At 43.2% G+C, this 72089-nt stretch overlaps 1 protein-coding gene across 6 annotated transcripts; it reads right to left on the bottom strand.

Annotated features, from left to right (window-relative positions):
* Positions 1-39676: 39676 nt before the first annotated feature.
* LOC147632557 (uncharacterized) lies at positions 39677-66433 on the bottom strand. Of its 6 annotated transcripts, none has more exons than XR_015267206.1 (10): positions 65699-66433; positions 47321-47362; positions 45915-47244; positions 45675-45780; positions 45412-45512; positions 40792-40857; positions 40541-40630; positions 40270-40446; positions 40089-40185; positions 39677-39996 (listed from the first exon to the last, which is right to left on the bottom strand). XR_015267206.1 is itself a non-coding variant. In XM_086807333.1 (9 exons), the coding sequence occupies exons 1-9, from the start codon at positions 66208-66210 to the stop codon at positions 40162-40164; spliced, it is 2448 nt and encodes an 815-aa protein (XP_086663459.1). In that variant the 5' UTR covers positions 66211-66433; the 3' UTR covers positions 39677-40161. The 6 variants fall into 6 exon arrangements, 2 of the variants coding, with proteins under 2 accessions (XP_086663459.1, XP_086663460.1); XR_015267209.1 differs by having other exon boundaries at positions 40576-40630; XR_015267207.1 differs by having other exon boundaries at positions 45954-47244; positions 65699-66427.
* Between the last annotated feature and the right edge of the window lie 5656 nt (positions 66434-72089).

The following is a 72089-nucleotide window of genomic DNA, read 5'->3' as shown; positions in this document are numbered from 1 at the left end:
TGTGATTGCATAGAATGCAAGTCAGCAATCACAGTCTTTGAGTGGACCAGGAGAGTCCTCATCTAGTGGTTCAGTTGATAAACCATGGAGTGGCAAGCTGCGTCATAATACCAATCCTGCAAATGTGATTAGTACATCATATAAAGGCAAAGAGAAAGTGGTTGAGCCCCTTAGTATGCCTGACATTTATGCAGGGCATTCTCATGTTGATGGAGAGTCTAGTGGCTTAGAGATCAGCCTTTGATGAGGATATTGGGATACCAGCTATGAGAACACCTACCTGTGGTGTAAAGAAGGCTATGGAAGCCATGAATGCAAAGCTGCGAAGCTGCGAAGCTCTGGGAGAGTGAAGAATCCTATGCAGAGGTTTACCTATGATGGTTATGTGGCACATCACTATGCATACATGGAAAAAGTTATGCAGGTTGTAGAGTCCACATGCATTGATGAGGCTGTTGGAAATGTGTGTTGGGAGAAAGCTATGGATGAAGAGATGGATGCACTATATGGAAATGAGACTTGGGATTTAGTGCAATTGCTTGAAGGCAAGAAAGCCATTGGATGCAAGTGGGTGTACAAAGTAAAACATAACAGTGATGGAAGCATAAGCAGGTACAAGGCTAGATTGGTAGCCAAAGGATATGCGCAGACATATGGCATTGATTATGAGGAAACTTTCAGCCCAATTGTCAAGATGGCAACAGTGAGAGTTGTGATAGCAGTGGCTGCGTCAAAGCAATGGTCTTTACATCTTATGGATGTAAAGAATGCATTCTTGCATGGGGATTTGCAAGAAGAGGTGTATATGTTGCAGCCACCTAGTTATGAGGATGTGAGTCACCCCGACCATGTTTGCAGGTTGAAGAAAGCCTTGTATGGCTTAAAACAGGCACCAAGAGCATGGTCTGACAAGATTTCTATATATCTTGTCACTATTCTTTCATGTAGCCAATGCAAATTTCTCGCTGTATGTGAGACACAGTGATAGAGGGGTTGTGCTTGTTGTCATCTATGTAGATGACCTGATCATTACGGGGGACCATGATGTAGAGATCTTTGATGTAAAGATCTTGCTTAGACAGAAGTTTGAGATGAAGGATCTGGGGGAGCTCAGATATTTCTTTTGGGCATTGAGGTGATTAGGTCACCACATGGTATTGGATTACTGCAGAGACAGTATGGCTTGGACATGTTGCCCAAGTAGGCTGTAAGCCTATCTCAGTGCCATTGGATCAGAATGGCAAGTTGAGTGCAGATTCAAGAGAGATTTTGGAGGATCCTACTATGTATAGGTACATAGTAGGAAGCTTAATCTACATGATGATCACCAGGCCAGATTTGAGCTATGCTGTTGGGTTGGTGAGTCAATTTATGCAGGTTCCTCGAAAGCCACATTTGGATGCATTGAGACGCATACTGAGGTATGTGAGGTCTACTTTGCATTGTGGACTATTTTATGAAACTGGGACAGAGATATGTGTACATGGGTACACAGATGCTGATTGGGCTGGTAGTATCTCAGATAGAAGATCTACTAGTGGTTTCATGTTTTCTTTGGGGAGTGCTGCTGTGACTTCGAGCAGCAAGAAGCAACCTACAGTTGCTCTATCCAGTACAGAGGCCGAGTATAGAGGTGCTGCTATGGCAGCATGTGAGGTAGCTTGGTTGAGAAAGCTACTTATAGATTTGGGTCTATCAGTGGTGGATAGACAAGTTATCATTTTTTGTGACAATATTAGCAATATACAGTTGGCCAGGAACCCAGTTTTTTATGCTCGCACGAAGCATCAGAGAGAAGGTTTTGGCAGGAGACCTTGACCTTTTTATGTCAGCACACAGGATCAGGTCACTGACATCTTCACCAAAGCATTGGGCACAGAAAAGCTCCACAGATTCAGGGCTTCGCTTGGTGTACATGAGATGGAGTTTAGCTCGAGGGGGAGTATTGAGATATCGAGCTCATCTAGTGAGGCAGTGGACACTGATGACCCGCCTAGGAGATAGGCCCCACACTTACACCACTGGCATGGTTGGTGAGATCATGGCTGATATGCGGCCAGTTGGATGACAGGCTGTGTGAGCCATTCTAGATACTGGCATAGTTATAGCACCAGCTCATTTAATTGGGTTCACACTATAGAGAACCCTAATATGTATTTGGTTGAGTACCTTTTCATATGGTGTGTACTCTTATCTTTGTATATGGTGTGTTGAGTGTTGTGTGAAGAAGAAGATTTTCAGCCTCTCACCTTGTGTGCTTGTGTCATAGTAACCAGCCCAATCTGAGTTCAAAAAAGCATGTAAATCTGGCGGGCAACGATCCCCCCTTGGGATAAAACAACCCAAGATGTATGGTGCCACTCAAGTAGCGCAAGATACATCTTGGGATAAAACAACCCAAGATGTATGGTGCCACTCAAGTAACTGCCTTCCAATGCTGAGACCCTGGGCTATGCATAAACCTACTCACCTATGAGATTGCAAACTAAATGTCCGGCCTCGTAATGCATACATAAATGAGGCAACCAATAGCTGTCTGATAGAGTGTGACATCAAAGTGATCTCCAGCATCATGAAGACTCAACTTCAAACCTGTCTCAGTAGCAATAGGCTTGCAGTCTTCAAGGCCAAATCTCCGCAACAATGTCTCAATATACTTTGTCTGACACAAAGCAATACCTCCATCACACTGCTTAAATTGTATCCCCAAATAATGATGCAAATGCCCCAAATCTGACATCTCAAAAGAGGCATTCAAAGCAGCCTTAAAATCAGCAATATGACTTTCATTTGGTCCTATGAGCAGCATGTCATCGACATAGAGAGCAATGATTAGATGTACATCATCCACACATTTAACATACAAAGTGCTTTCTGTTGGACTATTCTGAAAACCATGTGCAGTCAAATATGCATGTATCTTTTCATACCAAGCTCATGGAGCTTGCTTTAAACCATATAAAGCCTTTTTCAACCTGCACACTTTGTTTTCCTGCCCTCTTTGAACAAAACCACAAGGCTGCGATACATACACCTCCTCATGCAAATCTCCATTCAAGAACGCAGTCTTTATGTCCAACTCATGTACATTCCAACCATTATGAGCTGCAAATGCACAAATGCTACGAATGGTAGTCATACGACAAGTGGGAGCAAAGGTCTCATCAAAATCAATGCCCTTTTCTTGAGCATAACCCTTTGCAACAAGTCTAGCCTTATAGCGATCAACACTACCATCTGGCTTTCGTTTCAACTTAAAAACCCACTTACATCCAATGGCCTTTTTACCAATAGGCAAATCACACAAAGACCATGTACCATTCTTCATAATAGCATCATATTCACTTTGCATTGCAGCCAGCCAGCCAATTTTTTGATTTTTGTGCCTCATCAAATGAAAGAGGTTCTTCCTCTTCACACATACTAGACACAGCCAAAGCATAATAATCTGATGCATAAGAGGCATGCTGAAAACCTGAACGAGTGCGACTAGATATAGGTGCATCAATTTTACTATCACGCAAGGTTTGCACCAGCCATTTAGGCATACCTCTAGCTTGCTCATTTTCAGCCCTATCCTCAGAAATTACATCCTGTAAATCTGCATCAGAAATAGGCTGATCTATGATGTCGTTTGAAATCTTCATAGGCTGAATATTTGCCTCATTAGGACTTACATTTGAATTCCCACCTGTAAACAGAGGCAACAATGTATCAAATACATCCCGTGAGCTCACACCTGTCTCTTTGGTACATGATAACAAAGGCTACACAGCATCTTCCACAAAAACAACATCTCGACTAATCAAGATACGCTTTGACTGCGGATGATACAATCTATAACCCTTGCTCTCAGCACTGTAACCAACAAAAATGCATTTGACAGCCTTATCATCCAATTTTCTGCATTGTTGCACAGGCACTAAAGCATAGGCCAAGCAACCAAAGACACGCAAGTGACCAATAGAAGGCTTCCTGCCATGCCAAGCTTCGTATGGAGTAATAGACTGCAAGGCCTTAGTGGGACACCTGTTGAGTATATATGTAGCACACATGACAGCCTCAAGAGCCAAAACGCATGTGGCAAAGCTTGGCTCTTGACCATACATCGTGCCATCTCCATAAGTGACCTGTTTTTTCTCTCATCAGCAACACCATTTTGCTGAGGGGTATATGGCACTGTACATTGGTGTTTTATCCCACAACTAGCCAGAAATGCATCAAACTCTTTAGACAAGTACTCCCCCCCTCGATCAGAACGGAGGGTGCCCACAGTACAATTGGATACATTTTCAACCATAAGAAAAAACTGTTTGAAGCACAAAAACACTTCGGACTTTGCCTTTAGTGGATATATCCATGCATGCCTTGAGTAATCATCAATGAAAGTCACGAAGTACAAGTGTTTACCAAATGATGGAGTTTGCATAGGCCCACATACATCACTATGTACAAGTTGCAATTTGCGAGTGGCCCGCACAGAACCATCCTTTGGAAACGTAGAACGCTGCATTTTGCCCAAAATACAGCCTTCACAAACATGTTTTAATGGTGCCTCAAGAGGGGGCAATGAAGCAACCATATCAAATTTCTGCAAACGCAGCAAACTAGCAAAGTTCAGATGACCAAAACGAGCATGCCATAGTTTTGCATCTGAAACTGCCTTTTCATCACACAGAAACTGCATTTGCTGAATCTTCCACACACTTGTCATAAGAATTGAGCCTATACAGCCCACGAAACAAGGTGCCAGATGCAATAATCGTATCACCAGAAGTCAAATCATGAACAGTACATCTATCTATGAACAGTACATCTATCATCCACAAATTTGACTACAAGTCCAAGTCTAGCAAGCGCAGAGACAGACAATAGATTCTTCTTTATCCCTGGCACATACAAAGCATCTGAAAGTGTGAAAGCTCTGCCATTTACAGCAGTAAGCATAATTCTACCAATGCCCTTCACTGGGTAAGAAGCATTATTGGCACATGTGACAGTATTCCCATTAGAGACAACCTCAAGACAAGTGAACATATCACGATACGAGGTAATGTGCTTTGTAGCAACACTGTCAAAATACCATACGTTAGAGTCAACAGAAACTGCCAAACATGCATCATGTACAGATGGGTCATACTGGCAATACACGCTAAACGCCCATTTTGTATCCTACACAACATTTGTAGAATCTGCATTTGTAGAAGCATCCGCTATTGTGGCTGCATTTGACTCTTTCATCTTTGCCTCTTTAGCCTTTAGCTTAGGACAATTCTTAATGACATGATCATTTGCCTTACAATAGTTGCACTTGGTCTTTTTCTTGCCTTTATCAAGAGCCTTCTCAGACTTATTGTTGCTACCTGTGGAAGGATTACCTGTGGAAGGAGAAGAAGTTGCAGACCTACTAATAGGAGAAGAAACAGTGGAAGGGGCTGCCTTACCACTTCTTCTCTACTGGGCAGCAATAAATGCCTGATCAACTACACGATGCCTAGTCCTATTTTGCCTAGACTGTGCTTCTTGCAAGAGCTTGTTGACTAAAGTATCATACTTGACAACATCAGGTCTGTCCTCAATAACAAGTCTCCACGTGGAAGCAAAAGTCTGATATGACTCAGGTAAAGCATCAAGAACAGTCTGCACAAGAGAGTGATCAGGAATAATCTCACCTACAGAAATCAACTGTTCCTTGAGATCTTTAATCTCAGCAAGAAAAACATTCATGTCATCATCTTCCTGCATAATCTTCGATTCTAGCTCTTTACGCAGGTAAGAGATTTTTGCCTCGTTACGACCTGCATACAAACCAGCTAGAATATCCCAAGCCTGTTTTGCTGTTTTAGCTGAACGAATATGTGGGGTGATGTTACGTTTGACAGAAAGTGCAATCAAGGCATGAGCCTGCGCATCTTTACCATCCCAAAACGAGCTTGTTCAGTAGTGGGTAAAACAGCAGCAATAGTAGAGCTGCTAGAACCTACAATATCCTCAACAGATCCTACATCCACAGAACCTGGACGTACATCCATACCCTGCACAATGTTCCACGCTCCTTTTGCAAAACCAAAACATACTGCATCATGTATGCCCCAAGTGGGTAGTTGCTGTCTCCATCCAATTTATCATCAGCAGAAGCAGATAACATGCGAAATACATCATTGCTGTTATCAGCCATGGCCACTGACCGAAACTGATGCAAAAGCTACCTGTAATGAAGCAAAGACTGAATAGAAAACAACTTGTGCTATGTAGCACGGTCCACACAATAGAGTACGTATGCCTCAATTGGAGAACGTGAGTCGGAGGGTGCTGGCGGCGTAGCCCTGGGAGCCGATGCCTGTTCTGATACCAATTGTTGGAATTAGGGTTGCACACAAAGCTTGGAGAAGAAGAAGCAAGAATGCACACAACACACAATGTATTAGATTGTGTCAATGTACAAAAAGATAAGTTAGCCCTAGAAGGATGGGTGTATATACAAGCCGGGGAAAAAAACCTCCTAAAGAGGAAAAAAGTGCCCCGGCGGTCCTAAGTGTGTTCACACACATCACTGCCTATATATGGCAACAGCAATTGTGATCTAGGTCATGGGATATTGGCTTCTTGGTTGAGCTATTCTATGCTCCCAAGTGTGGTTGGGAAAAGCCCCATGACATTGGTTTGTTCCTACACTATTTCTATGCTGCAAGGCCTTTCCATAATAAGTGGCACCGTTTTGCTGGTGATCGAACCCGGGTCACCCGCATGAAAAGTGGCTATACTCACCACTATACTATGCCACACCACCAAATATGGCACCTATATGACTGATGCTTTATCACCTTCTTTGAGCCCAAACGCCCCCCCACATAGAAGAAGTCACTAGGAATGATCTACTCCATATCAAGAAGTTCAAGCACTACTTGCTGGGTAAGATGTTTGAGTTTCATGTAGATTATAAACCTCTCCTATACTTAATAAACAAACTAGACCTGGCAAGAAAGTTGGCCAGATGGATGTTGTTGTTGTTGCAGGAATTTGAGTTCAACATAAGGCACACCCCTAGGAACAAGCATACAGTGGCAAACTTCTTGTCAAGATTAGAAACATGAGAAGAACACCAGAAGGGGTAGAGATTTCCCAGATGCGTATTTTTTCCTCACGAAAGGAGAAAGACCCAGTTGTTGGTACGACAAAATGCTCTGCAACTCCTCTCAGACTTGTCCTTTCTAGAGTACATGTCCAAAGATCAAAGAAAGAAGCTGACTCCAGAGCAAGTCATTCATGGTAGTGGTGGCTAGGCAGCTCTATAAGATGGGCATCGACGAGATTCTTAGGAGATGTATCCGCAACAAGCACGAGCAACAAGCTGTGTTAGCAGAAGCGCATCAAGGTGTAAGTGGTGGGCATTTTTTCAGAGAAGTCACAAGACGGAAGATATTCTAGGTAGGACTATGGTGGGCGAGACTGTATTAAAAGATGCACACAAGTTCACAAGGGAGTGTGACATGTGTCAGAGGCTAGGCAACCAAACGATACAGACATGATGCCTCATAATCCAGACCTCCCACTCAAGCCATTCCAGAAGTAGGGTCTAGACTTTGTTGACCCATTCAAACCAGCTGCTCAAAGGATAGGAAACAAATACATCTTGGTGGCCATTATTGCCTCAAAATGGGTAGAGGCCAAGGCCCTTAGAGACTGTAAGGCATCATCCATGCAGAGTTTCTCTATGAAACCATAATGACAAGATTCAGATGCCCGATAGAGACAGTCAGTGTGATCAAGAGACCCACTTCATCAATGAAGTGATCAGGAAACTGACAAAGAAGCACATGATAATACACAAGAAGTCGACAGTCTACTACCCACACAAGCCAATGGGAAAGCAGATTCTACCAATAAGATCCTCAAGGGAATCTTGATCAAGATAGTGAATGAGAACATGAACAACTTGGACACAAAGGTGCACTAGGCATTATGGGCATTCCAGATAGCTTATATAAGAATGCAATAAGACTTACACCCTTCAACATGGTGTATGGACTAGAAGCAGTAGTGCGCCCATGGAATTCTTGACATAGAGTCTCAGGATAGTAGTGGCTGAAAGGCTCTCTCCAGAAGAATCAGAGGTGCACATGATAGAACAACTCTTGAAGCTGGATGAAAAGAGGCTACACAACACCTGGAATGCAAAAATTTTGTAAAAGAGAAGAAATTTGCAAGTGGATAGAAACATAAGGTTCAAAATATTTGAGGAATGAGATGTTGTCATGCTACTCACATCAAGAATGGGAACCCACCCAGGAAAATACAAGATGAGATGGATGGGCCATACAGAATTGTTAAAAAACTATGGACATGAACTCTGGATGGTGTAAAACTCAGGAATCTAGTAAATGGATACAGGCTAAAGCCCTATTATGGAAAGATGTCAGATGAAGGCAGAAGGTGTCCAAAAGGGAATCAGATTACTAGTCTAGAGATGCTGCATGAACCAAAATCCAAGTCCACCCAGGAATATGAAGAAGGACATGATTTCGAAGTAAGTGAAAATGGTAAAGAAAATAGCCCAAAATTAGACCTTCCATGTGTAAATATGATAATGGTATAGACAAATACCAAGGAGCCAAGTGGCAACAGCATGGCACAGGCGAGAAAGTCAAGGTTGACCATAAAAAGGAGTGCATGGACATGAAAAGAACTCACCATTAATAACCTTGTGAATAGTGCGCGTAGCATTGATGATTAGGTAATGAGGAGGATATGGGGCAATCATGAGAATATGAAGCAATTATGGTTACCCTCGGGGAAGGTGAAGACAGCGGTCAAGTGCTTCTGCATCGAAAGCCTAGTTCCTAAATTACATTTCAAAAATTCTCTATACATGCCAAATTCCCTTCTGCTAAACTCTGTTTTCCTCACCTTCTCACACGCAGCCCCTACATCCTCAAAGCAAGAGCCATGGTGCTAGAGTTTGAGCCTCTATCCTCCACCGTATACAAGGAGGTGGACAGACATGCCAAATGGCTAGAGAGGATGGGGCTAAAGGAGTTCACGAGCTGCCCTAGGAGGAGCTATAGCAAAACTACAAGGCCGTAAAAGCAACTATAGAAGACTGACACCATCACGCTTCCATCCACAGGGGGGAGAAAAAGGTGTGCAATGTCCTATACATGGCAAAGGTCTTCAAACTCCCAGTTGAAGGAGAAGGAGAGATCAAGCCAGCTAATGAACAAGACCTAATTAAGGAACTCAGCCCATTAGAAGGCAAGGCCAAAGAGTTAAAAATCACAGGAACTCCAGACGAGGATAGGCAGAAGCGTATGCGCTTCGTGGTGGAGATGATTAATCTCACCCACAAGCCATTCTGCATGTCCAAAAAACCCTTTGGCTTGGTGAAGGCAGCAGAGGCAAGGACAAAGGTGGCTTGGGCGAAGGTGTTGTCTAATTACCTAAAAGACCAAATCAAGAAGGTCACCCACCCAAATGCCAAGACAAAGATTGTCCCCTACTTAACAGCTCTCTTCAAAGCACAACCAAGAGCGGAAAGGGAGGAGGAGAGCCAGAAAGAAGAAACAAGTATCAATACAGATGCAAAAGAAAGGGAGGAGGTAGAGGCCAAGTCCTAGAAAGAGGGGAGCTTTGGAGCCCACAAGAGCCCTAGAGACTGTTGTCCACAACCAAGGAGACGAGGAGGTAGGATCCAGTGGAGCAAACACCAGCAAGGAAAAGGAGTTGCAAGCTCAAAATGAGCAGCTTAAGGTGGAAGTGGAAACATGTAACAAGAAGTTCATCCAACTGAAAGGGGATGGGAAGAAGACGCAGGAGCAGCCTGAGGAGAAAGGAAAGGAGATAGTACTATATAAAGAATCATCTATGGACATAATCCCTAATGATGAGCTGCGAGAGCATGCCTCGGTACAGAAAGGCTAGAAGAAAAAGCTGGAGATGAGGCTGCCCTTAGAGCACAGGTTGAGGAACTGGAAGGGCTGGTGGCAGAATACAAATAACAAAAAAGGCAGAACGGGTTGACTATAAAAGCCCTCAAGAAGGAGATTGAGTCCACAACCCCTGCTAAGAACACAAGAGGAAAGGGAGGAAAAGTGATGGTTTAATGAGCTTAACCTCGCCCTGACAACAGCCCATGTCGATCTAAGGAAAATATAAAACCAGTTGGATGCTACAAGGAGAACACACGCAGAAGAGCTAAAGGCATCCAAGTCTAAACTCGAGAAAAAGCAAGAGCATGTGGAGACCATAAGGAAGGCCCATGCTACCAAGATATAGAACAAAGATCAAATGATCGAAGAATTCTAGAAGTGGGCAAAAAGGGAGAAGGAAAAAGAAGAGTTGCAACATAAGCTCCAGGAAGAAAGAACACAAAAGAGTATATCTGGCTAGAGGGAAATAGCCCTCACACATCTAAAGAGTTTGATTCAGGTGGCCAAGAAGTCGGGAGCAGTACAACCGTATAATTGGGATTAGATTGGTAGATTCATGACCTAGTTAGATGTGTCACAGCTAGAAAAACAAGGACAGGGAAGCTCCCACGCGATAGAATCAGTGCTAGGAAAAAGCCCCTCAGCCGGATCCCGAGCAATGCGAGGAAGCAAAGGAATCTTATGACGTGAGGATCTAGGTGAGGAGGCAACAACCCATGCACAGGCACGAGTGCCAATTCCCCTCACCAATGGAGTCACTTGGCAGAAGAAAGAAGGGCACATGCCAAATCTAGGTGAGGAGGCAACAACCCATGCACAGGCACGAGTGCCAATTCCCCTCACCAATGGAGTCACTTGGCAGAAGAAAGAAGGGCACATGCCAAATCAGAACCAACAAGAAAACCACTACATGGGTGGAAGTGGAGTCAAGGGGGAAGAAGGATATCAAGAGAGCCCGAGCAGACAGTGTTCGAGAACGCAGCTATCCTACTAGAGCAAACTGAGCCGCACGCCTTTGCAACAGGGATGGCCATTACAGTAAGGGAAAGGGATAGGAAGAAGTACCTCTACACCAAGCCCATTGACGTACAATTCCGATGGGCGGATGAAAGGACGGGGGGTTGGGCATGCACGGGTGAGCAGTAAGAAAAGAAGGCTTACGAGCCCATGTATGCCTAGGACAACCCAATAAAATTCATCTCTGGGGACCTTGCCCATGGAAGAAGGACCAAAAGAAAGGGGCTGGAATAGGCCTTAGGATTTAGATTCGGATTTCGAAAATAAAGTTTTTGATTTTCAAAGGATGGAAGCGGCCTGGAGGGCAATGATAAGGAATCATGTGGACTTTGCTGCTTCTGCTGGCATAACGTCCACCTTGATCGCCAGGTGTTGGGGTTCATCCAAATGTCGATTGGCACCCATCCTTTGCTGCCTTGTATATCCGTTTTGAGAGAAACAAATTTCTTATAACCACCTTGTAGTCTGAATCTTGACCAACGGGTAGTACCTGAGCAAATGTAAAAGGAAAAAGGGGAACTATCTTGATCGCCAGGTGTTGGGGTTCATCCAAATGTCGATTGGCACCCATCCTTTGCTGCCTTGTATATCCGTTTTGAGAGAAACAAATTTCTTTTATAACCACCTTGTAGTCTGAATCTTGACCAACGGGTAGTACCTGAGCAAATGTAAAAGGAAAAAGGGGAACTATCTGAGATACGAGGGAGAGACAGGAGTAGGGAGTGTCAACTATGGGCTAGTGCATTGTACTTTGGGCTAAGTCTTCACTCTGATATACAGTGATTGTTGGTGTGATTCTCCATTCTTTGATGGTGCTAATGAATTAGCTAACCGACTATTTGTTTTAGAACAACTTACGGAGGAAAGACAAATTACAATGCAAAACAAGCAAACAGAAAAGGACCGAAGAAAGAAGTGGTTTGACCAAAATCTCAAGGATAAGGAGATCGAGGTAGGAGATCTTGTACCATTATATGGGGTTCATAGTGAAAAGATAAAGCTCAAATATACTAGAAAGGGACTATTTAGGGTTTATGAAGGTACTCCACACAAGGTAATATACATGTTGAGACTCTTGATGGAGTTGAAATTGTCAATTTTCTTAATGGTAGCAAATTCAAAAAGTATTATGGTCCTCTTACTACCGAGGAAGCCTTGTGCAGGTTGCACATTATAAGAAGGCAGCCAAGGAGAAAGCAAAACTAAAGAAATCTCAAGCTCAACAAGAGGCTAAAGAAAGGAAAATTTGACAACAATGACGAGAAGCTATTATGGGATCCGCACAAGCATTCATGGGAGAAGCTGAAGGAGACAAGAGGAGAACACAGCTTAATAATACGAGGACTAGTCACAATCTAATTTCCTTCAATGCATGGAACCAATTGGGAAAACCTCAACTTGTAGATATACCTCTTTAAAGGTGAAAGGCATCCATGGGAAATACCAAGGTTCTTGGGCTACTACAAATAGAGACACACTATGATGGGCAACAAGCACCTAGTGGGAGACTTCTTAGTTATGCTTGCTAGAGCATTACTTGAATCAATAATACTTAGTCGTACATGGATGAAGAATATTGGATGTATGATTGAATGGTCGCGAATGGGATGTGCCCTATGGGTGAAGCCACAGGGTGGCTAAACATTCTACTCATAAACCCCTGCCACCTCTCACTATTATCAAGAGTCGCAAACAACGAGAAGAAAGCTTTCAACATCCACAAAATCTAAGGAAACCCCCTCCACTTTGGCATCCAATGTTCAAGGAACTCCCAATTCTTTCAACCCCACGGCAAATGCCTACATGTCAAAAGGATGACCAAATACGATGAGCTACAAAAAACTGGCAACCCAAATGTACCTTTAAATGGGTTCCCAAAATTTCTCCATGTGTCACGTCAACCAATGAAGCAAAGAGGGCCTCAACACAATAATCGGCATAGGAAATCCAAATTACAAGTTACCCTAAAATGGATACCCAAACGCTTATTGAAAGCTCAAGGCTACTCTCCGAGGAGGGTAACCATTGTATTTGGATACCAAAACATAAATGTATAACACAAGTCTCACAATTGTCGCTTAAAAATTCTCAAATCTCCTCACATCAGTGATAGATAAAGGCTTCAATAGCTCAAAGGGAAAACTATTGTAAAAGAACCTTCACCACCAATGCCCAAACAAGTGTGGATCCCAAATAGAAACCCTATAACATGAGACATGGTGATTGATGGTGAAGCTTCTACATCACAAGATGTTACAAAACCATTGTTGGCTATCCAAGCCCCAATCCCATTAATTTTCCTAGAGCGACCCACTACGCAAGTACAAATTACCCACAAGTGTCAACTTCATTGCTCACCTATAAGGGAGAGCCCAGAAGCTCCATCCAGTCTTATGAGCACCCTTTACCAGCATTAAAGCTGGAAATTTGAAAAGATGAAGGGGGGAAGAGAGCTTGAGCTCTTGCAAGCACACACACACACTCACAAAACCCTAATAGAGAACACACAAGGTGAGAGGCTGAAAATCTTCTTCTTCTCTACTCAACACTCAACACACCATATACAAGATAAGAGTACACATAATATGAAAGGTACTCAACCAATACATACACGGGTTCTCTATAGTGTGAACCCGACTAAATGAGCTGGCGCTATAACTATGTCAGAGTCCCTAGAATGGCTGTCACATAGCCTGTCATCCCACTGGCCGCATATCTCCCATGATCTCACCAACCATGCCAGTGGTGTAAGTGTGGGGCCTATCCCCAAGGCGGGTCATCAGTGTCCACCGCCTCACTAGAGCTCGATATCTCAACACTCCCCCTCGAGCTCAACTCCATCTCATGTACACCAACAAGTGAAGCCCTGAATCTGCGGAGCTTCTCTGTACCCAATGCTTTGGTGAAGATGTCAGCTACCTGATCCTCTGTGCTGACATAAACAAGGTCAAGGTCTCCTGCCAAGACCTTCTCTCTGACAAAGTGGTAGTGGACCTCTATATGCTTTGTACGAGCATGAAAGACTGGGTTCCTGGCCAACTGTATACTGCTAATGTTGTCACAAAAAATGACAACTTGTCTATCCACTGATAGACCCAAATCTGCAAGTAGCTTTCTCAACCAAGCTACCTCACATGCTGCCATAGCAGCTCCTCTGTACTCGGCCTCTGTACTCGATAGAGCAACCGTAGGCTGCTTCTTGCTGCTCCAAGTCACAGCAGCACTCCCCAAAGAAAACATGAAGCCACTGGTAGATCTTCTATCTGAGATACTACCAGCCCAATCAGCATCTGTGTACCCATGTACACAGATCTCTGTCCCAGTCTCATAGAATAGTCCACAATGCAAAGTAGACCTCACATACCTCAGTATGCGTCTCACGGCATCCAAATGCGGTTTCCGTGGAACCTGCATAAACTGACTCACCAACCCAACACCATAGCTCAAATCTGGTCTGGTGATCATCATGTAGATCAAACTTCCTACTATGCTCCTGTACATAGTAGGATCCTCCAAGATCTTTCCTAAATCTGCACTCAACTTGCCATTCTGATCCAATGGCACAGAAATAGGCTTACAGCCTGTCATACCATACTTGGACAACATGTCCAAGCCATACTGTCTCTGCAGTAATCCAATACCATGTGGTGACCTAATCACCTCAATGCCCAAGAAATATCTGAGCTCCCCCAGATCCTTCATCTCAAACATCTGTCTAAGCAAGATCTTTACATCAAAGATCTCTGCATCATGGTCCCCCGTAATGATCAAGTCATCTACATAGATGACAACAAGCACAACCCCTCTATCACCATAGATGACAACAAGCACAACCCCTCTATGGTGATAGAGGGGTTGTGCTTGTTGTCATCTACATAGATGACAACAAGCACAACCCCTCTATCACCATGTCTCACATACAATGAGAAATCTGCATTGGCTACATGAAAGCCAATAGTGACAAGATATTCAAAAATCTTGTCAGACCATGCTCTTGGTGCTTGTTTTAAGCCATACAAGGCTTTCTTCAACCTGCAAACATGCTCGGGGTGACTCACATCCTCATAACCAGGTGGCTGCAACATATACACCTCTTCTTGCAAATCCCCATGCAAGAATGCATTCTTTACATCCATCTGATGTAAAGACCATTGCTTTGATGCAGCCACTGCTATCACAACTCTCACCGTTGCCATCTTGGCAACTGGGCTGAAAGTTTCCATAGCCTTCTTTACACCAGGTGTTCTCATAGCTGGGATCCCAAGCTCCTCATCAAGGCTCATATCTGAGCCACTAGACTCTCCATCAACATGAGAATGCCCTGCAGAAATGTCAGGCATACCAAGGGGCTCAACTACTTTCTCTTTTCCTTTACGTGATGTACTAATCACATTTGCAGGACTGGTATTATGACGCAGCCTGCCACTCCATGGTCTATCAAAACAGACCCACTAGATGAGGACTCTCCTGGTCCACTCAAAGACTGTGATTGCTGACCTGCATTCTGTGCAACCACACTTCCACTCACATCAGCCCCAACAGCTTCTTTTTCAGTAGCATACCAACTGCTCATCTCATCAAAGACAACGTCCCTGCTTACCCCCTCAACTCACGTGTAGCAGGGTTATAACACATGTATCCCTTTTGCTCAAGGGAGTATCCAATAAACACACATTTTTCAGCTTTCGGATCCAGCATAGTTCTCAGCTCATCTGGCACATGCACATATGCAATGCATCCAAAGACTTTCAGATGAGACAAATCTGGTTTTCTGCCAGTAAACCTCTCCTCTGGAGTTACATCATGTATGGCTCCAGTTGGAGTCCTGTTCATGATGTATACTGCTGTAGAAACAGCCTCAGCCCAATAACAATGCGGCATATTCTTCTCTTCCATTAATGCTCGCGCAATCTCAGCAATGTGCCTGTTTTTCCGCTCAGCAACTCCATTTTGCTGCGGAGTATATCTGCATGTAAACTGTCTCCGAATACCATTCTTCTTCAAAAATTCAGAGAATTCATTGGAGAAGTATTCTCCCCCTCCATCTGACCTTAGGCACTTTACATATTTCCCTGTTTGCTTTTCAACCAAAACTCTGAAATTCTGAAAGTGAGTGAACACCTCACTCTTCTCTTTCATGAAATATACCCACACTTTCCTTGTGTGGTCATCAATGAAAGTCACATAATACCTGCAGCCTCCCATAGATATGGTCTTCGTAGGACCCCATACATCTGAATGCACAAGATCTAGTGCATTTCTGCTCACATATCTGTTACGTGGAAACACATGCTTTGTTTGCTTCCCAAATTGGCATGCTTCACATATTTTCTTCATACCTTCCACTTTAAATTTTGGCAGCCCTGTCACAATTCCTTTTGTTTGCATAGACTTCAATCTCTGCACATTTACATGTCCAATTCTTTTATGCCAAATGTCTGTGTCTGCAACAATCCCTGAACCATTTGCAAACATCGCAGCACTCATTTCAGGCATGTCTACATTCAATGTAAACATTCTTCCCACTCTGTTGCCTTTTGCAACCAACCTGCACTTGTCTTTAAAATCTTCAACATAACACCCATTAGGGTTAAACCGAACCTGCAAACCCTGCTCAATCATCTGGCCAACTGAAACCAGATTCTTTGTTATGTTTGGAACGTGAAGTACATCTGCAAGGTACTTCACTTTGCCATCCTGCATAGACAATGGCACATCTCCAACGTGGGCAATTGGATGAGCAGTGTCATCCCCTGTTTCCACAAAACCTGGTCTTTCCGGGTTTTTCATTTCCTTGAACCACTCCCCATGACTCATCATGTGGTTCGAAGCGCCTGAATCCACATACCATACATTATCTTTTTGTGCTGCATCAACATTTTCAGACATGGCATTCACAACATGCTGCATAACAAACAACCTTTCATTATCCTCATTATTTTTGCTTGAGGATGCATAGTTGTTTTGCTGCACTTTTCCATTCTACATGTCAGCCTGCTTCTTATAACATTCTGACTGCACATGTCCAAGCTTACCACAATAATAGCATTCACGTGCATCATTATATTGCCTTTGCCAATTTCCACGGCCTCTTTGACTCCCCCTGCCTCTGAATTTGCCTCTTCCACCTACGTGTTGTCATTGTTGTTGATTTTGGGACTGTTGTTGTTGTCGTTGTTGTTGATTTTGGGACTGTTGTTGTTGCTGCTGCTGCTGCCATAATTCTGATTACCTGTTCGGCCACCTCCTTGACCGCGTCCACGGCCTCCTCTACCTCGTCCCCTTCCTGAACTCGTGTAGAAGGCCTGTTGCTCTGAACTGTTTTTGCTTTGTGAAGACTGTTGGTCTTCACCCAAGTTCTTCTCTTCGATAATCAGCATAGACACCAAATCTGTAAAGTTGGGAATGTTTTCCCGAGTCTGAATAGACGTCTTGAACGCCTTGTATTGTGGCCCGAGACCACATAGACAGACTTCCACCTTGTCATCATCATCTACTGACACACCAATAGATGCAAGGGATTCCACAATACCCTTTATCTTCAGCGCATAGTCATTCACAGACATGCTCTTTTTCTCCACAGTATGAAGTTCATTCTTCAACTGTATCTTACGTGCCTTGGTATTTGTTTCATAGAGCTTTACCAAGGTGTCCCACGCCTCCTTGGGGGACTTGGCATCCTGAATGTGCCCAATCATGGTGTCCTGTATACTAATGGAAAGCCAATACATTACTTTCCTGGCTCCTTGGTTCCAGTCTTTAAACTCTTTCACATCTGCGGCAGTCGCCGGTGCCTCTTCATGCTCACCTTCTATGTAGTCCCAATAGCCTTTTCCCATCAGGAAATTCATCAACCTGAACCTCCAAGCATGGAAGTTATTCTTATCCAGCTTCTCAGCCACAATCTGGGTTATCCCATCATTTGACATCTTGCCAAATACACAAGTTTACCAGAAATAGCACTCTGGTTTTTCTGCACAAACTGCTGTATTTTCTGCACAGCGGTACTGTTGTACTCTCAAATGTCACAACGAGTGACTTCAATGTGCATACATACACCCAATGGCAACTGTAGACCTCTTTGCAGCACCCACAGTGTTTGCACAGTCAATCTGTCTTCCTGCAGTTCTTAAAACAGAGTTCTGCAGAGAATCGATGACTTACCCGCAGTGCTCGAAATCGCCTGCTTTCTGAAAAACGGAGGTCCAGACGCACCCGAAACGCGTTTTCGGCCTGAAAATTGTAGTCCAAAGGATTGTATAGTTGCCCTATGGCTTAACTCCCGCGAAGAAAGCTCCTCAATCAGAGATCGTTTGCCGGTGCCTCCCGTAGAGCTCCCGACAAGGGTGTAGTCACCAACACAATAGGGAAGAGTAGTTGAAGCCGTACCGCTTCCTATGGTTCTCTTGCTTGCAGCTCAGCCCTTAGCACGAACCAGGTTCTGATACCATGAAAAGATGCAGGGGGGGAAGAGAGCTTGAGCTCTTGCAAGCACACACACACACACTCACAAAACCCTAATAGAGAACACACAAGGTGAGAGGCTGAAAATCTTCTTCTTCTCTACTCAACACTCAACACACCATATACAAGATAAGAGTACACATAATATGAAAGGTACTCAACCAATACATACACGGGTTCTCTATAGTGTGAACCCGACTAAATGAGCTGGCGCTATAACTATGCCAGTCTCTAGAATGGCTGTCACACAGCCTGTCATCCCACTGGCCGCATATCTCCCATGATCTCACCAACCATGCCAGTGGTGTAAGTGTGAGGCCTATCCCCCAGGCGGGTCATCAGTGTCCACCGCCTCACTAGAGCTCAATATCTCAACAAAATTGACATGCCACAATAAGTAACAAAAGGTGCTCCTAGCCAACAAACACTGATGGAGTATAGTTGGAAGCAACGGTTACAAAAAACCTGCAATACCTTCCGCGAGATCAAGGTATGATAAAAACCAGGAAGGGGGGATCTATGCTAATATCATTACTTTTACCCTCCACATTTTGCTCCCTAAACAAAGTTCATATCCATATCAAGAGGGAGCCTATTGGAAAAAGCTAACCCATGACAATATTGCTTAAATCAACAGTGTACAATAATATAGCACACATACTAAAAATTTGACTAACTATAAAATTTAAAATTTTAAAAAAAAATATGATGAGAAAGAGCACATGTCAAATAAGAGAATGAAGTACAACTCTGTTATGACTACAAGCCATGAGAATGGACTTTTTGTGGATCGACATGCATGACCCTATCCTGGACCCGAATTGCCTAGAATGGTACTATCAAGGGTTGCTAAGTATTCCTCCTTTCCAAATCCACTCACGTTATTTTTATGCACTACTAGGGGAGCAATGTTGTGTAGACAACCTTTGTGGACCTATTTTACCTATAGTTTTATTCCCTAGAACCATGTTTTACCTATGAGAGCGTCGCATGTTATACATAACATCCTACTTATGCTAGCACAGTAGAACCTATTTTTGGCACTATGAGACATTACTATTACAATCCATGGTAGGAGAGACACCACGATGACATGATGATGTGAGTGTACTTTACCTAGTGGGAGGACCCCAGCAAGTAAGAAATGCATAGAGGAAGATCTTGTATAGCAGGGAAGGAGGGCAAAAATTTATGGACTTACAGCATCATTCTATGAAGTAATGTTACGGACTCCTTGTCCCTTCTGGAGCATGGTGGGTGATTTCCTAGATAGCTTAGCTTGCAGTAGCTACTTCACTCACTTACCTATAGTACCCATGCCATATCATAGTGAGGATGCACTTAGACCATTGCCTTGTATACCACAGGAGAGATATATATTAGAAGCAAACCCAAGTGAGGGGAAAAATCAATCTAGTGATGTCAAATTGTAGCATGATTACGAGCTATGGTTGTCTAATGATGAGCTTGCAAGATTAGTTTGATTTATAGATTATTGAGGTGCGGTCTTGCAAACAAGATCTAGATTTACAACTTACAATGCACGTGCAACCTGGATATGGACGGGATTTTCCCACTTTTCGAGGTGTATTCTAAACCCATTCTCAACTACTGCTATTGTTTTCAATTTCAATCTTTTTTATGATTCTCCATTTAGTGTTTGTTTGAGTGCTTTCTTACATCATTATATGATTGGTCTATCATTTTTCTAGTTATTACTTGGATAACCATTTAAGATTTGTCAATCCTTTTTGATATCAACCTTAAAGTATGCAAAAGGAGTATTCCAAGTACTCCACCTTCCTTAGTGTACCCTCTTTACTTAGAATAGAGCCTTCTAGGTGAATTGTGAAAGTGAAGCTAGTTTAAACTATATATATATATATATATATATATATATATATATATATATATATATATATATATATAGATAGATAGATAGATAGCAAAGCAAAAATATAAAACAAAAAAAAAACACACGAAGATAACCATTACCATGTGTGATCTAGGTAGGACTTTTGGCTCTTAGTGATGGAGCCTTAGGACCGTAGCCTTGATCTCCATGGGATGGGACCTTGTGGCTAAAAACCTATCAATAAAGGACCTTTTTTTAAAGAGAAAAAAGAAAAAAATTATCATTGCGTAGAGGCACTTAACGGTTCTTAGATACTTTTGTATGAGGTCTCTAGGCCATTGCTTGTGTCTCTATAGGGTGGCACCCTACTTTTATATTTTTATCTTCTTATTAAATAAGAATTAAAATAAAATAATTAAAATGAATGCATATAATAATCACTTAGTAGTTTCATTTATGAGGCTAGATAGCTAGAGATGGTTTCACCAAAGTGACAGTTTGTAGAGACTAAGGTCATAACCCAAGGCATGCTTCTCATGACTCATTCTTTTATTCTAATTCAATAGAGTGGTCTTCTTCTCTATCTACTATCTTATACTAATGCTTGCTTGTTTGCTTGCTTATTGCTTGCTTGTGTGAGCTCTCCTGCTTGCATGTGAGAGAGTGAGTGTGAGAGAGTAAGCTGTGAGGAGGGTCGAGCTTCCTTTAGAGTTTGGCGGCGATGGTGGTGGCGGTGGCGATGGCAGTGGCGGTGGCAGAGTGGAGCTTTGGAGTGCGGCTGCATGGCAACATCGTCCCTCCTACGTGAGAATCCTGAGCACAAGTATTCACAAAGTGAGTGAAACACCTTGCCCATGTAATTATAAGCTAGGTCATGGGATATTGGGTTCTTGGTGGAGTTGTTTTATGCTCCCAAGTGTGGTTGAGCAAAGCCCCATGACTTTGGTTTGTTCCTGCACTCTTTCTATGGTGCAAGGGCTTTTCAATTCCCTTGTTAACTAAAATGGGAAACTCAAGCTGTTTTTGCTAGACCTAGTAGAAGTCGTAATGTATATTAACAGCCTCTACATACCTCAGCCAGTGTTCTTCGCATTCTATCGAGAAGACATTAGCTTCTTTTCCCTTAAAACCGCTAGTTCCAAGGGTCTTACAAGTAGGTTTCTCTCAAGCAGACTTACATCTTCTATGCTCATGGATTCTTGGTCCGTAGTGTCAGGCATGTATTCAGTGCTCAACATGAAGAGAGATGTAATTTCTTGCCTTTCAGCCATGGCAAATTCATCTTGGAAGTATGTCCATGGTGGCAAGAATGTGCATCCAATTCTCAAAGTCTTTTACCTCTGGGGGAGAGGTGAAAATTCCATACTATCCATTTCATCTTCCAATGTTTTGTTACATGTTTTGGCACAAGTGTAGTGTTGTAAACCTAGTAGTATTCACTGAATCTTCTGCCAAGGGTCCCCCACTCATTCGGTGGATCTTCCAAGTGTGTAGGTTCACCTTTAGCATTCGGTCCTTCGTGATCTAACTCGTTGGGACTTCCTGGTTCCACTTACTCCTTGATTCCAGATCCAAGCATGCCTTCCATTCTATCCTTTAAATCCTTCCATAGACTCGGGCTACCTTGAAGCAAGGTGCCAATGGGGATCTAGATTTCTGATGATGACGACAGAAAGAAAGAAAGACTAGCAATGTCTCTTGGAACGGGGGTAGGCTCATGAATCCTATGATCCATATTCATGCTTAGGCTTCTGCAAGTGTATGGTATAGGGACATGAACATTAGCATCCAATTTTCTTGGGCAGTCATCCCTCATATCCTTCAGATAAGCCTTCAGATAAGTAGCAACAAAACAGGATTCCCCGATAGAACTAGTGTTCAACCTCTTGGGGGAGATCTCCGAAGAGTACCTGGCGGGTTGAGTCCTCTATTTAGCTTATGGGTTTCTTCAATTGGTTTTATGTGAGGCATCAAGGAGCTTCTGCCTGAACTGGCTCAGGTTCCTCTTCCAATTGATCTTGACATTCCCGAGCAAGCTTTAGCCTAGCTTTCTCCTCAAGTGGGTTCGGGTATTTATCCAACTTCCTAGGCAAGCGATCAAGGTTTATCTATTCCCTTCTTTGAGGGTTAGATAGTAGTATCTGCTCTTCATCAGATGAGCAAGATGACACATTTCCCTTTTAGACTTTCTTGATGATTCACCAACACATATTGTGGCGCTTACTAGACTCCATCCTAGCTAATAGAATCTCTATAGCCCCACAGCATGATCTAGTCTCTTCCATTGTGAGAGAAGGGATCTTGGTAAAATTGTGAGCTATCTAACACAATCAGGGAGGTCTACTCCATAGATGGTCCAATACCACTCCCCTAACATTGGTGCATGACACGAAGTCTCGTATTTGAAGGTCAGGTTGAGCAATGATTCTACCTCATCACAAATGTATAAGCACATAATCCAATGTGGAAATTTCTTGATGAGGTTCTTTCACCCTAGCTCTCATGTGGGAGAGAAGTACCATAGCTTAGAAAGCTTGATTATGATTAGAAAATTGATTACCACTTGATTAGTATCTATAGTTGGAATTTACACCTCCTCCTACCTTTTTATATTACCACTTATTAATGTCCCCCATACTTTGGCAGCCTCCCAAGCCCATGGCCTTAATCCCATTATTATAGATAATCCAATGCACACTTTCTTACAAGAATATATGTGTTCCTATAAGGATTGCTAATGAATGGGTGGGACCGTGGTCATCTTGGTTGTTGCACTTATCTGAACTTTGGCCTTCTAGAGCTGGCAAGTTTATGTTATGGTGAGGCATGTGGAGGTTTTGTGGGATCATGGAGATCCCTCTGAGACTAGGGTGGCACACAATGGAACAATTGGCACCCAAGGTGGCTTACCAAAATTCTAAATTGTTTCAGGGACAACCAATGCACATGAGCTTGGTGGCACAACCAAGGGTTCTTCCACCAACATTGGTGGTGTTACCACTACTCTCCCTTCTTGTACTACTGACTTTGGGGGTGGTGTCAGAGGGAGGACCCTGGGTCTCCACACCTGGGTCTCCACACCCAGTTAGATTTGATGCTCAAGGGTGCGTATGGTGCGGGTGCATGTGCGAGGGTCTGAGACATGTGTTTCTTTGATTTTGGCACCCAAATGTGGGGGTTTCCTTTGTATAATCCTTATGCTTTTAGCAGTTTTGCTTGGATCCAATGAGGCATAGACTATTGGAGTGGTGTTGTATAATCCTTATGCTTGGATCCAATGAGGCATAGACTATTGGAGTGGTGTTGTATAATCCTTATGCTTTTAGCAATTTTGCTTGGATCCAATGAGGCGTAGACTATTGGAGTGGTGTTGTACTAAAGCTATCACCTAGATCTTTTTAGCTGTGTGAGGACAGTGAAAGCCCTAGGCTTCTAGCAGCTTGACGACAAGGATCTAACGAGGCTCAGGGTTTGGATAGAACTATATGGTATGGGGCTCTTGTTTGGCAGATCTCTACTCACAGTTTGGACTTTAGGCCGCGGACTTTAGGCCAAATGGTGCTTAGTTTTATAGGGGCATCATACTTTACATGGCTAGCCAAGGTAACCTTGGGTACCCATTCCTTCTTGGGTGGCATCCCTCAAGGGTTGTTGAGGTTAAGGTTTGGGGTTAGTCATCATCTTTGTCGGCAAGGTTTTGGTTCTCCCATAGGGTTTGAGGGGGTGGCAGATGTAGTGAGGCAAGAATAAGGTGTAGTGCTAGAGGTTACCTATGGGGGGCGGGTGGTGGATTATAAGTGGAGGACGAGACTTGAGATGTTGTTATGTTTGGGGTGACCTCATTCACCAAAGGTACAGTAACCATTCTGATGGGGAGCTCAATCGTCGTGGTCCTTCTTCACCAGCTCTGACAATGCAATCTGTGGCCATGGTTCATCTCCTTTACGCGGATGATGCTCTACCTATGGGGGTCATATAAAACTTGTACAATGTAGGTTTAGATCCATCCCCTTCTTCCAAGAGGATGATGCTCTATAATAACCCTCCTTAGACACCTCTCCAGCATCAACGCCATCCTTTGGCAACCGTCACTTCATTTGGCCGTTGACATTAAAAATGCTAATATTGTATAACTTACATGTGCGATTTCTTGCTTGTCTATGAAAGGCGTGCCACAGGATTAATTATGGAGATTGCATGTGATCGTTGCTTGTATATGAAAGGCGTGCTTGGGATTAATTATGGATTATATTTTACATGTGCGATCACTGTCTATGAAAGGCGTGCCATGGGATTAATTATGGATTATATTTTACATGTGTGATCACTACTTGTCTATGAAAGGTGTTGAGATATCGAGCTCGTCTAGTGAGGCGGTGGACACTGATGACCCGCCTGGGGGATAGGCCCCACACTTACACCACTGGCATGGTTGGTGAGATCTTGGGTGATATGCGGCCAGTGCGATGAGACAGGCTGTGTGACAGTCATTCTAGAGACTGGCATAGTTATAACACCAGCTCATTTAGTCGGGTTCACACTATAGAGAACCCATGTATGTATTGGTTGAGTACCTTTCATATTATGCGTACTCTTATCTTGTATATGTTGTGTTGAGTGTTGAGTGAGGAAGTAGAAGATTTTCAGCCTCTCACCTTGTGTGTTCTCTATTAGGGTTTTGTGAGTGTGTGTGTGCTTGCAAGAGCTCAAGCTCTCTTCCCCCTTGCATCTTTTCATGGTATCAGAGCTTGGTTCATGCTAAGGGCTGAGCTACAAGAGAACCACAGGAAGCGGTACGAGGGTAAGAGCTTCAACTACTCTTCCCTATTTGTGTTGGCACCCTTGTCGTGAGCTCTACGGGAGGCACCGGCAAATGATCTCTGATTGAGGAGCTTTCTTCGCGGGAGTAAAGCTATAGGGCAACTATATTGTCCTATTAGACGTAATTTTCGGGGTCAAAAATGCGTTTCGGGCACGTCTGGACCTCAATTTTTCAAAAAGCAGGCGATTTCGAGCACTCCGTGTAAGTCATTGATTCTCTACAGAACTCTGTTTTAAGAACTGCAGGAAGACAGATTGACTGTACAGACACTGTGGGTGCTGCAAAGAGGTCAACAGTTGCCATTGGTATGCACATTGAAGTCACTGGTTGTGACATTTGAAAATACTACAGTATCTGCAGAAAATACAACAGTTTGTGCAGGAAAAACCAGAGTGCTGTTTCTGATAAATTTGTGTATCTGGCAAGATGTCAAATGATGGCATAACCCATATTGTGGCTGAGAAGCTGGATAAGAATAACTTCCATGCTTGGAGGTTCAGGTGACGAATTTCCTGATGGGAAAGGGCTATTGGGACTACATAGAAGGTGAGCATGAAGAGGCACCGGAGATACCGGACATAAATCCGACTGCTACAGATGTGAAAGAGTTTAAAGACTGGAACCAAGGAGCCAGGAAAGTTATGTATTGGCTTTCCATTAGCATACAGGACACCATGATTGGGCACATTCAGGATGCCAAGTCCCCCAAGGAGGCGTGGGACACCTTGGTAAAGCTCTATGAAACAAATACCAAGGCACGTAAGATACAGTTGAAGAATAAACTTCATACTATGGAGAAAAAGAGCATGTCTGTGAATGACTATGCATTGAAGATAAAGGGTATTGTGGAATCCCTTGCATCTATTGGTGTGTCAGTAGATGATGATGATAAGATGGAAGTCTGTCTATGTGGTCTCGGGCCACAATACAAGGCGTTCAAGACGCCTATTCAGACTTGGAAAAACATTTCCAACTTTACAGATTTGGTGTCTATGCTGATTATAGAAGAGAAGAGCTTGGGTGAAGACCAACAGTCTTCACAAAACAAAAACAATTCAGAGCAATACTTCTACACAAGTTCAGGAAGAGGACGAGGTAGAGGAGGCCGTGGACGCGGTCAAGGAGGTGGCCGAACAGGTAATCAGAATTATGGACAGCAGCAGCAACAACAGTCCCAGAATACACAACAACAACAACAACAACACGCAGGTGGAAGAGGCAAATTCAGAGGCAGGGGGAGAGTCAAAGAGGCCGTGGAAATTGGCAAAGGCAGTATAATGATGCACGTGAATGCTATTATTGTGGTAAGCCTGGACATGTGCAGGCAGGATAATGAAAGGTTGTTTGTTATGCAGCATGGCGTGAATGCCATGTCTGAAAATGTTGAAGCAGCACAAAAAGATGATGTGTGGTATGTGGATTTAGGTGCTTCAAACCACATGACAAGTCATGGGGAGTGGTTCAAGGAGATGAAAAACCCGGAAAGACCAGGTTTTGTGGAAACAGGGGATGACACAGCTCATCCAATTGCCCATGTTGTTGGAGATGTGCCATTGTCTATGCAGGATGGCAAAGTGAAGTACCTTGCAGATGTACTTCACGTTCCAAACATAACAAAGAATCTGGTTTCAGTTGGCCAGATGATTGAGCAGGGTTTGCAAGTTCCAAACATAACAAAGAATCTGGTTTCAGTTGGCCAGATGATTGAGCAGGGTTTAACCTTGATGGGTGTTATGTTGAAGATTTTAAAGACAAGTGCAGGTTGGTTGCAAAAGGCAACAGAGTGGGCAGAATGTTTACATTGAATGTAGACATGCCTGAAGTGAGTGCTGCGATGTTTGCAAATGGTTCAGGAATTGTTACAGACACAGACATTTGGCATAAAAGGATTGGACATGTAAATGTGCAGAGATTGAAGTCTATGCTGCAGACAAAAGGAATTGTGACAGGGCTGCCAAAATTTAAAGTGGAAGGTATGCAGAAAATATGTGAAGCATGCCAATTTGGGAAGCAAACAAAGCATGTGTTTCCACGCAACAGATATGTGAGCAGAAATGCACTAGATATTGTGCATTCAGATGTATAGGGTCCTACGAAGACCATATCTATGGGAGGCTGCAGGTATTATGTGACGTTTATTGATGACCACACAAGGAAAGTGTGGGTATATTTCATGAAAAAGAAGAGTGAGGTGTTCACTCACTTTCAGAATTTCAGAGTTTTGGTTGAAAAGCAAACAGGGAAATATGTAAAGTGCCTAAGGTCAGATGGAGGGGGAGAGTACTTCTCCATGAGTTCTCTGAATTTTTGAAGAAGAATGGTATTCGGAGACAGTTTACATGCAGATACACTCCGCAGCAAAATGGAGTTGTTGAGCGGAAAAACAGGCACATTGCTGAGATTGCGCGAGCATTGATGGAAGAGAAAAATATGTCGCATAGCTATTGGGCTGAGGCTGTTTCTACAGCAGTATACATCATGAACATGACTCCAACTGCAGCCATACATGATGTAACTCCCCCAAAGGAGAGGTTTACTGGCAGAAAACCTGATTTGTCTCATCTGGATGCATTGCATATGTGCATGTGCCAGATGAGCTGAGAACTAAGCTGGATCCGAAAGCTGAAAAATGTGTGTTTATTGGATATTCCCTTGAGCAAAAGGGATACATGTGTTATAACCCTGCTACACGTGAGTTGAGGGTAAGCAGGGATGTTGTCTTCTTTGATGAGATGAGCAGCTGGTATGCTGCTGAAAAAGAAGCTATTGGGGCTGATGTCAGTGGAAGTGTGGTTGCACAGAATTAAGGTCAACAATCACAGTCTTTGAGTGGACCAGGAGAGTCCTCATCTAATGGGTCTGTTGTTTGATAGACCATGGAGTGGCAGGCTGCATCATAATACCAGTCCTGCAAATGTGATTAGTACATCACATAAAGGAAAAGAGAAAGAGGTTGAGCCCCTTGGTATGCCTGACATTTCTGCAGGGCATTCTCATGTTGATGGAGAGTCTAGTGGCTCAGATATGAGCCTTGATGAGAGGAGCTTGGGATCCCAACTATGAGAACACCTGGTGTAAAGAAGGCTATGGAAGCCATGAATGAAAAGCTGCGAAGATCTGGGAGAGTGAAAAATCCTGTGCAGAGATTTACCTATGATGGTTATGTGGCACATCACTATGCATATATGGCAAAGGTTGTGAAGGTTGTTGAGCCCACATGCATTGATGAGGCTGTTGGAAATGTGTGTTGGGAGAAAGCTATGGATGAGGAGATGGATGCACTATATGGAAATGAAACTTGGGATTTAGTGCAATTGCCTGAAGGCAAGAAAGCCACTGGGTGTACAAAGTAAAACATAACAGTGATGGAAGCATAAACAGGTACAAGGCTAGATTGGTAGCCAAAGGATATGCGCAGACATATGGCATTGATTATGAGGAAACTTTTAGCCCAGTTGCCAAGATGGCAACAGTGAGAGTTGTGATAGTAGTGGCTGCGTCGTCAAAGCAATGGTCTTTACATCAGATGGATGTAAAGAATGCATTCTTGCATGGGGATTTGCAAGAAGAGGTGTATATGTTGTAGCCACCTGGATATGAGGAGGTGAGTCACCCCGAGCATGTTTGCAGGTTGAAGAAAGCCTTGTATGGCTTAAAACAAGTACCAAGAGCATAGTCTGACAAGATTTTTGAATATCTTGTCACTATTGGCTTTCATGTAGCCAATGCAGATTTCTCGCTGCTGTATGTGAGACATGGTGATAGAGGCGTTGTGCTTGTTGTCATCTATGTAGATGACTTGATCATTAACGGGGGACCATGATGCAGAGATCTTTGATGTAAAGATCTTGCTAAGACAGAAGTTTGAGATGAAGGATCTGGGGAAGCTCAGGTCACCACATGGTATTGGATTACTGCAGAGACAGTATGGCTTGGACATGTCCAAGTATGGTATGACAGGCTGTAAGCCTATTTCCGTGCCATTGGATCAGAATGGCAAGTTGAGTGCAGATTCAGGAGAGATCTTGGAGGATCCTACTATGTATAGGCACATAGTAGGAAGCTTGATCTATATGACGATCACCAGACCAGATTTGAGCTATGCTGTTGGGTTGGTGAGTCAGTTTATGTAGATTCCACGGAAACCGCATTTGAATGCATTGAGACGCATACTAAGGTATGTGAGGTCTACTTTGCATTGTGGACTATTTTATGAGACTGGGACAGAGATATGTGTACATGGGTACACAGAGGCACATTGGGCTGGTAGTATCTCAGATAGAAGATCTACCAGTGGATTCATGTTTTCTTTGGGGAGTGCTGCTGTGACTTGGAGCAGCAAGAAGCAGCCTACGATTGCTCTATCTAGTACTACAGAGGCCGAGTACAAAAGGAGCTGCTATGGCAGCATGTGAGGTAGCTTGGTTGAGAAAGCTACTTGCAGATTTGGGTCTATCAGTGGATAGACAAGTTATCATTTTCTGTGACAACATTAGCAGTATACAGTTGGCCAGGAACCCAGTTTTTCATGCTCGCACGAAGCATATAGAGGTCCACTACCATTTCGTCAGAGAGAAGGTCTTGGCAGGAGACCTTGACCTTGTTTATGTCAGCATAGAGGATCAGGTAGCTGACATCTTCACCAAAGCATTGGGTACAGAGAAGCTCCGCAGATTCAGGGCTTTGCTTTGGTGTACATGAGATGGAGTTGAGCTCGAGGGGGAGTGTTGAGATATCGAGCTCGTCTAGTGAGGCGGTGGACACTGATGACCCGCCTGGGGGATAGGCCCCACACTTACACCACTGGCATGGTTGGTGAGATCTTGGGTGATATGCAGCCAGTGGGATGACAGGCTGTGTGACAGTCATTCTAGAGACTGCTGGCATAGTTATAGCGCCAGCTCATTTAGTCGGGTTCACACTATAGAGAACCCGTGTATGTATTGGTTGAGTACCTTTCATATTATGCGTACTCTTATCTTGTATATGTTGTGTTGAGTGTTGAGTGAAGAAGTAGAAGATTTTCAGCCTCTCACCTTGTGTGTTCTCTATTAGGGTTTTGTGAGTGTGTGTGTGCTTGCAAGAGCTCAAGCTCTCTTCCCCCTTGCATCTTTTCAAAAGGCATGTTACGGGATTAAATATGGAGATTGCATGCAAGAGCTCAAGCTCTCTTCCCCCTTGCATCTTTTCAAAAGGCATGTTACGGGATTAAATATGGAGATTGCATGCTTAGATTAAGTGTTTACACAAGCCTAGGCAGCCTTGGATAGCCATGGACCTATATTTTAAGTATAGCTGACCAAGGTGTGAATACGTGGGGCCAAGATAAGGATCAATTTGTATTCTCACCATTCATTCTCTTATGCATAACCAATAGAGTACTCTTCTTCTCCACTCTCTTGTGTCTTGCTTGCCTATTTCAATTTGAGCTCTTGTATGCTCATTGCATGTGTGTGTGAGAGAGATTGAGAGTGTGAGATTGAGTGAGAGGAGGGTCAAGCTATGTTTGGAGTGCGGAGGTGAAAATGGAGTGGATCTCTTGGGTGCTCTTGTGGTGGCGCAACCTACGACGATCCTCCCAAGCACAAGAATTCAAGAGGTGAGTGACACACCTTGCCCCTGCATTTGTGAGTTAGTTCATGGAACATTGGCTTCTCCGCTAAGCTATTTTATGCTCTCGAGTGTGGTTGGGAAAAGCCCCACGACATTGGTTTGTTCCTACACTCTTTCTATGGTGGAAGGGCTTTTTATAATAAGTGGCGTCGTGTGCTGAGGAATAGCCCCGCCGCATAGCCACAGTGCATCTTGCATGCTTGTGTGTGGTTCATTTTTGTGAAAATTTTATTTTTTCTCATAAAGGAAACATAAGAAAAATCTAAGAAATTTGTCTATTTTACTACATTATTTATGTTTCTTGTTGCATTTGTGAGTTAGTTCATGGAACATTGGCTTCTCCGCTAAGCTATTTTATGCTCTCGAGTGTGGTTGGGAAAAGCCCCACGACATTGGTTTGTTCCTACACTCTTTCTATGGTGGAAGGGCTTTTTATAATAAGTGGTGTCGTGTGCTGAGGAATAGCCCCGCCGCATAGCCACAGTGCATCTTGCATGCTTGTGTGTGGTTCATTTTTGTGAAAATTTTATTTTTTCTCAGAAAGGAAACATAAGAAAAATCTAAGAAATTTGTCTATTTTACTACATTATTTATGTTTCTTGTTGCATTTTATTATTATATTTGCAAATCTATGTGTAGTTTTGGTTGATTCTACAAAAATTGTGTTTTTCAATTCTGCATTTCATGTTTTAGTTGATTTTTACATTTTCTAGTTTTTTACATTTTTTTCAATTTCAAAAATAAAAAATAATGAATTGGGTATGAAATTGATTTGATCTAGGTAAAGAGACCTCAAAATCGGTTTTCAAGCATAGAGTCTATCCCAATTTAGACTCCTTACATGGAGAAATTTAGGATTAAAACAAAAATTTGGGGAGGACTTGCAAGGTGGATTAAATTCTACATTTTGTAGGTTTTTTATATTTTTGCATTGGTATAATTAAGGGAGATTAAGTTAGCTTAATCTCCTTATAATTTAGGCCACTATATGTTAGACTTAATTGACTGGCCACATTTTAATGCGTGCAAGCTTTTAGGCCAAAAGCCTAAAAGCCTGCCCAAAAAATACCAAAAGCTTGTCAATACCCATTTTTGGGTAAGTTTTGAGTGACTGGATGCATTTAATGCATGCAGGCCCAAGGTAAAAATTTTGGGAATACTCTTTTTTGATGGGTAAACATAAACCTTAAACCAAAAACTTAAAAAGTTTTTTTAAAAAAAGTAAAAATCAAAATCAAATTTTTTTTTTTAAAGTATAAAAGTATAAAAGTAAAAGGGAAAAAGTAAAAGGAAAAAGGTAAAAGGTCCACAAGGGTTTTATATATATATATATATATATATATATATATATATATATAAGTACATGCACAAGTTGGCCTAATATATGTTTTAGGCCATTTGTGATCGTATTGACGTAACTTGTGAATAGCTGGATACTATGACCATAGCTGGATACTATGACCATAGCCAGCCAAGTTTTTTTTTAAAGAAATTAGCCACATACATGCTGCGCCACATGAAGGGAGAAGGAAAGGAAAAATTTTCCTCATGGCCGTCAAGCATCTCTGAGTTGTGGAGGAAGACTTTGTTTTGCCATAAGCTTTCAATTAATCTCCAATTAATCAAATTATGGTTGTGAGAAAAAAACGATTTGATTTTTAAACCATGAATTGACTTGAGAGGCTCCCTGATCCATCCATTATAGAAATCCTACACTTCCACTGGCTTAGCAACCTTGCTATGGCTCTCTATGCCCCTTCCCTTGCTGATTCGATCCGTATGGATAGATTATGAAGAGGATTAGTAAGATTAAAGGTGGTTTTGTGGTCGTCACAAACCCACTAATGGTTTTCCACCTTGCTTTACCCCTCATGCGTGTAGCTTCACTTCCAAGATATCAGTATTTTGAGAATTCTATTCAATAAATAGCCCAAGGAGCTATTAATAGTTGTGCATAAAAATTGGTCTTGCTTTTTCATTCTTTACAAAAATAGCTCAAGCACTACAGCTTGTTCACACACTAAGTGTAAATAATCAAAACTTTTCTAGAATATATGCTAGGAATATAGCAACGCCATACACAAGCATGCATAAATAATAATTTGTACAAACATTTGGCACGTGGCTAACAAAAATAATTTATAAAATAACTATTCACATTCACATATAATAACCTTGTGCACATTTGCACATATTGACCTTGTGCACACTCGCACATTCCATTAAGCTAATTTCTGCATACATTAAATCAAGCATATTTTTCGACAATTATTATGCGTCAAAAATATGATAAAATATATACCTGTATAATCTGGACCATCCATAGGACCTTTAAACACCCCATATTCACATGCCCCTATGATCTGGGCATGTATTAGAGGCCTATTTAGATGATAGTGTATCTATCGATCTGGGCGTGTATTAGAGGTCTTCAGATCATAGTGTATCTATCAACAAGCGAGGCTCTTACAACCTACACTAGGCTCAGGACCTTCGGTCGGAACCAGTTAGCATTGTACAAGGACTTGCAAATAGGGACCAGTGATACTTCGTCTGAGTTCAAGTCAATGAAAGATCCCTAGTCCCAAGAAGTGAGAACTCTAACCAAGCCCCAAGAAGTGAGAACTCTAACCAAGCCTTACCAATTAGGCTAGCTATACCTCTTAACACAATCTTACTACATACAGAGACCACACAATGAAGGAGTTGAGGTAAACTCCAGAGAGACTCTCATCGTTAAAAGCAGGGAGCGTTCACGTTGATATCCCTATCCATACAGCTCCTGTTGTAGTTGTGACCATCGAACCACTCCTTGCACAAGTGCTTATGCCTAATGGTAGAACATTAGAAGAAGTGCAGGCCGTAGAGGCACTAATCCAAGCTGCTAGAACAAAGGAAGAAGAGACTTTGCAAGTGGCACAGCAATGCTTAGCAGCTCAAACAGCTCAGTACACCCAAAACGAGTCTCAAGCCAAGACTGCACAAGTACTTTCCGATAGTCTCGACACAAGCATTGCATCTACCTCGAGAAAAGAGCTAGGCTTACAAATCTTGGATCAATGTGTTCTCACAGATGATTGGGAGTATGACGCATCAACAGAGACTCGTATGGATTTATGTACATGCCAAGATTATGGTGTTAGTTGGGAAGAGATTGCAATCAATAGATTATGGTGTTAGTTGGGAAGAGATTGCAATCAATAGAGAGATCACTACATGGGATGAAGTCACAACAAATGCCATCCAACTAGAACATAATCTGATGGTCAAGGGAGCCACAGCATCATATTCTAAATTTGTTGCTTCTGAAGTCACAAGACATAGCACTTCTACAATTAAGCCCCTTACTAAAGGTAACACTTTAGCAAAGATGAATTTCACAGATTTCATGAAAGCACTCCAAGAGGGAATGAAGGCCAATCAAGCTCCAGAAAACATACATGTGTATACAAGGAGAGATCTTCAATGGTGCTCAATCTACCGAGACAAGGGTATTTGACTAGTGAGTGTCTAGTCCTCAGGGCACGCTATAATGGAAATTTTACTTTTTGTGGACGTTATGGTCCATGAGGCTTCACAGTGCCGCACACATATGCAAACCCTTGCTAATGCTTCCAAACCTCAACAGTTGGCTTTACCAGCACCAACATAGCCACGAGCCATAATTCCTACTGCAACACCTCAACCCAATGCTAAGCAAACGGCATAACAAACTATTGTTTGCAAGGGGGATTTACAATGCACAAAATGTGTCGCTACCTCCACTAGTTTTGGGACCTCAACCTCCACCCCTGAAGGATCGCACCATTTAATCAAATAGGTTTTGAGAAACCTTTTGAGTGTCCAAAAAATGAGGTTGACTTGGACAGTGCCTCACATGTCATCACCAAGGACTCCACAGAGCTTTATCCAAACTACTATGTAGTCAATGCCAAGAGGTAGGGTCAAACCAGTATACCAGCTAGCTGCAGTAGGAAGAGGTCGAGACATCAACTCTACTATCAAGAGAATGCCTCTTCGATGCTATCATTGTCAAGGACCACACCGAGTCTCTAAGTGTCCCATCAGAAACCAACCAATCACCCAAGTTGCATCTTCCCGCATGCCACTTGCAAGTTGTAATTGTTATGGCATAGATCATTAGATCAAAGATTGCGCAAATCAGTAAAATGGTCCTACCATCACACCTCTTAACGTGATTGGAGCGGGTGGTCAAACTCACAGATCAATTTTGAGAAATCCTAACCCATTTGTGAATGCAATAATGAGACTCATGGCTCAAAACACACCTTTTGTGGAAAAGAAATAGAAAACCAAGCTACTTCAGTAGTGGGATCCAAAAATAAGAGGGGCCATAAAAGAAAGAAATTCATAAAAGGGGACAAAACGGAGAAAACATAATGAGTGAACTTGGGAACACCCAAACCAATCTACATGAATGATATTGATGAGGATTTTGATTTAGTGGACACACACACTGGTTATGAGCAAACTAGAAGCACTCAAACAAAAACTAAGTAGACTAAAAAGGAACGGATGAAGGCCCTCAAGAAACCAAACAAAGAGAAACTTGGTTCATACACCCTAACCCTATAAAAGAATTGGAACAACTTTATAAGCTCAGGGATATGGTCACACATAGTCAGAAGCAATTAGAACCAAAGACCAAAACAAGTAAACATCTATGGCATAACAACCTAAAGCCTATCGTAACCCACAAACCCTTGGATATACCTACTACCATCCTTGAGGTCAGTGAGAACTCACGTGTCCCAAGCATGGGTTCTCAACTCTTTAGGAGAATGTTTATGAGAACCCCGAACCCATTCAAGAGGTGGAAATTCCAATATCACCAGCACATTCATATGGTAGAGAAGTGATATGTACCCCCTTAAACATCCCTAAATTATTGGAGTTCATGGCTTCTCAAATAAATACCACGATGACTACGTGCTTTTGTGGAGGTCCTGAAATCTTCGGAGCATTGAAAGCTCTTTTAAGTGGAGAACTCAACATAGGACTACCACCATTTACAGAAACCCACGACTCAACCCTACTATGGAATTTCGCCGACTCTAGTCATAGAAGATCCAAGAACCCAAGTAGAGGATGAGTATGCCAAATCAATGGTCAAAGTTCCATGAAGTTGGCTCAATACTTTGAAGGTGATGAATCCAACGCATTACTACCGGTCATCCAAGGGCATCACAGTAATGGGAGTGCTTGATGGTGGTGTAGGAGTCAGTATAATCACCAAAAATTGCTGGGAAAAAATGGCCTTGAAGTCTCAGACATTGTGGTTAAAATGGTTGATGGTATTATTACCAAACCAATGAGAATGTTACACAACCTTAAAATTAAGGTGTTGAAACATCGGGTGAGGTATACGTTCATTGTGATCTACTTTTCCCATCAACCTGATTCTTATGAAATGATCTTAGGAAGACCATTTATTTGTGAAGCTAAAATTGTCTAGAAACCATGTCTACCTACAATTTGATGACTCAATCCTTAGTAGACCTTGTGATTGGTCACATACATCCAATGACTAGTGGTGGACTACTCGACAAGAGATTTGATGCTACCATCCATTCAACCCCTCTGCATTATTGTTATGCTTGCACAGAAGCGACCGATATACAAAAGGACGCAACCTAAAAAGATGCTAAAAACAAGCTATTGAGCCTAAAGATGATTTAAAATGGATACATATGATGGCTACAATCGATAGTTGGGGAGCTAGAGGATCTACATGGGTTACACACCTGATAATGAAAGGAGCTCCCTAATGTTGTGCCCGTACGAATGATTCATGCTCTACCTTCTGATATCGAGGGGATTGGTTATATAGTGAGCTTCAATCCACATGGGATGACTCAAGCTTAAGCACCAATAGTGGTGAGGAGTCTGAAACAAAGACTGAAAGCGACACCAACTCCTCAGTCACCCACAAGAGAAACAGAGCCCCCAACAGCCAAATAAATTGCAAGGAGTAGCTCCAAATCTAATACGAATTCCCAATCTGAAGAAAGAGATGAAGTGATTCAAATCACCAAAGAGCATCTCCGAAGATGGCAGAGACATAAACATTATGGAGAGAATCATCATAGAAGGCTGCAAGAAAGAATTACCGTGTCCAATGGCTCCAGTACATGGGTGCAGTAGACTTACATTGAAGGTTTATGGACGATTGGGGAGAGGAGTTACAAAAGGTCAAGTATTGTAAGGCACCGCCAATTGATATAGCTAAGGTGAGTCTCTGATGAACCAAAATCAAGTCACTCAACCAAGAGGAAACAAAATGAGTTGATAGCTAGCAAAGGTCAAAAGGAAGCCCATTACGCATCCAACATCAAATGCCGAAGCGTCAATATGTGCACGAAAGGTTAGGGGGGATCTCAGGATTGCTAATGCCTTCTTCAATTATTTGTATTGCCATTGGCATTCATCTGTCCATTCGAATGCAATCAACAGCTTATACAAAGGTCTAGCATATATGGCATACAATAAGGCATACAAGAAAATGAATCTTCTACAGTACCCTATGTGCTCCATGAATCTTTGCACCCGCTTGTAGTTGACTGGTGGTGGAAACTCTAAGATCACGTGGATCTTGTTCTCGTCAGTTGAGATGCCATTCTTGGAGACAATGTGTATAAGGATGACACCGTGTTTATTAACCTAAAATTGACATATGAGTGGGTTTAACGAAATGCGGTAGTCAGCAAAGACTAGCTGAAGATGAGCAAGGTGCTCCTTACACTTGGAGTGCTTACACTTGGAGTGCATGCATAGGTCATCGGTGAATATCTCCCAAGATCTTCCAAAGGAGATCCATGAAGGCTATATATATCAAGCGTTGGAAGGTGGTAGGGGCATTGGTCAAGCCGAATGGCATGACACAATATGCGTAGGTTCCCCTTTCTATACAAATGTCGTCTTGTATCATCATCGAGGTCGGTCATTTGTAGCCAAAGAAGCCAACCCAAGAGGTTGTAAGTCGCAATATGTGGCAGCTCGTGGAAGACTTGGAGCTCATGGACTCCTGATCACTTTTATAGACCACTTTCTGGGTCTAGATAGTGACCTTGTTTAAGTTAGCTTCCCATTGTTAGGTGTAGGTTATCCATGCCCTCGAGATAGGAAAGCCAGTGAAGATGTAGCTCCATGGGGAGAAGATACTTTTTCAACTTTCTATGTGGTTCCCTTTTTTCTCAGAGATACTTCTTCAGCTTTTTGTGTGGTTTCCTTTGTCTTGGCCAGGTGATTGTGGGTGACGCAAAAGTTGGTCCTTTTGCAAAGGATACCTCGCTAGAGATGAATCCCTAGCTCGAAATCATTGTTGGCTCCCAAGAGGGATGCTAACTAAGTCTTTCCTTATTTCAGGTTTATCTTTAAGGGCTGGTTGCTTTTGTGTATACAAATGTGATTGCTTACCCAATCATGAACCAACCTTGCTTCTCTCATGTAACGCCTTCTTAGAATCATGTATGACCCTCTTCTCTGAAAATCCATCACCGATGAAAGCTTAGTCCGAAGGTCTTGATTTTTGCAGCTTGCAAGACGTCTTCAAGTTTAGTTGTGGTTCATTGATCTTTTTAGGAGCTACTGTAGCTTTACGGACTTGAACCTCTAGCTCTTTAGCTCCTAGCTGCTTGAGCTTTCTACTTATCGGCAATCTTAGATGTTCCTTTGGCTATGTCACCCTCATCCTGGTGGTGGCATTAAGGAGTGCTATGTGAATGAGTCCTCCTTGTACACTTAGTAGGTCAAGGCTCAAAGTGGAAGTAGTTACTTCTCCTACGGGGGTGACACTTTGTTGGGACAATCCTTGTAAGCATGGTCAAATCCACACTTACACACTTATAGCATGTGCCTCCACAAGGAATTACATTGAGGTTGGACATGAGATTCTAAGTGGTTGGAGCACTCGGGAAACTAGGTGGAAGGTCTTTGTGTGCAGGCACTCCACAAAATGGTAAGGACCTTTGAATCTATGGCCTATGTACCATATTGTTGAGGTCTCTCTTTGTTGCACCATGGCTTCGAACAAAGAGATGTCGTCTATGGGTGACGCCTGGTCGCGATACCCATAGAAATCATATTTTTGGTTCTCATAGGGGTCTTGTTGGTCATAAGACTCATAGCTCTCTTGTTGGGTTTTTGTTTCCGTGGTCAATGTCACCAAGTACAATTGTATTGGTGCGGTTCTTGGAGAAATTGATAGATATGGCAATTGGTGTGATCTATACATACCTCGCGGTAAAGGGTTTTGATATGTAGGCATTGGAGCTTGTGCCTATCGAGGAAGTAATTGGTGGGGCCAACAAGTCCAATCGTTGCCTTGGCATGCAAGTCCACCCTACTTGGTTTCCTTGGTACCGGGTCATGGTTTCCGCGGCAATGGCAATGAGCACAAAAACTATCGATATCTAGGCCTTAGCAATGAACACTATGTACTTCTTTGATTCTTGCAACAAATTGCACACAAAACCATCTCTCTTCGTGGGAATAGATGTGAGTATCCTACTTGAGGTGCTATCTAGTATGTGAAATGGAGCTCCATCTACCACCACTAGGCGAGAAGCCCCGTAGCTGGCCTTTTCATGGAATTTATGCAGGGAGATATATCTGAAAATGTGAATTCCATGGTCAAAGACTTTTTTGACTCGTACTTCATGTATCCACCACCATGTGCAAAGGACCTTACTTTTGTAACTTAACAATTTTGTCGTGTTCGCATGATGCTACAATTCTATTTTATACACAAGGCAACACTTAACACAGCCATAGTGGGCACACCACACAGGCCAAAAACAATTCTAGAAACAAGGCAAAAAACCAAATCAATTCCTTGTTTTTAAAAAAATACAAAAGATAAAAACTTAGCCCCTTTGAAATAAGATGCATTCAGATACATCATGGAACTTTACCTTTGCAAGGATTAGCTTTAACAGGTTTGCAAAAAAAAGTAAGATAATGAAAAGTTGAATTTTTCACATAAAATTTATGCAAGGGATCTTCCCTCAAAAATTGCTTAAGCAATTAAGGAACAGTGGTTATATACAGCTTGGGTCCCTGGAGCCCATACATGATGAGGAGTACCATCTTAGAGAATTTCCACGGCACCATCTCCTCTAAGTGTACTAGCAGCCTAAGAAGATAATGGTTGCTAGGACAAGGTATACAAACTCCAAATAGTTTATATGGTATATGGTACATATTGTACCGTAGGCGATATCATGTCAGGGTCACAATCTTGAAAATGGGAGGCGTGCCATCAAAAAGTAACGTGATTTCTGGTCAAACAAACCATACATGCCATCAGAAAGCCAAACCTAGGAGGAGAACACGTCAAGAGGTGTGAACAGGCAAGGGGAGCAGTCATTACTTCAAAGCTGTGATTGCAAAAAAATTTGCTTTCAATGTTGTCCCAATGAAGAGGTGTCCTCAATAAAAGAACCTCACATTGATTTGACAGAAGCCTCCTGTGTATAAATGGTAATCAGTGCAAACTCTTGCATTTTGGGAGAGATTAAGTGTGTAATAAGCTGAATAGCAAGAAGGCTAACCTTGAGTAGGTCAAAAACTTTCTCCGCAATGTACTTCTGCGCAATTGTCGCACCTTTCTGCTGCACTTTATCGGGGTGCACACACAGAGTGGCTTTCCTGTAAGCTTTCTTAATAGCTGCTGCAGTTGAGAGATCAGCAGGCAACATAGGTTGCCAGCCACACTCTGGCCATAGAACCTGCCAGGATACACCCAAACATTGATCAGAAAAACTCAGGAATTGAGAATTTTCTTTAAAAGCAGGGGTGGGGCTTGGCAAGCAGGACATGTACATATTGCAGACTGCAAAGCAACAGTTGTAAATTGCCTTCCTTTCCAGCTGCCCAACTCTTGATTTCCTCATCCAGTATCTCTCCTGCCCTCTGAGATATAGTGATGACCATAACACAGTCGTTCAGAAGTTCCCAATCTAATTTGCAAAAATAACTAAAGAATGGTTTTCAAAACAACATCTTCAAGCATGAATAAATGTCCAAGGAATAGAGCAAATATATTGTCTGCATTTTCTCAAACATTCTCTTACATGTCTTTCCATCTGCTCCCTTTGACTTAGCAAATCACGTTGCTTTTTCTCCTCCAAAACTTTAGCCTGAAACAACTTCCTCGACTGTGAGAAAAAGACACGACCTCTCCACTCATACACCATTGCTCATGCAGCACTCAAAACATTGGTAGGCATGAGACAGAGACCGCCCCTTATCCCTTTATTCTTTCGTTAGCCTTGGTCCACAACTTTAGGCATGCTTTCATGTACAATCAATTTGGGTACGATTTCAATTGTCCTACAAGGAAGGACTCCCAATCCCACCAAAAAACAAGAGAGCAGGAAAGACAGGTAGACAAAAAGGAGGCGCCTACTTCAAAACTTGGGCTACTAGTCTAGAACAAGCACCAAGTTGATATTTTGGACAAAAGCTCGGCTATTTTGGTAAAAAGGGAAAAAGCATTGCAAATATGGCTAATCGAGTTCATTAAAAGGGGCTGAGCTCTCTGTCAAAAAGCATGCGTCTATTTCTTCAGCAAGTCGGACAGATCTCTCTCTCTCTCTCTCTCTCTGCAGCCGTTCAGGAGCTACAGCCGACAGTTTTCTTTTCTCTCTCTTGCCGCCATACCGAGGCAGCAATCGGACAGCCCTTTTCTTCCTCCCTGTTGCGCTAGCCGGACAGCATACAACTCTGCCTCTCACTTGCACAGGCCATACATGGGAGTACAGTAGCTCACCCCTCCTCTTCTTGCACAGGCCGTACTGAGGAGTATCAGCCGTACTGCACTCCATCTCCTGCATACGCTGGTCGTACAGGGTTTAGCAGCAGTGCAGCATCCTCCTTCTCTGCTGATGCTGGCCAAACTGATGCTGAGAACTATTCATGTGCCTGCAGCCGTACATCGTTGGTCCACACATGTGAAGTGTAAGAGCTGATTTGAGGCTTGCTTTAGGGGCTTCTCTTTGGTGACTGTTTCTCGGCTATTTGGAGCTGAGTTGTTTTCTCTCAAGTATCTGTGGAAAGATCTGGTGTTGTTTACACCCGCACCTTGGTTATTGTAAAAGCTTCTCATTCAAAAAAGAAGATCCTTTGGGGGGGGGGGGGGGTTGCTCCACTGTACTATCATGCTCTATCTGATTTTTAAGTGTTGGTCTATTTATCGCTCCGTGTCCCTCGTTGTGACATGTGGACATTGAATTGCGACCAAAAGATGGAGAAACTGTATCGTGTTGAAAATATGAAGACCTCAGTCTTCGTAAAAGTAGCCCCCGGTGTTGTGAAAAGCAACCCATGCTTGGTAAGAGAAAACTGGGGAATGGATAGCCTTTACATCAAAAGCCAATTCCCGGTGATTGGTATTCTTTAATTGTGTGCACAGTAGAACTAAGGACACTAGACACTGTACCTCTGCGAAGCATTTTTGGATGCCAAACATGGGGCTGGCCCATCTTTTAGTCCCCAAGAAAGTGTCTAAACTGAAACACACATACACATGCACCACAAATTACCTTTGCAAATCATATGTGCATTGTTTTGCTTTTGGATAAGGGAGTTATTGAGATCTCCAGCCGGGGTGGCGACTGACGAGATGTGACATGCAGGAGATTAAACCTGGAGCTGCACTTCATCCAGTGAGAGTAGTGTGTCACTCATGGAAGCGCTGGTATATTGATCCCAACCCTCCAAAACCCGGCCCCATGATGGTGACTCGGTCTTCTTGGTGTTTATGGTTGTATGATGGCTGTGCCATTAGGTATCTTCATTGGGACCCTACTGAGTGGTAGGGGATTGATGCTGCCAACCCCATGAAGAGCTTGCCTTTTTTCAACTACATTATTGTGTGTAATGCTCGGCTGCTCTTTTTTGGACAAATCCAAAGGACTCCCAGTCTTAGACCGCATTGGGAGGCGCATGACATTGCCCCTCCCATCAGAGGAGATTCTGGAATAGACTCTGGCATGCCAGATCTCTTACATCTTCTGGCTATTTTTACCTGGTGGGCTCCCTACTAATCAGTGGATAGCTATCTTTGTTGCTGATCCAGCCTCACCCAGATGTGCAGAACCTTCAGAGACAGTAAATCATTGCTTATGGGAGTGCACAGCAGCACAGAGGATCTGGGTATCTGTAGCCCAGCTCTTGGGCAGATTGAGGAGAGGTCTAATTTATGCTACTAGGGTGCTATTGCTTGGTCGGCCTTGCCTGGCCCACAGATTCTTTGAGGGCAAGGATTCTGATCCTATCATTTGGTACGTGGAGGTGTGGCCAGAGAAGCACACTTTTGGATATTCCTCAGTCATAGTATGCACCACCCTCGCAGAGCATTGACACCACTTTGGGAGATCATGCCAGCATCACAGCATGGCAAATTCGGAAAGCCAAATGCCCAGAAGCTTTGGAGGGCACTCATCTATATATGATGCTCAGTGTATATGCAGCATATGGAGTGATATTGTTCACACCCTTATGGCCACATGGGCCCGCACACAAGGTCAATCTAGAGTTGCGCAGGCGAAACGCAACCTGTTTATGAGAGAGTGGGATCATGGTGTTTTTCTCTTTGGACCCCATGGGACTGTCTTAGCAGCATAATGCCCTAGATTGGTTGAGATCTCCCTAAATTCTGGGATGAGGATTTGTTTCACTCATACTTAATAGAAGTCTCTTTCTTGCAAAAACAAATCATATTAAAGAAAATATCCTTTAAAGTTTAAAATCGTATGACAAACAAAAGTGCTTAGTATAGACAGCTGGATAACGATGCATCCCAAAACACATGATCATAATCCAGGTCAGGACCGAAAGAGACACTACAAGGCCTAGTAGTCTATAGGTACATTAGGTCTCAACTGTCCATAAGTTTGACGGCTGAGATATTGTCTTAACGATTACTATCAGGTCACTCAGCATCTATGCACAAGACTAGGCTTAGTAGTGTTATGGCCATGCTGACAACACAAGTTCTAGAGGTAGCTAAATTAAGGCTTTGCGATTCCATAAAACTGCTGCTCCTTACTGAGCTTTTTTTCTTCCCGAAAACAAGATCCTTCTTTTAGTAAAAGAATGAATCATCTGGAAAGCCCAGATTACTGAAGTAAAGAGGGGACCCCTCCATGACTGGCCGCTCTTGGGGGGGGATTACATCTGAGAGAAGGACACTACATCCGAGAGGGGGGGAGGGGGAAAAACCACACTGGAGGCCAGCAAAGCCAAAATATACTGCCTTTGCCACTGTAAAGGTAGGGACAAAACTTTAGACCATATAGCATACACAAATTGCTAAGACATACCAACTATTTTGGTTATAATATATACCTTCATAAGGTCAGAAAAATCTGAACTTATGAATTGAGAGATTTGAGAAAGAAATAATATACCTAGATGAATCCAGGAACATGCCCAAATTCACCTTTTAGGAATGTGCATGTTATATACTCATGGTAGTCAACCCACAAGACTACATAACTATCAACTCCATTATGCATAGTATGGACTAGATACTACGACACCCCCACTAACGTCATCAGTGCCCAATAGTGGGTGTAGAACTCTGTATCAAGATATGCTCTCACACACGCACTCCACACACACACACACACATAAGAGCATATATTCACACAAAGCCCTTCGTACTGAGTTTATGTCAAACCTCCGGAGATGCAAGGGCCATAATGAAGCCTAGCACTGAGGGAAGTAGCAAATAGAAAGAAATAGTACATCAAATAAGTAGTTGATAGGGTAAATGCACCGCTAAAGATAGAAAGAATAAGCACAATATCAACTAAGGACAAAGACAACTAACGTTCCTGAGAAAGAAATAATAGTGAAGAAGGACAAAAGACAAAAGCAAAGCATTTGAAAGATCAAAAATAAATAAACTAATAAACCTAGCTACTAAGGAGAAGAAATCAAAAGATAATATCAAACGAAGACTTTTAATTAAGACATTAACAAAAAAAAAAACCAAAAAAACAAACAAACAAACAAAAAACCCAAAAAAAACCCCCCAAAAAAAAACAAAAACAAAAAACAAGAAACAAGAAACAAGAAAACAATACAATACAGTTTCATGAATGAAAGAAACTTTAAAAAATAAAAAACACACACACACAAAAGCACACACACTTCTTCTTAGTAAGACCTTAAACCTTCTGAGCTGAGATACTAAACAACAACACAAAATAGCGAAACAGAGAACTGTAAACTCTAGACCTAAAGCACTTAAGAGCCAGAACCAAACATTAAGCTAAACTTTAAAAAAGACTTCGACTCAAAAGTGCAACCATTAACTCCAATGTCTGTCTGAACATGAAGTGTAGGTTCATCAACTCTATCATGCATAGCGTGGACAATAAGCTATAACATCCCTACTCACATCATCAATGCCCAAGAGTAGGTGCAGGTATGTATAAGGTTAGTCCAAAAGAACATGCTTTATAAAACCAGCGAACTGAGTTTCTCACACTCTCCGGAGGTGTCAATGTGCACAAGCATGTGTAGTCCCCTGTATATGATTACAACAATTGCAAACTACACCTGAATTAGTAGCTAAAGCATGAAGTACAGCCATAATTCTTAAAAGGATCATGAAAATTGCTTATATAACTTCAATTAGTTTTACACCACCACCTAATCATAACGCCAGGCACAAGACATACCATACGTGCATTTGTCCGACAATGACGATCCCATCTCGCCTTCCTCCTCTCAAGTGTTTCTCCCACAATCTCTTGAAAACTGATGTTACCAAAAGTACCTCCTGCAAAAACAGCATTTCACCTTAAAGCCAGCCTGCTCTGATAGAAGTTCCCAGTGCTGTACTTAGCTTCACATGTGCTCAAGAAGGAGGGCCCTTCTAAAGTTGCTTTTTTGGACACAAACTGCCAATACACAGTTATGATTTGAAGAAAAACACCCTTACTGGAAAATGATGCCAAATCATCGCGTGTACTCGTCATTGATGACACTCTTTGCAACTCTGTGACGCTCCTTCGTTGAGCATTACACCAAGAACTTGAAAGAGAATCCTGTGCAGTGATAGATATTGAATGTAGGTAGTAAGACTTGTCAATAGCAACACGACTATGAAAAAAGGGGGATCGCATGCCTACACAAGGGGAGAAAGTGAAGACAAGGGGGGGACGGGGGGTGCATATCTAACCATGGCTTTATGACTTTGCCGAGGTGTACAAAAACCTGCCTGTTGTTGCTCCCTTGTAACAAAAATGTCCTCTTCTATTACAGCTTTCTCTGGTCCTTTCTCAGCATCACAAGCACACCTTCTCTGAACCTCTGTATTCATTTTCTCAAATAAAAAATGCCCTTCCTTGGGCGTACCTTCAGTGGCTGCTTTGTAACTAGCAGACCTTGCATAAAATTTTGATGTTTCATCTTCAACTGGTCCTTCAGACGCATCTTGTGTGGATCCCAATTCACCTGCAACCATACCTGCCCTCTCTTGAATCATTGCTGCAGCTTTTTCACGCACCTCTCGAGTAGCTCTTTCGACATGCTGCCTAGCTATGTCCCTTGTCCTCTCCCTGTCTGTTTCATTTCTCCTCATGTTGTGTTCACAGCATCGAACTCTCGACTTCTCACGTTCTGGTTTCGAGTCCCTCACAAGTTCTTTGTAATACTGCTCTATTCCTACATTACCTTTCATGTCATTGACCTCTTTGTCCTGTTGATTTCTTTGTTTTTCTCTGAGCTTCTTTTCTACCATTAACTTTGCTTTCTCTCTGGCTTCTATTACCATTCTTATCTTTGCTTCAGCCATCTCCATAGCATCTCTTATAGCTTCAGAACCAACAGCATCTCCTATAGCTTCAGAATCAACAGCATCTCTTCTATCCGACTCTTGAGTGCTTGAAAAGATAACCGAACCAGATACAGAGTTGGATTCTTCCCATAAAGTCTGGCTGGATTTCCCTGACTGATCGTCTGCATGTTTCACAGTTTCAGCTGTATTTTTCAAAGCACATCCACGATCAGAACTAAGTCCTGGGGGGAGCCTTGAAGGTGGAGGGAATCTAGAGGGTTCAGTTGCAAACTTAACATCCTTTATTGTTATCCAAAAGTCATCAACATCCCCTTTTTTCGTGGCCTTCAAGTTGTGCCTCCGCCCCTCTCCCTCTGCTTTCATATTGAATGCAGAGCGAGTACACCTCTGTGTACCGTCTTGATATCTTCTTGAAGAAGAGGCCGTCCTTGCATGAGCACTTCCATGAGGCCCTTCATGCTCTGCCATAGAACCATTCCAGGATACTTGAACATTCTCTTTCATCATGGCAAGGCCTCTTCTCACTGGCTTCACAATTTGGATGTCTTTGGCATCCTCAGCCCCGTCTGATTTAGTCACCTCTTTCCTCCTTAGGATTGTGCTTGCAGTCTTGACTGCTGCAGCTGGACCTGGGGGCATCATCGCAGAAATCTCATCACCTCTGAAAGTTGCCTCTTCCTTGCGCTTGGCGAAAGTTTTATTGTCGCTATCACTGGTAAATACAAGAACTTAATGTTAAACGATTCAAAACAGCATAAAGTCCAGAAGAAAGACAAAACAACTCTGACCTGTAACAAGTACATGAGGAAACCTTTACTTCTGCTGTTGGCCTGGATCACACAACAGAATCCGGGTAAGACATAGTTCAAACTGCCCTTTATAAAATTATTCCCTTCCTTTCACTTTAAAGGAAAAACCCTAGGGATTCAAGCTACAATTCCATGTCTCAAAGTGCAAAACAGTTGTGAAACCATCAAATCATTTGAGGGGTCTATGAAAAAAAAAATCACAAACATAAGTACCATTTGTGGGGAGTGCATTGAAATGGCTGGAGGAGAGGGGTTAAAAAGGAACAGAAGGAGAGGAAGGAGGGAAGCGATTAGCCGAAATCGGTCTACCATAACACTCAAGAAAACACTGCTCTTTATATGGATTAGCCTACCATCAATTGGTGGGTAGAAAATGTATGAACCAGCCTTTTTTACAATTGGGCTTCTTAAGGCCACTGAAACCACAAAGTTACAAACATTCTTTTGATTATGAATTGATGTCCAAGGCTACAACGAAAAAGAAAATCTCAAAGAGCTTCTCAAAACTGTTTAAAATAACCATTCGTGTTGGTCTACAGACATTCACACATCAATGTGACCGACCACAGCCCCTATATGAGAACCAAGAGGCAAGGAGACCAAACCCTTAAAGCAATAGAAAGACAAGCTTGGCAAGCCACTAAGGTTGCACAACTGCACCCATTAATGCAAAGAAAAAAAACACTAGCTATTTCTACACTTAGAACACTATGGACAACCGTACAGTGAATGTTGAAGATGTCAACACAAGAGGCAGGGACAATAATATGCATGCTTCCAATGCTTTACAGGAAGGACAAACTCATGTGGTGCATACCAGGGAACAGGAACATGTGGGACAGCTGTCCCGTTGTAAAGAGAAAATGCAGGAAGGAGAGTCCATAGCCGTAAGCGCTGAACTAACTCGTATGCAGGCTCTTCTTTTTTATGCACAAGAAGAATTGAAGCTCTACCGCCAGGATCCATTGGTGGATGACAGTTTGAAGGCCAAATCATTCATGGATCATGCCATGGCAATGATAGCTCAAGAGTTGCACATGCAATCATGGGATGTAGCACATGCATACTTGGCTCGTATTGAGGATGCCTACGGAGAAAATGGAGCTATCCCACATGTCTTGGTATCCCCACAGGTGGTTGAACAAGAGCACATGTGTAAGAGGATGAATCCTCATACAACGAGAGAGGAACCATCGACGACTTCATGCCTTGCAGATGTACCTTACGTATGATGCATCAAAGGCACTTGCCTTTATTGCCCAGTTTGATATTGCTTTTAGCAATGAGGATTTCACTTAGTAATCCATGATCCGGCATGTAAGTGTTGGGTCTTGGAATCGATGTCCTGCAAGGTGAGCACTTAGACACACACACACAGAGTCGAGCTCAGATACGTGAGATAGTAATGCACGAAAAGTACTCCAATAATAATGATGAAAGTACAAGGTACTAATAGTCCTAGGGCAAATGGTCCAACACAATAGAGTGTGTTCACAAGGGAAAAAACCCCTGCCAACACAAGGTGAAACTGGCCTCTGGTAAAAACCAAAGTGCGGTAGACTAGCAGTCACCCTTCCACTTGTAGTCCAAATAAGAAACAAAATTAACTGGAGCTAGAGTGCCCCAAAATTGAAATGAAATCGACACCTGTTGGCCCCAAAGCTTGGCGCCCCTTTCGGTATTTTTTTATTCAAATTCAATGAGATGTAAAGTTGAGTACAACCAAACCAGCCAAGAGAATAAACCTGTATGTCCAATCTGGCTGCCCTCAAGACCTCTTAGCACAGAGGATTCACACACAGATCTGTGTCCCACAAAAGCAACACTCTGTGCTTCCCTCTGATCAACCAAGACAATTCAGCAGGGCAGCCTTGAGCACACATCTGGCATATCCCATGTACATGGTTCCACAACTCAGTTCACATATACATCCCCTATCCAATCTCTGTTTTCACCCTTTCAAACTGCCATACCCCTCCTCTCACAAGGGGCCAGATAACACAACTCTACAGCAGCAGACATAAGCCAATCGAAAGAAAGAAAGATGGACAAGTTCAGAGCTTACCAATTCAGTGCGTGGTTCTGCACTCGTGAGACCGATCGTACCAGTCTGTACTTGCCAAAAACTGTCTGTACTTTCCTCCTGCAACCACTTGACTGATGCACCAACTAAGCTCTGAAAAAGCTCTGCCTGCAGCTGGAGATGCACCGCCTTACTGTTCAGGACTGACACGTCAGTACCTGCCTGTACTTGTCCGTACAGGTCACCAATACCTGACTGCACCTGTCCGTACAGGACTGTACGGACTGTGCCTGCAGTCGCCTAACAGTTCTGTGCCCGCAATCAACCGCCTGTGTCAGCTAACGTACAGTCGCCTGTACCTACTGTGCGGTACCCTGTCTGCTTCACCTGAACCAACCTGCAATAGAGCTGCAGTCGCCTAAACCAGCAGCCAGTCGACTATGCAACCAGTCCAGCCCACAGCGTTTTCCTTCTCTTCTCTGCACGTAGCTTGCATGCTTCCCCAAAAGCAAGAGAGAGAGAGAGATGCGTGTAACTCCAAAAGTAGAGTTGCCCCTCCCTCCAAAAATATCCTAGGCCCCTTACTTTAAAATTCATTAAAGTTCCTAGGGACCACTTAGGCCTAGGGGCCACCCCAAGGTTCAAACATTAAAAATATTAATGTACTTGGTCCCCCTTCACACTTGAGGATGTCCACACATCATTCCCTTTGTCCGGGCACCCCAAATATGAATCATTTAATATTTATTTTGCTCAGCAACCACCATGCCCACACTTGTGCTGTTCCATTTTCACAGGGTCCTGACATACCCCCCTCTTGAAAAATCACAAGCGTCCTCGATTGCAATCTGGTGATATAGCAAAATATTCAAAGTGAAATGTACAATATGGCAAGATCAGCGTCCCAATCTCTCTAAGCCATGCACATGTAACAACATTCACTGCAAATCAATGGTGTAGTAGTAGTCCAAGTTGTATACCACTGTGAACCATACACAACCACAATATCCAATGTGACTAGTACACATATATCATAGAAGTCCCATAAACAGATGTACTGTCAGCCATCAGTACCTTCGGGTGAGACAAAAACTGCACCAAGCGACCTCTAGATGTCATCTGAGCCTGTCTGTATCAAGGGAGTGGAGGTGCTACCCCCCTCTTGAGCATCAGGCAATGCTCCAGACCCATGCTCTGCTGAACCTGAATGAGCCATAACAAGAGTCGGCTCCAACTCAAAGGCATCGAGATAAAGCTACAAAACCTGAGGTGAATCTGTTAAGTCACCTTCCTCCATCCACTTCGCATCCATCGGTGAATAGTTCTTGAACTTCACAAGATAGCGACGGGAAACTTTGCCTCGTACCTTTCTTTCTTTCTTTCCTTATATGCCAGTATCTGCTCTGGAATAAGAACCTCATCAAGTTCTTCAACTTCCGGCTGAGCCTTATCTGATACATCCTCAGGCACATTCCCACGGAAAGGTCTAAGGAGACTCACATGAAATGCATTGTGAATCCTCCAATGATCTGGTAGCTTCAAGCGATAGGCCACCTCACCAATCTTTTCCAATACCTGAAAAGGCCCATAATAGCGCATACTCAACTTAGGGAATAAGCACTCTTTACCCTTCATCTTCTTGAGCCTAGCCTTTTCAAATCGCAAAAGAACCCAATCACCCAATGCAAACTCTAAAGCACGTCTGTGACGGTCTGCTACTTTCTTTTGCTTTTGCTGAGTTTTCTGGAGTGCCAACTTAACTCTCCGATAAGCTTCATCCATACTCTCCACATACTGATCAGCCTCAAAGATCTTATCCTTAGTGTGCAAAATGGGTGGTACCTTCTTCCCCCCTTCCACAATCTCAAAAGGCGCCTTGCCCGTCAAGGTATGGACAGTGTTGTTATATGTAAACTCCACCAAAAGAAGATACTTTTCCCATTGTTGCTTGTGCTCTGACACATAACACTTAAGAAGATCTAACACTGTAGAGTTAGCCTCTTCCGATTGACCATCTGTTTGTGGATGAAATGAAGATGAAAACTTGAAAGTTGTACCCATGTTGTCAAACAATCCTCTCCAGAATAAACTTGTCATCCGTGGATCACTATCACTAATGATAGACGTAGGCAAGCCATGATACTTGAAGATGTTCACCATGAACAACTTCACCATATGATCAACTTTGATCGTCTTACGCACGGGAATGAAATGAGCCTGCTTACTGAACCTGCATATGATAGTCCAAATGCCATCATTCCCCGTTTGTGTACGTGGAAGATCAAATATAAAAACCATGGCAATGCTCTCCCATGGTCTATCTAGAATAGGTAAAGACTGTAATAACCCTGGTGTCTTTTGACGGTCAAACTTTACCTTCTGACATACGATGCATTGCCTAACAAAAGCATCAACATCTCTTTTCAAGGTTGGCCAATAAAAGAAAGTCTCCATTGCTTTTACCGTGGCGTCAATACCTCTATGACCTACATACGGTGGAGCATGACTTTCAATCATTACCTTGAGTCGCAATTGCCTATCATGCAATTGCGACTCAAAAACACTCTACCATGCATCAACAAAAACCCATCTCTGAGAGTATAGTGCTCATGTCGCTGACCCTCAGACATCTGATCATACACAAAGCTTAGTTTGCGTGAGGAAATAACGCAAGGTCTGATGATCTGTCTGCATAGTGAAATCAGCCCCAAGCAAATAGTGTTTCCATGTAGAAAGAGCATGAATTTAGCCAACATCTCTTTCTCATAAACCTGTAAATGCTTCTCGGCAATATTCGACTCTCATAGGCTATCACATGCCCTTCCTGCATGAGAACTGCCCCAATGTTGTTTCCACATGCATCACACTAGACAACAAAAGCTTTTCGAAGGTCCGATAATACCAATACTGGATCCGAAGTAAGCTTTTCTTTAAGCTTTTTAAAGGCTGTAATTTCCTGATCAGCCCATCTAAACGGAGTTGCCTTCTTTGTTAAGGCATGAAGGGGCGAAGCAATTTCAGCAAAATACCTTATGTACCGCCTGTAATAGGAACACAATCCCAAAAAACTGCGTACATCATGCACGGTCCTCAAATCTGGCCAATTAAGAATTGCTTCCACCTTCGATGCATCCATACGGACTCCATGCTTAGACACAATATGTCCCAAGAAGTGTATCTCTTGCAAGAAGAACTCACTCTTCTTGCCATTAATAACCAGCCTATGGTTCCGGAGTTCTGCAAATGTTGGGGTAAAGGCATTATGCCCACCCTTATAGTGTGTACTAGCCCATAAGTTATAGTACATAGTACACTTAGTACTTTCAAATGGAAGAATTAGGGTTAGGTTTTCATGTGAGAGACAAACACACAGAGAGAAGGGAGAGAGAGAGAGAGAGTTGTGGGGATAAGTCAACTCATGGGAATGATGAGTGTGTGACTCCCCTATCACACATGTATATTGCACTAGTACACATAGTGCACTTAGTACATAAAAGTACTAAGTGTACTATGTACTATAACTTATGGGCTAGTACACACTATAAGGGTGGGCATAATGCCTTTACCCCAACAACCTCCCACTTAAAGGCAAAGTGCCCTTAAGTAAAGGAAAAGAAAAATCAGCATGTACATGATAATATACAAGGCCATATCAAGGCTGAAACTGGCCTCATCCAATGCCCATCAAGTGTCTGCAATGAGCAAACCGCTCCGGAGGCAAACTCTTTGTCAACAGATCAGCCGGATTGTCATCCGTATGAATCTTAACAAGCTGAATTTGCTTGTTCTCTATCACCTCTCTGATGAAGTGATACTTCACATCCACATGCTTCGTCTTTGCATGAAAGACAGGGTTCTTTGCCAACTGGATGGCACTCTGACTGTCACAATGCAACAATGGAATATCCCCTGTATAGCCCAAATCAACCACTAACCAAGATAGCCATAATGCCTCCTTGCAAGCCTCTGTGGCTGCAAGATAGCCATAATGCCTCCTTGCAAGCCTCTGTGGCTGCAATATACTCGGCCTCTGTAGTAGATAAGGCAGTGCACTTCTGCATCCTGGATATCCATGACACAGCACCTCCTGTGAATGTAAACACATAACCGGTAGTAGACTTCCGGTTATCTGGATGACCGGCATAATCCGAATCCATGTAACCATGCACTAATGCATCCTGTTTGCCAAAACAAATGCACATATCCTGTGTGCCCTTCAGGTATCTCATGACACCTTTCACTGCTTCCCAATGCTTCTTGCCAGGTTTGGCCATGTATCTAGAAACCACTCCCACTGCAAATGCAATGTCCGGCCTAGTAGCAACCATGGCATACATGAGACTGCCACAAGCTGAAGCATACGGAATCTTGGCCATATCAGCCCTGTCACTATCCGACTGTGGGCTGTCCATAGCACTGAGTTTCACATATGGAGGCAAAGGAGTACTAGTCTTCTTCCCCCCGTCCATATTGAACCTCTGCAAAACTTTGCCAATGTATTCCTTCTGAGACAAATACAACACATGCTGATTTCTGTCCCGAAGTATCCGCATACCCAAAATGTGATTTGCATCACCCAAATCCTTCATATCAAAGGTCTGATGCAACCTCTTCTTCAAGGCATCCATCTCTTTACGAGATTTCCCAGCAATCAACATATCATCAACATACAAGATGAGGATCAATAGACTACCATCCAGAGCTTTCTTGGTGTATAAACAATGATCTATGTCACTTCTCCTGAAATTCTGGGATTTCATGAATGTATCAAATTTATGATACCATTCCCTTGGTGCCTGTTTGAGCCCATAAAGACTCTTTTTCAGCTTGCATACAAGCTTCTCCTTTCCATTCACTGCATAATCCTCTGGCTGTTGCATATATATCTCCTCATGGAGATCACCGTGAAGAAAAGCAGTCTTCACATCCATCTGAATCAAGTCCAGATCATCATGAGCAACCAAAGCTAATACAGCTCTAAGTGTGGTCATTTTGACCACTGGAGAGAAGATCTCATCAAAGTCCACACCATATTCTTGCTTGAAGCCCTTAGCCACTAACCTGGCTTTGTATCTTGGCTTTGCATCTGGTGCAACTTTGAGCCTGTAAACCCACTTGGCAAAACCTTCTTGCCTGTAGGCAAATGCACCAACTTCCATGTTCCATTTTTGTGCAGAGAATCCATCTCTCTGACTTCATGGCACGCTCCCAAAGAGCCTTGTCTGCCCTCTGTAAAGCCTCTTTATAACAAGAGGGCTCCCCACAGTCAGTAAAAGCATCAAGTAGTCAATCCCTGGAACAAACCTATCAGGGGCTCTGGAGGGTCTTGTGGACCTCCGTATCCAATGAATATCATTTGCAGGTTGCTGTCCAGCCTGCATATCACCTATTGGTGGCTCCTGTTCCATGCCATAAGGCTGAAATATCATGCCCGGTATTTCCTCTAACTGTGGTACATCCAAAGGGATATCTTCTGCCATCTCTGGCTGTCCATTTGGACCATTTTCAGCACCATTTAAGGGCTGGTTTTGCTGCTGTAATGGCTGATTTACAGCCCTTGGTTGTTGTCCATGATGTCCATCATCATCAAAGATGACTTTGCCAGGCTCCTGTTGCCTTGCAGGCTCCTTATACATGCATGTTTCATCAAAAATGACATCATTGCTCCGTATAATCTTTCTATTCACTGGATCCCAAAGTCTATACCCCATTTCACCTCTGTCACCATATCCTAGGAATATGCATTTGTGAGACTTAGGATCAAGTTTGGTGCGCATTTCCCTGCGTATGTGCACGTACGCAACGCAACCAAACACTTTCAAGTGCTTGTATGACGAAGGCTTCCCTGTCCATACTTCCTCTGGCACTTTCCCACCAAGCCTCGTGTTAGGTGACCTGTTTATAAGATGAACGGCTGTCATAACAGCTTCAACCCAAAAACCATGAGGTAACGCAGCATGTGACAACATAGAACGGACCTTCTCCTGAATGGTCCTGTTCATCCTCTCTGCTGTCCCGTTTTGTGGAGGATCATAAGGAGTAGAGAGCTCCCTCTTGATGCCTTTAGCATCACAAAAGTCCTCAAACTGTTTGGACATATACTCTCCACCATTGTCGGAACGCAAGGCCTTCAGTGTTTTGCCAGTTTGATTCTCAACAAGAGCAACAAACTTCTCAAACACTAAGAATGTATCACTCTTCAAACAAAGAGGATAAACCCACACCTTGCGTGTGGCATCGTCAATAAATGACACAAAATATTTTGCCCCTCCCAAAGAAAGCTGAGGCATCTCACATACATCTGATGCACAAGCTCTAACTGAGCATCTTTCTGTCCAAGAGCTTTCTTGTGGGGGCACTGGAGTTGCCTGCCATATATACAATGCTCACAAAACTAAAAACTTGAAAACTTTAGAGAAGGCAAGTAACCAAAACGAGACAATTGCTCCATTCCTTTGACACTCATGTGTCCCAACCGGCTATGCCACATAGAGATTTCCGGCAACTCGGTTGCATTTACATTAGCATGGTGACAAACACCTGCATGCATGAAGTAAAGAGTGTCCACCTTAGAGCCTCTGGCAACAACCAGTGAGCCCTTACTAATCTTCCACTTTCCACGACCAAATGTGGTAACATAATCAGCATCATCAAGCTGTCCAGTAGAAAGCAGGTTCTTCTTGATCTCAGGCACATGCCTGACATCATGGAGCATAAGCTGTGAGCCATCTGAAAACACAAGCCTCACATCACCTCTGCCAAGAATCTTGCATGCATGGTTATCACCCAAATAAACTACTCCTTCATTGCCAGCAGTATACCTGACAAACAAGTCTCTGCAACTTGTGACATGAAAGGAGGCACCTGAATCAATGATCCATGAGTGCATACCATGACCATCTCCTGTAAGAAGTGAATGGGCATCAAGTGAAGACGTGAATAGGACCTCATCCTCACTGTCACCTGCATGTGACACATTGACTTCTTCAATCTTGACTCCACTTTTGCCCTTTGACTTTACATCTTTGGCTTCATCTTTGTCTTTGTCTTTTCCTTTGCCCTTCTCCTTTTGATCATTTTTCCATTTGTAGCATTGCTTTTTGATATGTCCCTTCTTGCCACAATAATGGCATTCCAAGTCCTTTTTGGAGCGGGACTTGCTCCTTCCCCGTTCTTGGCTTTTACCCCTTTGCTGGGATCTCCCACGTGCATTCATTGCATTGGACTTTCCAACAGAGTTATTCTTTCTGTTCATCTCTTCTTGAAGAAGAGCACCCTCAACATCTGCATATGACAGCATAGCATTCAAATTGCTAGTGGCTGTCCTGAATGTGTCCCAACTCTCTGGCAAAGTGCATAAGAGAAAGGTGGCTTTGAACTCATCGTCCATTGCCAACTTTTGATTGATAACCTGGCTGACAATACCATTAAACTCATTTAGATGGGCTGTCATAGACGCCCCTTCCTTCATTTGAAGACCTATGAGTTTCTTCAACCAATACACTTTGCTTGAGGCACTTTGCTGGGCATACAAGTCCTGCAAGCTGTCTTCTCTTCCAAATGCTGAAAAGTAAAGAGTCTGACACAGACAACATGATAGTAGATCTCGCCAGCTCATCCATATCTTCCCACTCTTCAGCAGTAAGAGAAGCGGGCATTACACCCCTTTCTTTGATAGGCTTGTGCTGCTTCTTCTGGAGCAAAACATTATAGCACTGGGTTTGCCAAATATCATAGTTATGTGAGCCTTCAAGCTTCTTGATGTGAAGCAATGAAGAGCTCTCACCTGTGGTTGCCATAGCAATATGCAACCTGTCAATGCCTGACTCCCTGCAAGTGTGCAAACACTGCACCAAAAGCACACAAAGTGCTCACAGTTGTTCTCCCAAAGTTTATCTCCCACTGCGGAAGCACAAATGCAACTCTACTCCCACTGTATGTGATAAAATCACCAAAATCTGGTTGCTGCAGATTTAGGACAGCACCTTAAATGTGCTCTGTTGCCCTTCCAAAGTACTGTACAGCAGTACCAAGTGCTCACCAATGATGTACCAAATCTGTACCGGCAAGTACAGCAGCTGAAATTGAGCCTTTTCCTCACTCAAATCAATGTGCAGCCATGCCAAAACTTGCACAAAGTTGTACCAAATTTGTACTAGCAAGTACAGCAACAATAAATGCTCTCATGGCTGTCCAAATGAGTGAAAATCAGACTTTTACAGTCCCGACCACTGCATACAACAGTTCCGAACAAAAATTGGGCAAAAGCCCCTTGACTGCAAGCTGATTTCTGAGGATTCAAGGCATAAAAGTCTTGCCTGCTGCTTTGCCAAGCTCAACAAGCATAAAATCTTGAAAAGCCCCTTGATTTAAGATCAATTTCTGATCATACATGGTACATTAACGCACATGAAGGCATCCAGAGTCTTCACAATGCTTCCCCCTGGCCACATATACATCCAGTACATAAAAGCCCCTTGATTTACAGGCACATTGAGTGCTTGACAGGCATCAACACATTGCCCAAAGCATCAATTGCGATTGCCTGCATGCAAATCAATCCAATCGGCACAAAAGCCCTTTGATCTGCACTTCAATTTCTGCAATTTAGGCCCGAATGTGAGATTGCTCACATCATACAGCATATATGAATGCCCAATTGCACAAATACATCAAAAGCCCCAAATTTTGACATCCAATTTCCTGCAAATTGATCCTGATTGTGACCAATGTCACCCAATTTTGCCAATTTTGCTCAAAATTTGAGCAATTTGGCACCTGTACCTGCTCAATTGATAATTGTACTTGCTCAATTGCAAATCCCAAAAAAAAATTGAAGCATGTGCCTCTTAATTTCTGATTTTTGATGTAGGAAAAGGGGGAGGGCTTTGTATTTGCTGCTGTGCAGGTGGGCAATAGCTGAGGAGCTCTTGTGGCGCAGAGAACCAGGTTGACACGATGAAGCCACTGGATGGCTGCGAGGTGTGCAGCTGGATGCGACTGGATGCGACTGGATGCGGCTGGATCAATTTCCCGGTGCCAGGATTGTTGTTGCTGTGTTCGTACAGATGTAGCGATGGCCACTAGGCGCACAGACTGCGCCCAGCACTAGTGCGTTTGCTTGGCGGCAGGGCGACGCTAGTGCGTGTGAAACTCTCCATAGCCGCCCGATTTGGCCTCCCGTTTGAGGTCCTATCGCCCACGAGGCTGCGTCTAACGCTCAACGCGTTTTGCTGCAAGCGCACGCACGCGTACACCTGCAAGCGTGTTCGCCTGAGTATGGAGGCTCTAGCACCTGTGTCAAAGAATATCAAGGCATTTTGATCTCTCACTTTGCCCCATGCCCTGCACAACTCAGTCTCTTCACCACCTCGCTGTTCCCCAACAAGATCAGGAACTAACCCTGCAGAAGGTTTAGGTTTCTTTGACTTGGGCTCTCCTTTGGTGTCAGAGTCCTTTTGGGACTTTCTCTTGGGACAATTAAAAGACATATGTCTCTCTTCTCTACAGTAAAAACATTTCCGAGCATCCATCAAAGCCTGTCTCTCCTCAGGAGTTCTCTTGGGCATTGGCAACTTCTTATACCGCTTCTCTGTAGACCCTTTTGCTTCACGCGAAGCATGCCCTGACTTTTCAAATTTCTTGCTCGAGTTCTTACTGCCTTTAAATCCAGATGAGACTCCAATGAGTAACGCATTTGCTGTCATAGCATTCTCTATCATCTGTGACATATTTGTTACTCGAGTCTTTATAAAATAATCACGCACTTCCTTGGGCAACCCACAACAATACTTCTCCACCTGCTCAGACAAAGGCACCGCACGATAAGAAGTAACTGGGAGTAAAGCTTCCCAAAACTTCTTGTTGTAATCCTCAAGATTTTCACACTTTGATGCATCCAACTTGTGCCATGCTGTCATTACATCCACCTCAAAAGTAGATGTGAGCCATACGGAAGAGAACACCTGTTTAAACTGTACCCAAGTAGATGGTGCTATGCCCTGCAAAAGAAGAGTAGACCACCACTGCAATGCATTGCCTTTGAGAAAAGTCGCAGCTTTTCTCACCTTAGAGGACTCCGTGTAATTACCACCAGAAAAAGCAGCATCAAACTTCTGTAAAAAGGTAAGTGCTTTTAACTTATCTTTGGCTCCACTGAATGTATCAAATTTCACAGCAGCTCCACCTTCCTTATAATCCTTCGCCTAACCCATAGGCGTTAGATTATCATAAGGAAGTGGCTTCACAAGATTGCTACCCCCAGCATTCATGCCCATCATAGGGTCAACATTACCAATTCCCACACCTGGCATGCCATACATTCCAACCATGTTTCCAAACATACCATTATGCATACCGGGCTGCATGCCCCCATACATATTTCCTTGCATTCCAGGTTGCATGCCCCCAAACATGTTTCCTTGCATACAAGACTGCATACCACCATACATATTCCCTTGCATACCAGGCTGAAAATCAACTCCAAAAGTCCCTGGCATACCCATGCCTCCCTGAGGATAACCCCCAGTCATGGATTGGAACACAGAGCCACCACCAAAATAACCTGGATGCATAGACTGCTGAGGAATAGATGGCTGTCCGAAAAAGGAACTCTGTGAGTTAGCACCAAAAGCATGTTGCATGTTCGGAAACTGTCCAAAAGATGGATCCTGTGGGAAGGCACCACTATGACCCTGAGGTAGGTTCTTAGAACGCACCTCCTCCTCCTTTTCTGGCTCAGAACGGGATCTCATAAATTCAGCAAACTTCTCACTTTGTGTGAGCTGCATAAACACATCCATTACACTGGCCAAACAATTTTTAAACTGAGCATCATCTTCCTCTTTACTAGGCATATCTTCTGGCTGTGTTACATCCTCATATTGCTCATCATCTACAGCCTGTTCTCCTACAAGAATATCCTCAGATTCATTTCTCTCAGGAGAGGTCTCTTGCTCTTCCTCTTCATTATAAAAATATTCATCTTCTGTATCAGACATGTTGCTGAATTTTTCAGCAATGACTTTCCTCGAGTCAACCACGAGCTCACCCCCTTAAGAAAGTTGATGATGGGTCCCGGCAACGGAACCTTGAAACCGGCCTATGGTAAAAACCAAAGTGCGGTAGACTAGCAGTCACCCTTCCACTTATAGTCCAAATAAGAAACAAAATTAACTGGAGCTAGAGTGCCCTAAAACTGAAATGAAATCGACACCTGTTGGCCCCAAAGCTTGGCGCCTGACGTACAGCCGCCTGTACCTGTTGTACGGTACCCTGTCTGCTTCACCTGAACCAACCTGCAATAGAGCTGCAGCCGCCTGAACCAGCGCCGCCTGAACCTGTACCTGAAATTGTACAGCAGCCACGTGGACCGTACTTGCTGTCTGTACGACCTGTCCTGTTCTATACGAAAACCAGCAACCAGTCGACTATGCAACCAGTCCAGTCCACAACGTTTTCCTTCTCTTCTCTGCACGTAGCTTGCACGCTTCCCCAAAAGCGAGAGAGAGAGAGAGAGATGCGTGTAACTCCAAAAGTAGAGTTGCCCCTCCCTCCAAAAATATCCTAGGCCCCTTACTTTAAAATTCATTAAAGTTCCTAGGGGCCACCCCAAGGTTCAAACATTAAAAATATTAATGTCCTTGGTCCCCCTTCACACTTGAGGATGTCCACACATCATTCCCTTTGTCCGGGCACCCCAAATATGAATCATTTAATATTTATTTTGCTCAGCAACCACCATGCCCACACTTGTGTTGTTCCATTTTCACAGGGTCATGACACAAGGTAAAAGTGCCCATGTGTAAGACTATTCACACCAAGAAATATCGCTACACAATGCATTGCAAACCCTCAATGTCCACTGAAAGGCAGGCTTCTGTGATGCCCAATGATTCACTCATGATAAGGACCTGCAAATGTATTGAGATGACAATGTGTAGGGATAGAAAAGTTATCTTAATAGAAGCTTGATGACCAAAACAGACCATAAAGATGGGTGTCACATTATTGTATGTTGATGCTGAGTGCACTAAAAGAGAGCACGAGGAATGCCAGATTCAACCCAGGGCTTGATTTAGCTCTATTTTTGGAGAAGCTAAAAATTTGCAAAGGGGATTCGATGGCCTAAACAGGCTCTGATTCAGGTGTCCTTCGACTTGGGAGACTTAGCAAATGACAAGGAATATAGGTGTGCAAAAAAAATGGTAAAATTTTGTGTCTAAAAATCTAGCTCTGCAACGATGGCATTGCAGGCAGGCAGACCCGACAGCTCAACCGGCGAAACGAGCGATGCTATGGCGGCAGAGGCGGAAATCCCCAAATCAAAAAATTGATTTAGGGGTTTTCTACTTGGCTACCAGGCAAAGCCTTCGGGAGGAGCACGCGGCGACAAACCCTTAGTGTCGCAAAAATCTGGCTCTGCAATGGTGGCACTGTAGGCAGGCACACCCGACAGCTCGGCCGGCGAAACGAGCGATGCTATGGCGGCAGAGGCGAAAATCCCCAAATCAAAAAATTGATTTAGGGGTTTTCTAATTGGCTACTGGACGAAGCCTTCGGGAGGAGCAGGCAGCACCAAACCCTTAGTGTCGCAGCTGCCGTCGACTGCGACAGATTTGGTTTAGCACCGTCAACAAGGCGACCAGCAACAAGGTAGCAGGGCAACCAGCAACAACAAGGTGACCAGTAGGCAATGCACCAACTCGGCAGGCGGGCAGCGACCAACGAACTGAATGTTGGGAAGCAGCATCCAAATCGGCTTGCTTTGATACCAATGTTGGATCCTGGAGTCGATGTCCTACGAGGTGAGCACTCACACACACATAGTCAAGCTCAAAAAGGTGAGAGAGTGATGCTGGAAAAGTACTCCAATAATAATGATAAAAGTACAAGGTACTAATAGTCCTAGGGCGAAGTACCCAACACACTAGAGTGTGTTTACACCGAGAAAAAACCCCTGCCAGAGCAGAGTAAAAAGTGCCCGTGTGAAAGACTACTCACACCAGAACTTCCCGAACGCCAAAGGCTAACAGTAAGCATGTTCATGACAGGTATTGCTACTCATTGGTGGCTTCTTGAGAAGCTCTCCCAAATCCTGTTAGATCATGGAAAGAGTTCAAGAGGAGGTTTTATGCCTAGTTCTTGCCTCCAAATGCATTGAATGAGATTATAATGAAGTGGGATTGGGTGAAGTAGAATGAAGGGGAAACGATGAATGCATATGAGCACAAGTTTTGGAAAGTGCCTGAGGAGGTAGCCATGCGGTAGAGAGAGGCTTGTCCCGACATACAAGACCTCTAGGGCAAAGTACGTTGCAGCACGCAGGCAATCTAGTGGTACGAAACACCAAGGACGTGGCTGTCGGGGCTTGGCTGAATCACGGCAATTCGGACCTCATGCTTTGGTGGGTGGCTCCTAAATGGAGCCTATAGTTGCATGGTGAGCCACTAGCCACAATCTTTTGCGGTCATGGATCTATTGATCTCATGCGCGCTCTGAGTTATCCTTATGGGACTGCTTGGGGACCTATTTTCTTATTTGTCTCCTTAGTTGGTTTTATTGCTTAGTCGTAGGTTATGGATCCTGGGAGGCTTTACATTGACATCAAAGCCACAACCTGCTTGGATTAAGCCGAGAGAACTCCGAAAGGAGGAGAGGAGAAAATCCATCGCCTGGATCTTCTGGAGCTCAAGATGGGGTGTTTCTTTTCAGCTTTCCAAGGTCTTGGTGGTATGGGACGCTTCAAATGGAAGGCAAGAAGAAACCGGGATTGAGGGTGAAGCCGGGATGGTTATGTATGTGTGTGGTAGCCGTGTTAAACCGCTCTATATCCATGAGAAAAAGCAAAGGGAAAAGCTTGATGCTTTTTTGCACTAAAAGAGTCTTGTGCAAGAGGTTCTCTATCAAGTGCCCTATGTTCATGTGTTTTCACACGTGGTTTTGTTGTAGCCTTATGTTTGCCCTATTCTCCTAGGGTTAGTAGTGTTAGGCTTTGTGCACAGAAAGAAATCGCCAACTCTACACATGCTTTTTTATCTTGGTATGCATGGAAATGGGGCTAATTTGAGACTTTTGCAGACTACCCTTAAAGTCACCTTACGGAGAAGAAAAGGGCTTATGAGTTGAAGCAAGGATAGTCGTGGATCTTGGACATGAAAAGAGGGTTGTAATAGCTCTATCCAGAGCATGTTAGAGAGAGAGAGAGAGAGAGACATTGTTGCGTGCTAGACTGGCCACCAAGACTTGGCAATCCATATGTGTGCGTGGATGCCATGTATGAAGTAGATGTGAGTATCTACTGGCTATGTGTGATAACACAATCTCCGTTCAGTCTTAGATGAGGATTGGAAAAGAGAGTCTTGTGGTTGGAATATTATACATGGCACTAGGACTTGTTTATGCATTAAGTGGCTAGTGTTTTCCGACAACTAATGGAAGATGCCATTTGGTATGATAGTTAAGTTGTGCGGTGTTTCTGTGCTAGGGTTGTTAAGGTAGCACTTATGCACTTAAAGACTGGATGTCCTATTGGGATTCAGCTCTTGGATGAGAGTTGGATTGCCAATGAGCAAATGGATCTTTGTAGCAGGACCTACATGAGGTGTCTTACACTGGCCTAGGTAAGAGGCAATAGACTTGAGTAGATGCTGCACATGTATGTCCCGAGCTTACATAGGCTTGTATCCTTACGCATTCACAAGGACATGAATTGAACAAGAGGAGAGAAGTATGTCACATCCTGACAGGCCAAGGGTTAGGGCTAGGAACATGGACTAACCCAGGTTAGAGTTACGGCTTAGCTAGGACGTGGAAACCCAGAGGGTTCACATGTGGATTAAGGGCAAGGGCACTTGCACTTGCAATTAGTAACCTAGGATAAGGTCTAGATTGGCTAAGAGCTTACAATTAGTAACCTAGGATTAATAATGGCTAAAAGCTTATAAACAAAGCACGAAACCTTCTAAATACAACAAGGACTTGCAAGGTGGGTAGTTTGCCCTAGTGGTATGGGATGCTAGGTTGAAGCCATGGGTTCCAAATAGACTCGCAATGATCAAACCTCAAGCTCACGGGTGGTTCGAGGCACTGAACCTACGATTGGGTGGTAATCGCTAGCCACAATCTAACGCGGTCATGTGATGCATACAATTTCAGGTCTATGAAACCTCGTTAGGGTTCAGTTCTAGGTCAAATGATCCTTGGGCTTGGTCCATGGAGACCTCACAATAGTGACTCAACACCCAATAGAAGAACTACAAGGTAGTGAACCATCACATAAACTAACAAAGCATCCCCGTAGTGTGAGCTCACAAGACGTATCCCTGATCTTATATTCTTGACTAATGAATTGCTTTGGATGGAGGAAAGTTGGTTCAAATGTAGGCTGGCAAAAATACTATGTGGGTGGCGGTCGGGAAGTTGGTTCAAATGAACGATCAAATGATTTACAAATGAACCCAAAAATATTGCTGGACCTTAATAGTTTCAAATACTTCTTTATAGCCATCTCAGATTACAGTTAAGGGGACTCCTCAAGTGTAATGTGAAGTGCAAGAGCCAAATGGGAAACAAACCCAAGATCTGCTGAAGAATTACCCCCTCAACTCTGATGATATCACGATAATAATGGTGAAGGTGGTACAATTTCCAGTAGTGGATCAATACTTTCTTGAACATCAGGCATGTGCCAAACTCCAATGATATCATGATATAATGGTGAAGGTGGTACATTTCCAATAGTGGATCGATACTTTCTTGAATATCAGGGATGTGTCAAACTAGCTCGTGGTTTGCATGAGAAAATTTCAAATGGATTTGAAATGGGTCATAACTTACTGCATCCATAAATTGTGGCATGCATTCCACATGCAAGATCTGCTAGACATGCCACTAAAAATGTCATGATGATGGTGGTGATACAACCCATCATAGTGGCTCATAGTGGCTCAACACCCAATAGAAGGAAGACAAGGTAGTTATGCAATACATAAACTAGCAAAGCATCCCTGTAGTAGGAGCTGACAAGATGGATCTAACTTTGCCAACTTTGCACCCAGATCTTAGGTACTACCGACTTTGCTCTGGATAGGGGGAAAGTTGGTTCAAATGTAGGCTGGAGAAAATGCTATGTGGGTGGTGGGATGGGGAAAGTTGGTTCAAATGTAGGCTGGCAAAATTGCTATGTGGATGGTGGTGAAGGATACAAAAGCTAGGCTAGAGTTAGTACACATAGTAGAGAACGGTTGGAGCAAAATGTGAGTTACGGGCTGGTACACATGAAGGAGGAGGGTTCCTGCAAATTTTTGTGACGGGTCTGTAGAGAGAGCACATACCGTAGCTTGGTGGACTTGGCAGAGTTGGGCACAGCAGCAAAGAGGCTGTGTGTATGCGCCTCTGAATATTCACGGGTTCCAAGCAATTCGTGTGCTGTGGAGAAGCTTGAGTGAGGCCCAAAACCCCCACTGAGAATATCAAATGCAGAGCTGCAGTCTGTCGGGGCTGCGGCTCCGAAAGCCAGGAATCCACGGGCTCCTTTGGTGGAAGCATCAGAGACCCTAGCCATGCCTCTCTTGAACGAGAACTGGGAGGAGAGGGAGGCGAACTTGGGCGGGCCTCCAAAAACATCTGCATAATCCTCCGCTACCGCAGCTTCTGTGGCGGAGGCCACCACCCCTTTCTGGACGTTTCCGGCGCTGCTCTCCGACAACAGATCAGCGTACAGAGACTCCGCCAGGCCAGAAGCGGCGCTCCTCCTAGTCTTGCCACCGCGCCTCCGCCCCGCTGCCCCACTGTCCACAGACAAACCCCCACACACTGCAAAAACAGGAGACTTGCTGGGCGCCATAGAAGCAGCTCAGCTGAGGGAAAGCAAATCAGAAACTGTTCGTCGAATGAAAGGTCTGTCCATCAATGTCTGTGGGAAGCTTGATGATCGAAGTCTGCAAAGAAGTACGCTTCTCTGCACAGAAAGAGAGAGACAGAGAGCGAGAGAGAGAGAGAGAGAGGCGGGGGGTAGGCAGCAGGCGACAACAGATGGCTTGGACTATCGATAACATCGTCGACGTATAAAAATCGAAATTAGCAAAGCAGAAACAGACAACTATCTCGTATATCTGATTCGTTGCTTTACTGCCGTCCGATCTCAAGATCCTACCGCTCGCGTTTTTCCGTCGTAGCTAGGTTTTTGTGCCTATTATTTATTTGGCGTACGTGTCTGCAGGCTTGCCTCTAGTATATATATATTTTATGAAAATTACACCTCACCATATAATTTATTGTCGGCAAAAATATATTCTTCCCCATCCCGCCACACGAGTCTTGTCAATTGGTCGTTACACAATTGATAATGGGCTTTAGGTACGATCCCCCCTTCTTATTAGGGCCTTTGCACATGTATATCATACATATTCTAACTCCACGTCCACATGCATGGGCAGCTCTCTCCATTCTAGAGCATTGAAGCCCCAAACCTATAAATTGGAGCCTCTTCAATTAAAAGAAGGCACTTCTTATCTATCGTTAAGTAAGAGAGATCTCCCCAAAAAAAAGCTCGAGATTCGCGAGAAGTTTCCATAGAATGTTGCTTTTAGTTGACTTGGTTGTGGGTCATGCTAGGTCATCAAGTACATGTTGACGTGGAGAACTCGGTTCACGTTAAGGCATCACAAAAAGCTCCATTAGGTTGAATTAGAGTAAAGTTGTCAATTTTAGTTTATGGATTTCATAAATTTCCATGATTTGTTCATGTATTGTTGAATCGGTAAAGTAGAAGCATGCAAAATCATCTAAAAACAATCAAAAAACACTTAATTAGTTGCATCACGACGCTTAATTAAGATAAGGAACACTTATCAAGTCCAAAAAAACACAAAAACCAAACCAAACTAGCTCTCAGCAGCAGCAGCAGCAGCAGGTAGGAGACATGAGCCTACAGTCCCACACAAAAAGACATGAATCTAGAGCCATGAGTCTGGACACATGAGTCGTGAGCCTGAACATGTGAACCTATAGACGTGAGTTTACAAACATGAGCCTAAAGGTAGGTGTACTAATATAGTACGAACCAATTATTACAACCATAAAGATCCATACATGCACACCTACAAAAATCCCATAAAATGCCTATAACTTCTTGAATAAATCATGTTTTTCATGTTTGTAAAAGTCAATTGGTAGAACTTGGGGTTTCAAAATAACACAATCTCCTTTAGGTCCTAGTTCCTAAGCTACTTGTGAACTATAACAAAAATCTTATAATTACCAAGATGCTGAAAAAGAGGAAAATTTTGGTCTTCCAAAGGTACTTCCACAAAACTAGGGTTATGTTAGTGCAAATTGGCAATCGAAAAAGATTATATAGCTCAAAACCAAGTTAATACATATTTTTTGGGGTCCCAAGCTCAAGTAAATCTAGGGTACTTCCATAAAACTAGGGTTATGTTAGTGCAAATTGGCAATCGAAAATGATTATATAGCTCAAAACCAAGTTAATACATATTTTTGGGGTCCCAAGCTCAAGTAAATCTTGCTACTTGAGCACTATCTTAGTTTTTCAATCGTGCTACATTTTTCAAAATTTCTAAATTCTCTCTCAACAACAATGAAACAAAGGTTTCAGGTGCCCAAATTATGTTTGTACAATGTACAGACGAAATGTTGCAAGTTTACTAAGGAATGTAATGCGTATGACTCAAGAATCTAAATCCAAAATTTTTGTTGTGTGCAGTTTTGACATTTTGAAACAATTAATATTTGTAGCTTACTAAGGGGCTTTTACATATAACTTTAAGATCTCAATGGATAGAGGAAGCATTGTATCACCTTAAAAAACTTGCAAACACATCAAAACCATGTATTGGTTTGGATACAAATGGATGCTAAAAAGTGGTGTATCAAACACACACAACTTCCTACTATTTTAGACACTCTCAATTGAATTTTATTTCATGTGAAACTTGGCAAAATCTTTGACACAAATATGAAATAATTACTTGGAATTTTTCACGAGGCTTAGTGATTTTTTCTCTAAGCTTATAAGGCGATTTTCTCAAACCTGAGTTGCAGTCTCATGCAAGTCCTATTTATGGGTGTAATTCCTTATCGTGCCAACATCTAAATTGCAAGGTTACATTTTTTAAAGACACACTAGGTCACATATTCAAACTCCTCAAGAGGGATTTTGAATATGTCTTTCCTAGCGCAAGTAGCATTTTATTTGCATCATCCGAAAAAGGACACGTAAGTGTCCTTTTTTGGTACCAAACTAGTGTTAAAGAGAGTAATCTGTTGAGATATCGAGCTCTAGTGAGGCAGTGGACACTGATGACCCGCCTGGGGGATAGGCCCCACACTTACACCACTGGCATGGTTGGTGAGATCTTGGGTGATATGCGGCCAGTGGGATGACAGGCTGTGTGACAGCCATTCTAGAGATTGGCATAGTTATAGCGCCAGATCATTTAGTCGGGTTCACACTATAGAGAACCCGTGTATGTATTGGTTGAGTACCTTTCATATTATGTGTACTCTTATCTTGTATATGGTGTATTGAGTGTTGAGTGAAGAGAAGAAGATTTCAGCCTCTCACCTTGTGTGTTCTCTATTAGGGTTTTGTGAGTGTGTGTGTGTGCTTGCAAGAGCTCAAGCTCTCTTCCCCCCTGCATCTTTTCATGGTATCAGAGCCTGGTTCGTGCTAAGGGCTGAGCTGCAAGCAAGAGAACCACAGGAAGCGGTACGAGGGTAAGAGCTTCAACTACTCTTCCTCCCTATTGTGTTGGTGACTACACCCTTGTCGGGAGCTCTACGGGAGGCACCAGCAAACGATCTCTGATTGAGGAGCTTTCTCCGCGGGAGTAAAGCTATAGGGCAACTGTACAATCCTTCGGACTCCTATTTTCGGGCCGAAAACGCGTTTCGGGCGCGTCTGGACCTCCGTTTTTCAGAAAGCAGGCGATTTCGAGCACTGCGAGTAAGTCATCGATTCTCTGCAGAACTCCGTTTTAAGAACTGCAGGAAGACAGATTGACTGTGCAGACACTGTAGGTGCTGCAAAGAGGTCTACAGTTGCCATTGGGTGTATGTATGCACATTGAAGTCACTGGTTGTGACATTTGAGAGTACTACAGTACCGCTGTGCAGAAAATACAGCATTTGTGCAGGAAAAACCAGAGTGCAGTTTCTGGTGAAATTGTGTGTTTGGCAAGATGTCTAATGATGGCATAACATAGATTGTGGCTGAGAAGCTGGATAAGAATAACTTCCATGCTTGGAGGTTCAAGTTGACGAATTTCCTGATGGGAAAGGGCTATTGGGACTACATAGAAGGTGGATAATAGAGGTACCGGAGATACCGGATATAAATCCGCCGAGACTGCTGCAGATGTGAAAGAGTTTAAAGACTGGAACCAAGGAGCGAGGAAAGTCATGTATTGGCTCTCCATTAGTATACAGGACACCATGATTGGGCACATTCAGGATGCCAAGTCCCCCAAGGAGGTGTGGGACACCTTGGTAAAGCTCTATGAAACAAATACCAAGGCACGCAAGATACAGTTGAAGAATGAGCTTCATACTGTGGAGCATGTCTGTGAATGACTATGCATTGAAGATAAAGGGTATTGTGGAATCCCTTGCATCTATTGGTGTGTCAGTAGATGATGATGACAAGGTGGAAGTCTGTCTACGTGGTCTCGGGCCACAGTACAAGGCGTTCAAGACGTCTATTCAGACTCGGGAAAACATTCCCAACTTTACAGATTTGGTGTCTATGCTGAAGAGAAGAACTTGGGTGAAGACCAACAGTCTTCACAAAGCAAAAACAGTTTAGAGCAACAGGCCTTCTACACGAGTTCAGGAAGGGGACGAGGTAGAGGAGGCCGTGGACGTGGTCAAGGAGGTGGCCGAACAGGTAATCAAGGACACACGTGCAGTCAGAATGTTATAAGAAGCAAGCTGACATGCAAAATGGGAAAGTGCAACAAAACAACTATGCATCCTCAAGCAAAAATAATGAGGATAATGAAAGGTTGTTTGTTATGCAGCATGTCGTGAATGCCATGTCTGAAAATGTTGATGCAGCACAAAAAGATAATGTGTGGTATGTGGATTCAGGCGCTTCGAACCACATGACAAGTCATGGGGAGTGGTTCAAGGAAATGAAAAACCCGGAAAGACCAGGTTTTGTGGAAACAGGGGATGACACTGCTCATCCAATTGCCCACGTTGGAGATGTGCCATTGTCTATGCAGGATGGCACAGTGAAGTACCTTGCAGATGTACTTCATGTACCGAACATAACAAAGAATCTGGTTTCAGTTGGCCAGATGATTGAGCAGGGTTTGCAGGTTCGGTTTAACCCTGATGGGTGTTATGTTGAAGATTTTAAAGACAAGTGCAAAGTGGGCAGAATGTTTACATTAAATGTAGACATGCCTGAAATGAGTGCTGCGATGTTTGCAAATGGCTCAGGAGTTGTTGCAGACACAGACATTTGGCATAAAAGAATTGGACATGTAAATGTGCAGAGATTGAAGTCTATGCAGACTAAAGGAATTGTGACAGGGCTGCCAAAATTTAAAGTGGAAGGTATGCAGAAAATATGTGAAGCATGCCAATTTGGGAAGCAAACAAAGCATGTGTTTCCACGTAACAGATATGTGAGCAGAAATGCACTAGATCTTGTGCATTCAGATGTATGGGGTCCTACGAAGACCATATCTATGGGAGGCTGCAGAGAAGAGTGAGGTGTTCACTCACTTTCAGAATTTCAGAGTTTTGGTTGAAAAGCAAAAAGGGAAATATGTCAAGTGCCTAAGGTCAGATGGAGGGGGAGAATACTTCTCCAATGAGTTCTCTGAATTCTTGAAGAAGAATGGTATTCGGAGACAGTTTACATGCAGATACACTCCGCAGCAAAATGGAGTTGCTGAGCGAAAAAACAGGCACATTGCAGAGATTGCGCAAGCATTGATGGAAGAGAAGAATATGCCGCATTGCTATTGGGCTAAGGCTGTTTCTACAGCAGTATACATCATGAACAGGACTCCAACTGCAGCCATACATGATGTAACCCCAGAGGAGAGGTTTACTGGCAGAAAACCAGATTTGTCTCATCTGAAAGTCTTTGGATGCATTGCATATGTGCATGTGCCAGATGAGCTGAGAACTAAACTGGATCCGAAAGCTGAAAAATGTGTGTTTATTGGATACTCCCTTGAGCAAAAGGGATACAGGTGTTATAACCCTGCTACACGTGAGTTGAGGGTAAGCAGGGATGTTGTCTTTGATGAGATGAGCAGCTGGTATGCTGCTGGAAAAGAAGCTATTGGGGCTGATGTGAGTGGAAGTGTGGTTGCACAGAATGCAGGTCAGCAATCACAGTCTTTGAGTGGACCAGGAGAGTCCTCATCTAGTGGGTATGTTGATAGACCATGAAGTGTGGCAGGCTGCGTCATAATACCAGTCCTGCAAATGTGATTACTACATCACGTAAAGGAAAAGAGAAAGTGGTTGAGTCCCTTGGTATGCCTGACATTTCTGTAGGGCATTCTCATGTTGATGGAGAGTCTAGTGGCTCAGATATGAGCCTTGATGAGGAGCTTGGGATCCCAGCTATGAGAACACCTGGTGTAAAGAAGGCTATGGAAGCCATGAATGAAAAGCTGCGAAGATCAGGGAGAGTGAAGAACCCTGTGCAGAGATTTACATATGATGGTTATGTGGCAC

Source organism: Cibotium barometz, chromosome 13 (genome assembly GCF_041138505.1).
Source record: "Cibotium barometz isolate CiBa-2024 chromosome 13, ASM4113850v1, whole genome shotgun sequence".
In the NCBI taxonomy this organism is placed as follows: domain Eukaryota; kingdom Viridiplantae; phylum Streptophyta; class Polypodiopsida; order Cyatheales; family Cibotiaceae; genus Cibotium; species Cibotium barometz.
The sequence above is the reverse complement of the archived record's forward strand: the minus strand, read 5'-3'. Positions and strand labels throughout refer to the sequence as shown.

Excerpts from the sequence above, each read along its gene's own strand:
- LOC147632557 (XM_086807333.1), bottom strand. The coding sequence starts at position 66,210 with ATGGCGCCCAGCAAGTCTCCTGTTTTTGCAGTGTGTGGGGGTTTGTCT. Across the intron at positions 45,781-45,914 it reads GGCAAAGTCATAAAGCCATG|GATTCTCTTTCAAGTTCTTG; the intron begins GTTAGATATGCA and ends ATCACTGCACAG. Across the intron at positions 40,186-40,269 it reads AAGTTTTTGACCTACTCAAG|GAGGCTTCTGTCAAATCAAT; the intron begins GTTAGCCTTCTT and ends ATTTATACACAG.